Source organism: Puntigrus tetrazona, chromosome 3 (genome assembly GCF_018831695.1).
Source record: "Puntigrus tetrazona isolate hp1 chromosome 3, ASM1883169v1, whole genome shotgun sequence".
Lineage (NCBI taxonomy): Eukaryota > Metazoa > Chordata > Actinopteri > Cypriniformes > Cyprinidae > Puntigrus > Puntigrus tetrazona.
This window is the reverse complement of record NC_056701.1, coordinates 29,862,671-29,934,759: the sequence shown is the minus strand read 5'-3', so window position 1 is coordinate 29,934,759 and position 72,089 is coordinate 29,862,671. Positions and strand designations below refer to the sequence as shown.

At 39.9% G+C, this 72,089-nt stretch overlaps 2 protein-coding genes, 2 long non-coding RNA genes and 4 pseudogenes across 4 annotated transcripts; 4 read left to right on the top strand and 4 right to left on the bottom strand.

Moving 5' to 3' along the window:
• Nucleotides 1-3,171: 3,171 nt before the first annotated feature.
• On the top strand, nt 3,172-4,106 carry LOC122341413 (annotated as a pseudogene).
• Nucleotides 4,107-10,639: 6,533 nt separating this feature from the next.
• Nucleotides 10,640-11,595, bottom strand: LOC122342119. Its single transcript, XR_006250524.1, has 2 exons — nt 11,210-11,595; nt 10,640-11,065 (listed from the first exon to the last, which is right to left on the bottom strand). It is a non-coding gene; the product is annotated as an uncharacterized LOC122342119 (long non-coding RNA).
• An 865-nt stretch (nt 11,596-12,460) lies between these two features.
• Nucleotides 12,461-13,225, bottom strand: LOC122333787. Its single transcript, XR_006248675.1, has 4 exons — nt 13,129-13,225; nt 12,935-13,015; nt 12,699-12,839; nt 12,461-12,591 (listed from the first exon to the last, which is right to left on the bottom strand). It is a non-coding gene; the product is annotated as an uncharacterized LOC122333787 (long non-coding RNA).
• Nucleotides 13,226-13,268: 43 nt separating this feature from the next.
• On the bottom strand, nt 13,269-18,507 carry LOC122341412 (P2X purinoceptor 4-like). The gene is made up of 5 exons (XM_043234738.1): nt 18,500-18,507; nt 18,021-18,188; nt 17,719-17,863; nt 15,394-15,465; nt 13,269-13,382 (listed from the first exon to the last, which is right to left on the bottom strand). Exons 1-5 carry the CDS (start codon nt 18,505-18,507, stop codon nt 13,284-13,286), a joined length of 492 nt encoding a protein of 163 aa, XP_043090673.1. The 3' UTR covers nt 13,269-13,283.
• An 18,742-nt stretch (nt 18,508-37,249) lies between these two features.
• Nucleotides 37,250-41,788, top strand: LOC122341411 (annotated as a pseudogene).
• Nucleotides 41,789-41,797: 9 nt separating this feature from the next.
• LOC122341410 (DNA ligase 1-like) lies at nt 41,798-42,366 on the top strand. Its single transcript, XM_043234737.1, has one exon. It carries the CDS (start codon nt 41,803-41,805, stop codon nt 42,364-42,366), a length of 564 nt encoding a protein of 187 aa, XP_043090672.1. The 5' UTR covers nt 41,798-41,802.
• A 21,545-nt stretch (nt 42,367-63,911) lies between these two features.
• Nucleotides 63,912-70,212, top strand: LOC122341409 (annotated as a pseudogene).
• A 1,175-nt stretch (nt 70,213-71,387) lies between these two features.
• The window catches only part of LOC122341408, a 7,639-nt pseudogene continuing 6,937 nt past the window's right edge, over nt 71,388-72,089 (bottom strand).

The window sequence follows — 72,089 nt, the reverse complement described above, 5'->3', positions numbered from 1 at the left end:
TAATTGAATGGTAGTTTTTCACATATTAATCTTTGTAAATGCGGAGCACCTGAATTCTGATTAGATATATTATACCACTTTTAAAAAATTACATAAAAATACAAGCTTTCTAGACCATGCAGGCAAATTATTTTTCCAAATTAACATTCACAACTTCCTCATTATATCTCATGCTATCCCAGTGGCCCATCTTTTGACAGTCAACAAAGTCTTTGCTGACCTAGGGATTCCCTTAAGAAGAAAAAAAACAGGCACCAGTACTTCCATAAAATTTCTAGGCATCAGTCTAGATTTAAAGAACTTCCAAGCCTCTCTCTCCACAAAACGATTGACAGAACCATCTTTTGTAGCTTCAAACCTCAAACCTAATTGCCTCCCTATTGATATCCAATTATTCACAGACGTCTCCCCTTCAGTAGGTTTCAGGGGGTTCTACAGCAACCGCTGGTTCATTTCAACTTAACCCACCGAATTGTTAAACCTTCCCCAACCACTGATATCTTTAGTACTCTTCAAGCTCTTCTTCGCTGCTCACTGCATCCACAAACACAGTTCTCATTCACCTGGCCTTATTTCGATCCAGGCTCGCAAACCAATTAATCATAAAATTGCCAAACATAATTATGGAAATAAAAATCTGATTGGTGATTCCTCTCTCATTTCTCCTTTCAGAAATTCAGGATGTTGGCTCTAGCAGCGGAACCCTATCCATCCCAGTTCCTCCCTATTCACATCTAATATTCCAGTGAACCATCCTTTAAGGTCTCTTCTCAAAGTCTCCCTCGATTCAATGCTCCAAGCAGTTTCTCCCAGAACCTTTGAAATCTTACCTGACTGCTTGAAAGTGCTTTAAATCTTTCCATGCCAGGTATAACCTCCAGTGCCTGATTTTTTCCCCCTGCTGTCTAGTACTTCTTTATCTCTTTCCTCAATACGTCAATACACCTGCAAGTCGGTTTCATTAAGGGCTATTTAAGCGGTATTAATTGTTTCCATAAACTAATTTTTGGCACAGCTCTCACCCTAAATAACCATGCTAAACATGCTTACTATGATAAATTATAAGTGTGAAATCGGGAAACTATTTTAAGATTGAAAACCCACATATGGAAAGACTTTTGTTCGAGAGCTAGAAATACACGCTTGATAAACTACCGATCACCTTCAAGAACATACATATGGTAAAAGACACCTGTCACAAAATACAATAGAGCATATGTGAAATACTGTGGAACAGTTTCTGGCGTATATAGTGTTAAAAAAGATGTTCTGGAGTTCCTGCCTTTTGTTTAGAACTTATAAAGATCTGGCTTCAAAACTCTTCAGAGCAATGTATTTTGAATAAAGACAAATGTATCTACAGTACTGCTCTCTCAAATATGAAAGTCCAGTCCAGACAGTCCAGAACCATGGAATTTGACAAGATTAGTTTGATTTTAGACCTAGGTTTTATATGCTATCAGTGGTTTAATTTGAAAGTTAAGGAGTGATGAGAATATTTTCAGTATTCAAAGAAAATGTCTCTTCTTTGGCTCATGGACAGCTTTTTGTGTGTTAGACCACACAAAAAAGATTTCTGAAAATGGTCTTCTGTGTGTCTTCCTATGCTCTCTTCATTTACGTGTTTGTATTTGAGTCTTTACTATTAGTAAATTTGGGTCATATGACAATAATAAATTAACTTTTATGTTCAATGACTCAATAATTTGTTTATATAAAATGATAATTTGTTTTTATTTAGACTGTGTCTAACATTCTAATGATGTAAAATGGATACATTGAGCCATGTTCATTTGAAGCTGAACATTTCATTACTATTATGATGTTTTTAGTTTTTAGTCTTCCCATGAAGGTAAATATATATAGAAATGCAATAAATAATCATTAAGTTTTTTTATATATATATTTTCTAAATAACAATATTTCATTTGAATACACCACCACTTAAAAAAACACAGTCAGATGATTAATAATAATCTACTGTAAACTAAATCCCTATCATCTCTCAAAATACTGCATAAAGGACATGATTATTATCTACTGTAAAGTTACAATAGTAATTTAGTACACCAGTAATCTTAGAGTCTGTTTGACTCTTTCCAAAGTTAGACATGTCTTTGTTCAGTCTCACCAATGAGATGACGATGGAAAATATGATGAGCAGTCAAGGCTTAACTGTACTTTCAGTCAAGAGCACGGCATCACATAGATATATATAGACATACAGTATATATGAGCTTGACTCTTGAGCTCAGCATGCCAATGTTATTTTAGCATGACTGAGATACTATTCTCACCTATATATATATTTATTTTTTTCACATTTTTTATTATACGTTTATAGTCATAGTTTATATTTATCTTGTATCACTGATACTTTTTGATTAACAATTTTAATTGATTTTTTTAAATGACCTTTCATTTTGAAGTTTAAATAATTTTTATCTGTTTTTCTTCTTTTTTGTATTAGCTTTTTTATGTTTTAGCATACACACACACACACACACAATGTATTTGGTTTAATTATATCAGTACGTGAAGGTTATGTATTTACCTTTTTTAATATATAATGTGTGTGTGTGTGTGTGTGTGTGTGTATATATATATATATATATATATATATATATATATATATATATATATATATATATATATATATATATATATATATATATATAATTTTTTTATTTATTTTTTTTTCAGTAGTAAATTTTATGTGTTTCTGTGGTATATGTTTTTATTTATCTTTAAATTACTTCATTTGAATTATTTTAGTACTTCCAGTTTGCCTCATGAAAATTAAAATATCTTGGTTGAAAAAATCTGTACGTTATTATAGTTCAAGTATAGATGTTTTTGTTATGGTTTTAGTTCATTGTTTGCTATTTTTATTTCAAGTAATGAAGTTTTTATAGTTTCAGCTGACAGTAATACCACCGGCATGCATGTCTGCTAATGTTTCTATATATAAATACACCACAGAGCCTGTGTAGAAGAGGGTTTAACGACAGTGATTCCATTACTTATCTGCATTAACGCCTTAGCTTCAGCTCTAGTGACAATGACAGCTGTTTGTGCAAATGACACCCTGAGCACATTCACGTCCTCTATCTCATCCTAAACCAGACTGCAGGACAATTCAGAGCTCAAGACCGATGGAATGAAACATTAAGAACCTAAATATGTTTCTCCTGAGACAGAATATCTCAAAGCAGCACACGAGTAACGACACTGCCGAGAAGCGCCGGACGCAAACCCAACTCGATGACTCAAGAGACAGATGCGACGAAAAGCCAGCTGTGTTGAGAATTTATCTTCGGTCGACCGAATCCGCAAACATGCAACCAAGCATCTGGGCTACAGCACACTCAGCCTGGCCATGCGAGGTCTGGAGGAGATGCCAGATGAACTGTGGGAGCTCCAGGAGCTCCAGAAGCTCAATCTGTCCTGAACGCTCTTTCCGTTTCTCCCATCCAGCTTGGGTTACCTAGCTAACCTGGTGATTCTCAACGGTGGGGAACGAGCTGCTCAGCCTCCGCCGAGATCGGACAGCTCGGGAAGCTGCGAGTGCTCTTTGCTCATAGGAACCGGCTGAGTGACGCCCCCGAGAACTGGGCCACTGCTCCAACCTGGAGGTCCTGAGTTTGGCCAACAACCAGATCGCCACGCCCCAACAGCCTGTCGGAGCTGCGCGGCGGCTCACCAAGCTCAACCTCAGCCACAATCGCATCCAACACATCCCAGCATGTGTCTATAGCATGAGGAGCCTGAACTTCCTGCATCTGGCTAACAACCACCTGGAGAACCTGGCTGATAAGATCCAGGAGCTGGTGAACTTGAAGATCCTGATTGTGGAGAAGAACTCTCTTCACGCTCTTCCCAGGACACTTTGCTGCCTGACGGGCTGGAGCTGCTCAATGTGGACTTCAATGAGCTGCAGAGCATTCCCGATGAGATCTACAAGCTCCGCAGGCTGGAGAAGCTCGCCTGCCATCCGCTGGATAAAGGCCTGCATGTCGCCCACAACCCGCTGGTCAAAACCCATTAAAGAGGTTCTGCAGGGAGGTCTGAATGCACTTTATAACTACCTCAAACCTGCTTTTTAACTACCTTAAACCTGTGACTTTTTGTGAGTCAAAGCAGTACAAAAATGACTTTCTGTATTTTTGTCTTGATTTTTAGCTTAAATATCTCATTCAAGTAAAAAACTATTTAGTAATGTTTACTGAAAATGTTTTTTTTTTTTTTTTTTTTTTTTTTTTTTAAACAGGAGGAATTTTCCAGTTTAATTAAGTTTATGGTCTCCACTGGCAGATAAATTTTTTTGTTTTATATTATAAATTTGCTAATTTTGACCAAAGACAGTTTTTTCCTTCTTCAGTAAATTTATCTTGATTTAAAAATCTTTAAATATTCTTTTTGAAAAAACGAGAGAGAGGGGGAAAAACTGAGCAAGAAAATAGTTTCCGTTGTGTTCAGAAAATATGTAAAAATTATTATTCATTTGTGCTTTTTTAAGACTAACATAGTAAAAAGAAATTAACACTTTTTATAATAGTTAAAATAATTATTACATTTTACTAGAAAATGATAACTGGGCTATAGGTTTTACAAGAAAATATAACATTTTGAAGTTGAAAGGCTAAAATATGTAATTCGACATGTTGCTTGCTTTTTCTTTGTATTTGTAAGTTCATTAGCAATGTCTAAACGAAAATTGTTCAATAAAATTTTAGTGGCAAGATATAGTGCTTTCTTAAATTACAGACCTAACCTGACACTTGTGCCACTGAAACTACAGCAACAAGTAAGACAAACCTATCCAATTAACTTAATCGCCATTTATGATCCGTGTCATCAATTTCATCCCACATGTCCAACAATAGAATCCCAATAGAAACCATCACAGATGGTTGGCATTTTTTCCAATAGATTTAACGTCCCACCAATGGAATCCATCACATACTAGTAGACACCATTATAGTTTCCATTAAAACCAATTCAGTTCCCATTATAACCATTACATTTTCCATTGTGTTTTGGGCAGGGTTCTATTGTTTTTTCAGCAGGGTGATGCAGTCGAATCACCAAAAAAATAAAGCGACATAAGGACCATTAATGATGGGGTTTTTTGTTATTTACCATTTCAGACTAATATTTGCTCCTCGCAATAATAGCTCCTTTTTTAATTTGAAACCCATACTGTATATGTTTTTGAAATCATTTTTTCAAGAGAAAAGACAGAGTGGAGTGCTGGGATTTCAAGGCAATATGATGTAATAAACTGTCAAGAATATTTTCTAAACATTACAACTAAATTAATGACTTGAAATGCAATGAACTAATGACCTGATGTTTTGAGGTGTAAGGACTATATAATACATTTTGAGCAGCATGACAATAGCAACGGAAATTGTAGAAACCGCAGACAAATGTACATAAGTTAAGCAAGAACGTGCCAAAGCAATCGCAACTTGTTTTATAATGTGCACAATTGACAAGATGATGTGGAGGTTGAACTAGTAGTTTTGAATTCACCAAAAGCTTACATTCTTGAGAAAGTTCAGCTGATGCACCCCTGAAAGTTTTCTCCATTAAATTCGGTTGACCTCTGCAAGACATGTTGTGAAAATTTACAGGAAGTACTACAGGAACATAAAACTGATAAGGTAGGATGAATAACCCAAATATATTTTTTGTACAAAATGAGAACGTATTTAATTTGAACACACCATAAAATCAATGTATATCTGATACTGGTCTTCTATGTTCCATCCTATGTTTCACTTTTCTTCATCTTCTTACCACTGTTTGAGACTTTGATAAATGTGGATCAAGTGACAACAATAAATTGACGTGGTTTGATGAATGACCCTAATGTTTATTACAATATAAAATCAGAATGTATTTCACTTGATGGTAAATGTGGATCATGTGACAACATTAAATAATCAAGGTATGATTAACAACGCACATGATTATTGCAATCCAAAAATCAGGACACAATGAGCTGCAGCCATGTTCATCTGAACCTGAATATTCTATTTCTATTATGGTGTCATGCATTGGAACACAGCATAGTGCCGTTGTAGTCTTTATTTCTTGCATCTCTGTCTAGATTTACCTTCTTGGGAAGACTCTTCTCCTCCAGGGATCGCCACCTTAACGTGGTGGAGGGGTTTGAGTGACTTCTAGGAACTATTTTGTTCAGCTATTTGCCCCAGGTAGGGTCTCCCAAGGCAAGCAAGTCCAAGGTGACCTGTCACAGACCCCCTTATGGAAAAAATAACACACAAGGTCTGAACCCTGAACTCCAGGCCTGGGGCTAGCATCTTGCACACCCCTGGTGGCTGGGTCTTGCCCCACTTGCTATCCTGAAAGTAATTTTACACCTCTTTTGATCAAACTCAAATCTGATCTTCAAAAATGGAGGATCTTCCATTTAACCCTGGTCTGCTGGGTGAACTTGTTCCTTTTTAACAGATTAGACAAATCTATTTCTAGTTTCTTATGGGATGGAAAACCTCTAGGATTCTAAAAGAGTTTTTACAGAAAATAAGAATGATGGAGGGTTAGCGCTTCCTAATTTCTTATACTATTATTTGACGGCTCAAGTAAAAATAAAATTTTCTATTGGATGCTTTCATCAAGCACTAACGATTGGTGTGATACAGAATTTAAATATTGCACAGTATAGTCTTTATAAATCCTAGTAACATCTAGTTTACCTATTAAAGTAGAGCAATATACTTTGAATCCAGCTGTCCATTCTACTCTAAAAATCAGATCTTGCAGTTAAGTCAAAAACTCCTGTTTTAGAGTACAATATGCAGCAATCACAAATTCCTTCCCACCATACTAAACTCTGAATTTAAACAATGGCAAGCCAAGGGCATTGCTCAGTTAAGTGTTTTGTTATTTTCAGATATGTCATTTTGTGAATGCGCAAAGCCCATCATTCCCATACATTTCATCCAAATCTACTGTAGAATATATATTTTTACATTTTTGTTCATTTTGTAATCACTGAGTCAGTACCTCTGTTGTCCAGGCCTTCCTGAGGATAAAGGAGGTCAGACTGAATTCCAGCTGTGTTTGTACACCACAACGCTGCATGATCTTCAGAAAGATGTTAGCTATTTCCTGCCCAGCTCTGGGAGGGAAACCAACCCATGGCACCACCAAACCCAAAGTACTGTGAGAACATTCAAGAATTAAAGGAAACTATTAAAACTCATGGCTCAAATTCACATGGAATGATGACACATGAAGATCACATTATAGCTCTCTGGGATGCTTTACTGAATGAAAGTTTTGTTTTCAGCTTCCGAAATACTCTTGAAATCTCAGCCTACAGGAAACTGGAGATAGAATACAGCAAATGGTCCTGGAGTCTTTGCAATGTCATGATGAAAACTGTATAATCAAATAGAAAATGAAACAATCCATAAGGTTGAGGAGACTGATATTCAAAGAGAACTTAGCAAAACCAATTGAAGACGTAAAAATTCTATGGCAGAATTCTTTTGAGACAAGCACATATGCAAATATATTAATTCAGTGGAAAATATCATTTGAAATCAAAATCAAAGAGCTTCAGGAAAACATTGTGAAAGAGACAAAGAGGAAACTAAATGAGATTCTTCAGCAGCAAGACATAAAGAAAAACACTGATGCTCAGAAAAAGACCTTGATGACAAACTCATGAAATGAGCAAAAACTTGCTTTCAAACTCAAAGACAAAGCAAAAGATGAAAAACCATTGAAGAAAGAGTTTGACTCTTTCTGGAAAAAGTATGTGAAGAAAATCATCAGAGATGCTTCTGCAATCAAAGACATTGACAGAATGAGGGATGTCAGAAAAGTCCTCACTGACATCTATGAATGTGCTGCTGTTGGTCATTAATAGCCAAAACCATTAACATCTGCACATCATCAGTAGCAAGTGATAGATGTTTTTATCCCAATTTCTCAGATGTCCCCTGGAAAACAATACAGAAGAACAGGAGGGTTTTTTCAGAGTGGAGCATAACCCCTGATCTTTCTGAACTGCTCTACTGAAAGTGGTTTGTGTGCAGATTCCAAAAGATCTGGAAAAATACTATAATAAAACATTTAAGGGTGTGGAACAATACCAGAAGAATGTAAAAATACACAAAACAGGAAGCTATTGAGAGTTTGGAAAAAAAAATTATAGAATGACTGTCTTTTGGATTTGCCTATTAAACTTCTGAGAATGGATTCTAACTCAGCCTCAGTGCCGTCTTTACAGACATACTGTGAAATGTAATAATTGAAAGCAGTCTATTATTTAGAAGGGTGTCCCCAAAGTTTGTCCTGGAGGGGTTTGTGTCTGGCAGGGTTTAGCTACAAACCTAATCATACACACTTAAACCAGCAGCTCTTACTAGGCAGAATAGAAACTTTCAGGCGAATGTTGTTGCGACATGTCAACATTTTTACATTATTCCCAAACAATATATTTCAAAATGAATTATTAAAACTATATTTAACTATATATATTAACCATTTTCTTTTAAGTATATTTAGGTAACTATAGATTACCTGTTTGATAAAGCAAACACAAATTGTCACAATTTCGAAACATTATGTGCAAAGCAATCTTTGTTCCTAACCTACTACCACATCTGATAACCAGGTACTCCTTTGCAAAATTTTCAAGGAAGAGTTTTACAATTTGTATAGGCCCACCAAAGCTTACACTCTGTCAACAGCCTTGTCTGACCAGATCTGTTTATAATATGAGTTTTACCTTTCTTCTTTCTTTCAAAGCTCAACCTCCGTGCAATTTCATCTTCTCTGCCAGTCTCACCTGTTTTAACTTCTAACGCTCCTGCCTCCTCCAGCTTCATCATGGTTGGAATATCCTCATCTCCACCTCCACCTCCAGCCTCCAAGGCCCCAGCTTCTCCTCGGCCCATTGACCCATCAGCTCCATCACTGGTTCTCAGCCTTCTTGCTGCTGTGGCTCACCTGTCCACTGACTCCATCTGGCTCCTCTCGTCAGTTATTGACCATCCTGCACCTTGGGACTGAACTCCTCCAGCTGCACCTTTTTCCTACTACTCCATCAGGCTCTACTCAGTCCTCTGTCACTCTGGCTTCACTGCAGACATGTAGATCCCTGTCCTGAAAAGACAGATGTTTATCTGAGAAGGAATATAAGAATTTTGCTTTTAATTATGTAGGTATGTCATCTGCATGCAAAGAGAAATTAGGCATTATAATAGTTGTTATACACTGATTCACCTCATTGACGAACTCTCTCCCCTTGGTAAGACAAAATCCTGACTGGGTAACCATGTTTGTAAATAGGAGAGCACAGGTGTACTGAAAATTCTGCAGCAGATTTCGACTTGAAGGGGAATGCTTCCACCCACTTTGAGAAGTAATCTGTTCATTTTAACACACACAAGAGGTAAAAAACGACAAATACTGCTCTTAGGCTATCAGCATATAGTTACTTAAGGTACTTCATACAATTTAGCATTGAGATATTGGGTTGATCCTACCTAGATAGCAAGGTGGCAATGATTCAATGTTGAAATCCCATCAGAATCATCATTTTGGGTGATGCTGAAATTTTCTATATGAAATTTTTATTCTATATCTCCTTTTCTGTGGCTATGCTACCTACCCAGCTAACAAAAAAGATCCCCACAACGTCTCCTGAATGGCCTCTGTGAACGCCCCTGGATGTCTTTGTATGGGGTTTTTAGACGTCATGCACATGTATGTGGACCAGTCACGATTCATTCACACATTTATCGCTCACTTTAGAGTGTTTGGCCATATGGATGGAGAAGCCAAGCAGGCTTGATGAATCCTGTGGATTGGAAGAGTTTATTCAGCAAACCATCAGATGTGCATCCCATATGCAATCAGTTTACGGTGATCTAGCGACCACTCCTACCCTCACGTGAAACCAGCCCTCCAGAACCTCAACCAGAACCCATGCAACTTGATTATGGATGGATGGATGACTCCAGCTGAGTGGCAGAAAATGCTGGACTTGACTGTTTGGGACTCTGTTGGCGCAGCCATTTCGATGTGATAACCGGTAAACTATATAAATTTATACGGGGCAAAACATGCTCACTACTCGGTATTCAGATGAACCAAAACTCTCTTTATTTGCATATGTCCTTTTATGGAAGACAGGTCACATATCACATGAGCAGTATGAGGGCACAACCAAATACAAATGTTAACAGACTCGAACTTGTCCCTAACTGAGGCATAATGTAAACAAAAGGATACCCTACCTCAGCTATGCTTTTTTACTGAGTTTTGATCTGATCAGGGTCCATTTCCCAAAAGCGATTATGGTTGCAATTTCTTTCGCTACCAATAATTTTATGGAAATAACAATAACGAATAGTTAACAATGATTTTAGAAACGTACCACAAAACTGCCACAAAACCCCCATGTTGAATTTGGCCCCCTCCACTTTTGTATAATTACCACTGCCCATCGATAATATGTCATGAATTAAATAAATGAAATAAAATGTCATTTCATTCTTGAGGCTCCACTGGTGGCCAAGGGCCTCAAAGCAGCCACTTAGTCTGCTTATGCCTTGGGCCAGCTCTGAGAAGAAAAAAAAACAAAACAAAATAGAAGATACTGATTTATTCATTTTAAATTCTCAATGCAAAGTGAATTGCATTGCATACATCGTTCTCTAATACATACACAGAAATATTAGGTTGAAAGAGAAAAAATTACATTAGATATCAAAGGGCATGACACAATAAGTGCATTCGAAGTGAATGGTCCTTGATGAGATGCACTAAAGAGTCCAGAAATGTATTTCAGACAGAATATAGACTAAAATAATTAGTAAATTAATTGATACAGTTGTTCCAATGTATTATCTGTACAGAAAAAAGGAAATTCAGATGGTACATCAATAGAAAAATCACAATAATTATACATATTATTAGAATGATTCTTGATAAATGCAAGCCTGGACTCAGTTAAAAGTTCTATAGTGAGTTCGGAATGAGATTCTTCCATTTCACTAGGCGCTTCATTGGCTGTCTATATAAAACAAAGAATTTTTGTTTAGTTCCATAATAATAAATAACTTACTTTTAATAGTCAGCAATAGAAAATCAACTCTGTATAAATATAGAATTAATTAAATGAAATGATCATGCATTGAGTGAGAAATTAAATACTCACATGCCCGTGTACATGCAGGTATTTAAATTTCTTCTTTTTTGTACCTGTCAGCAGAAGCCCAGCGATGAAATCAAAACCATCCACCTTCAGTGGCCCACAGATAAATGAAAAGAGAATTAGTTGTTTAAGGTGTGTATACATTTTAACTATTGCATCCAAAATAAAATTATTTGTGAACATTATACTGTGTATATCTATTCTAAAAAGATTTATTATATATTTAGAAAATATTTACATGGTATAACAAAGGGTTTGGGCTTGTCTTGTTCATTGTCGTCATGTCTTTTATTTTGTAATCTGATTCTGTCTGTTGTGTCACACTTTTCGTTACTTTTCCTGTCTTGTCAATGGCTGTATCCCAAATTGCCCTCTATACCCTCATTCACTTTTCCCTACATTAGTCAATTCATTCAGTTCACTTGAAGGAGTGAATAAAAAAAAAAACGAAGTCGTGAGTTCGAAAACGAGTTCACAGGAAGAACTGCCGCTTTATAAGTTTGCTTCCTGCTTCATAATCATTTGTAACAGGTAGCTCCAGTAATAAGATTAAAGGATTTATCTTGAATTTTATCATGGAGATTTAGGTTATTGTCTGGTCAGGCGGTTCTTCGTTCTGTCATTGTTTAGTATACATTGCCCCATTTTGTCATTGTTTCTGGTCATGTATCAAGCATATCCTCTGTTTGGCGAGTTTGTTTCATGCCTGTTCAAGTCAAGTCTGTATCTGTTTTGGATTACGCTTTGTATCTGGATCACCTGTAAATAAACTTGGTCTTCTAAAGTTGCCATCAGTGGACCATCTTTACACATGTATTTATATTTCTATATTTATATCATTCATATATATTTTTTTACAAAAGATGCACTTACCAGTCTTAGGAGTGCCATGAGTGCACCATGTGGAGAATTGTTTTTAGATAATCAAATTTCTTTGCCTGTATCAAATAAATACATATTAAGTAATGTGCAAATGTTTACTGGAAAATAACTGCATGAAGCTTAATGTCATTACAAGGTGAAGCTGGAAAACTCACCTCGCCATAAACCAAAACATCAAAACGAATGCCATATCCCTTGATGAGGGTCCTGGTGTCTTTGTCATTACTGTTCTTGTAATATTTAGCAAATCTGTCAAGATTTCACAAAGCCACTAATGTATTTGAAATATTTGCTCTTTTCATTATTTATTTGCAATATTTGATCCCTGCTTTAGGAATCACCTCCTGGTTACAGTACAAATGCATTTTACCTAAGTTGTGCACTGGGGTTCACTAATATTTGTCTCCTTCTTGTCTAGTCTTCGGAAGGAGTACTGGGAACACACAAATCAAATTCAAATCAAGGTTACAATCCCACTGGATTTGTACTGCCATAACTCCTCCCTGAGCACAGAAAACACCGTACCATAAGGTGATAAAAGCTTATTCATTATAAAGATCAATGTCAAGTGTGTAAGTGTGTCAGTGTGTACACAAATTAACTTTCTGACATAGACTGCCGTTGTCTGAAAATCCTCTTGTGCTTCTTCAAAAATATCTTTGATTCTGAAAATTGGGCAGTAATTGTCCATATTTCTTTTAAACACACAATTTCCCAAGTAGGACCTGTTCATGTTTGGAGGACATTCATTCTGCAAAGAAAATATATAAGTCACTTCTGTTGCACATGATTTGTAGTTAAAATACACACGATTATGCTGCAAATAAAGATCTCTTAGAAACATACTTGCTGAAGTTAAATTTGGTGAATTGAATATTATTCTTTATGAATATTGTGAAGTTTTCAGCATCTGCCAGGAGTGCTGGACTGAGATATCAAGGCAAAAACACAAACATTATGAATAAAGTTAGTGCTGAAACTAACAAGATTAAACATGTTTTTGTTAAGGTGGTGGGTTGGTGAGTGGTACAAAGTTTTACTTTGGAGGTTCAACTTTTTCTCCGCAGGACACCAGCCCAACACTTCACATGTCTTTATGTAGTCAGAGTAATGGACGCATCTGCCTGTCTGAACACCTAAAATAGGCATATCTATATAGTAAGTATGCTAAAATAAGTAACAAAAATGATTATTTTTATTTAGTGTACAGATTGAGCCTTACTGTTCCTTGATGATCTTTAAAGCCTTTGGTGCAGTTCATGTCAGATGTGCAAATGGTTTTTGGGGTTGGATACTAAATGAAATTAAAAACAATGTGTGGGTGTTACAAGGAAATTTAGCTTGAACCTGTTTGGTTGCAGATCATATATATATATATATATATATGTGATGAGCGCCTTGAGGACCATCAGCGCGCCTAGAAACCAACGAGGAGCACCTGGCACACTTCTGATCGGTTGCACCTGCAACCTATCAAGCAGGGCTTTTAAAAAAAAAAAAAAAAAAAGGCCTGAGGACACCACTGTCTGAGAGATATCTCTGGTTGAGCTGCGACTAATGGCTTTTCTCTTGTGTTCTTCTTGGGCAGCAGCGTGTGACCGATCAGTCCCACTTCCACACGGCACGGACCCACTGCAGCACTTTAGAGAAGGAAGAGAAGCACCTCAGCACCAACCTACCACACCTCGAGCACCGTTTCATGTATTTATTTCATTCATTGTTAATAAATCCACCCTTCAAGGGAGTTATTTCACAGACTCTCCTTGTCGTGTGATTCTTCACCCCGTCACTATATATGATGTAGTTAACATGATCTCAACCCTAAAGAAACTTTAATTGAACACTGCCTGTGACTTGGTGTTACAAGCACTTACTCTGTCTGTTCGTCTCTCAAAAAATGAATCGCTGTTGTACTCTCAATTGTAAGTCGCTTTGGATAAAAGCGTCTGCAAAATGACTAAATGTAAATGTTAACGCTGCCATGAAACAATGGTTCAAAGAGAACCTTTTTATGAATTGCTAATTACATTAAAATGAGGTACGCATTAAAATTGTCAACACAACTGGGAATCAAACATTTAACTCTCTTTGGCTGCTCATAACTGATGTCCCACTTTCACGTGAATGCTCTCCGTTAACTCAGGATCAAGCCTGAGTTCACAATTGCATTCCTTAAAACTGATTCACTTCGAGTGAGTCAGTGCATTTCACTACCAAAGATTCAAAATGTTTATGATCACCATGTGAGTGTTTATGAACTGCGCTAGAGGGCATTCCACCCCGGACACTTTGTGCTACACCTGTCTGCGTTTCTTTGTCCTGGTTCCAAAACTCTTATTTCAAAACTCTTATATGCCCTTGTTTGTTCCCATAGCAACTAACTTCCTCCTCCCCTTGTTATCTCGTTATCTTGAGTACTTAAAGCCCTGTTTGTGGTTCAGCCTCTGCTGAATATTGACCCAATCATACAAAGCCTAGCCTAGCCTAGCCTAGCCTAGCCTAGCCTAGCCTCCTCTCTGTACCGACCTCTGCCTCGTTCTTGAACTATTGCTCAGTTTTGCCCATTTATGGACTCACTGATCAATCAACCCATGGTAGTCTCAGGACTATTCTTACATTTTGCCTCTGCCATCCACGTTTGCTGTTTTCTTGACCCCTGCCTGTTCGTTGACCATTTCTCTCAATAAAACTTCAATAAAGCTTCAGACTTATTCATCACAATATGAAGAATTTAAACATTTGTGTAGCAAGAAGAAATTATGCATTAATGAAAGAGAAAACCTCCTACAATTTACATCCAAGTAAGTTTTTTTACAATGTGTTTAGTATTAATAACACAAACACTTTAGGTAAAAAATCCTCATAGCTAAACTCATGTAATCATGTTTACAGCTATTTTCTGGACTTCCCTGTTTGCCTGTGTTTTGTACTTTTTGTTGAAATTGAAATTACCTGCACTGTGGTTTCCATTGTCATGAGGATTACCCCAATAAAGCTGCATCTGGGTCTCTGAACCATGTCTCTGAGCAATGCGTAACACTAATGTTTTGTGCCTGTGTCTAAAACCGTGGTCTTGACCTCAATTTCTGGAGTGACACAGCTCTGCAGAGTTTAGATTCAACCATCTTCAACTCACACCTGCACTGAAGTTTCTAGTAACTCTGAAGAGCTTGATTAGCTGTGATCGATTAGGTTGAAACTAGACTGTGCAGAGGTGTGGCTCTCCAGAAGTTGAGTTTAAGAGCTAAATGGTCCAAATGGAAACTCTGAGAAGAATAAAGACAAGAAAAGAAGAAATGTCTCACCTCTGGACATGTTGACTGTGTTTGGTTTGGTGTGATGACCATGTTGGTCATCAAAAAGAATGACCCATCCTCCTGAAACATGCAAGAATTAACTGTGATCAGTGACACCTGAAATACTTTATATATTGTGACGAATCAGCTGCCTCTCCTTTATTCGCCTTCACCTTCACCGGGCTCCCGACAGGAGTGGGTGTGTGTGAGAGGAGGGGCGCAGGATTGGACAGGTCTGGTGGCGTGTGACGAGGCACAGCTGGCGTGAATATCTGCATGTTTAAAAACTATTTCATAATTCTGATTGTTAGTGGTACAGAAATTGCTAAATTCAAATTAAAGGGATCTAATGAGGCATATCAAGAGTTGTAATGATCACTTGTATGTACTTGGTGAACTTCTAGCTAATGTTCTTTGCTAAATATTAGCGATTATTGTCGAATTAAATGCAGAGACGTCTCTGTAATCAAAAACAATTTGTTCAATCTTGTCATTATAACATCCATATCATTGTATTCTTCTATTTGATACTGTTCAGCACATTGATACAATCTATATTGTTAAAAGAGCTATATACATAAAAGCGATTGATTAATTGATTAAACACTCTTGCTTCACACAAAGGTGAGCGTTGCAATGCAAAAATGTACTGGATGCATGATCATTACATGGCCGATCATCATTTTCAAAAAAACAAATATACCGCTTTAGAGTCAGAATCAGTGAATAACATTTTGCAACACATGCTCACGGTACAACTTTTTATTTACCATTTGGTGATTTTTTTCTCAATTTCTCTCACAAATCTCACAATTTACTGGTATACTCTGAACTGAACTGCTTCCGCATCAATGACTTGAGTGCTCACTTTCATAGAACGTGACGTTATTTTGGTCTAGAATCAAAGTACTATATGTCTGCCATTTAGTGGTAGAGAATGCAAATAAGATATTTCACCATATTAGGAACTGAAGTTTGAACATTAAATAAAACAAATAAGTGGCTGCAAATGTTGGGAAATTTTGTCTCTAAAATTCTTCACACATCAGTGATAGAAAATTACAAGCAGCAACTTCTATATATTAACTTCTAAGTATCAATAACAGTACTTGGTATGTCACGACTTGTCAGTAGTCTGATATTAACCCAATTACATACGGGTTGAAAAAAATACCATACAAAACAGATTTCATCTTATAACTGAAAACCTTTTATGTGTATTAAGGCCTATTTATTTACACAACATCGGATGCAAAATTCACTTTTACATGTTATGCGAACATAAACGTTTTGGGCGTTTGTGTACACATCCACCCTATAATAACAATCCACCCAGTGTTTTTTTTTTTTAAACCCTTTCTCAAATTAGCCTGTTTTGAGGTTCCTATCAGAATTCTCTAGTTCTGCACAAGCCCCTCCCACAATAAATTATTGGCAAGGCCGTCTTACCTTAGACCTGCCCTGAGTGAGATGTGAGCTGTCCATCATTGTGTCGATCTCAGTGAAGGGAAAGACAAGAATGTCTCTGATTAAGCGAATGAGGTATTCTGTTGTTGGATGTGATGTCATTTACAACTGTTGGGTTCAAGTCAACTTAAATGGAGTCAGAGTCGAGTCCGAGTCTTTAACCCCTCAAGTCCAAAATGGGCCTTTACATTTGTTACTTAATGAAATGTTGTATAAGGCTATTTCTAGGAAGTCATCTTCACTGTAAACATTACATATAGATGATTCTTATTAAATTTGATAAGTGATTCAGTCGAGATCAGTAAATCATCCTTTTTGTTTAATTAAACATTTATAAGTGTAAGTGTAGTCTATAGCAATAACACAACTCAAAGGGAAAGAGTAAAAGAGAACTCGGCTTTCACACACTGGCTGAGAGTTATTTTTTCAGCGCTTTTGTGTGTGAGCACAGAAACCTGTCATCTTTCAACACTGGACAAGACTTAAAAATGGCATGAGCAGAGCTCATTAGCATTTAAAGGAACATGGTTGCTGGAACAGCTGATTACACAAACATTGAGAAATTTTAACCAAAGTATGTTATAGACTTTTCATTAAGACCAGAAAGTGAATGGTGATTTGGAGGAGTTTAAGCACTGTGTTCCTCCTGCTCAATCTACATATTTGAACGAAACGAACACAAGAGGAGCAAACCTTGGGTAACAGACCTCATAGACATATATTGTTGCTGTCTGTCAATAAATCAATCAATATATCAATCATTCAGCCAGTAACTTCTCTGTAATCCATGAGGGTGATGTGTTGGCAGAGTGTGGTCATAAAATCAACTATAGCCTCTACTTCCACCCCATCGTATCAAAGGACTACCTGAGCTGGAATGATGTAGTCAGCCACATCCCAGACCTGTTCACCAAGCTCGGTAGTGTTTGTTATAAGCGATGCCTTTACTTTGGTTGTCACAGAGCTGAGGATGGTATCAGTCTCCTGGTGGCCTCCACTCCAAGCCACGTATCTGTACATATAAACAAAAATGAACATTACTAGTATATGCAGAACTTCTTTTAAAATAAACAGTTCAACTGTCATTTGTTTGCAAATCATTTAAAGTTAGATAATGACTACATTGGATGATTCTCAAAGGTTGTTCCTAGTAACTGTTCAGAACTTACAAGAGAGCATAAGGTATCGCTATTAACTGATATAAGCGATACATCACTCCAATCCTCCAGGATTTCACCACTAGTTTTCGTGGTGTGGTGTATTCAGAAAAAAGCTCTTTGTTTTCTCTAGAATCTTCATTGCGATTGCTTTCATTGCTATTGAAGTTTTCACTTCTTCTATATGTAAGAGAAAGTGAAAGAGTTCAGATTTTTAAAGGCGTGTACTAACCCACATTATTCAGGCAGATTTTTCAACAAGATTATAGAAAGTTTCAAAGAAAAAAAAAAGAGTTTGAGAGGTGATGTCCTTAGTCAAGTAGTTTCTACCTCAATATCGGTCTCTTAAAACAGTTTACTGTGTTTTATGCGTAAGGTAAGTAAGCTAAAAAGATTCTGCACATCAGTTCACAACAGAGAATGTTGTAAGCACAAGAGAAATACAGCTGATAGGCAACAAAACATACAGTGCCTATAGAAAGTCTCCATACCCCTTCATTTTTATTGTGAAAAATTAGATTGCATAAGTCTTCATACCCTTTGCTTTAACACTTGAAATTCAGATCAGAGCATTCCAGTTTTACTGGATCTACTTTGAGATGTTCAATACTAAATTCACAGGAGCATTTGGCCTCCATAATATTTAACATATGAAATTTAAAACAATTAGGACTCTTCCTAGATCTAGCCTTTGGCCAAACTGAGAAATGGAAGAAGAAGGGTCTTTGTTAGAAAGGTGATTAAGACACTGATGCTTTGCTCCATGATCTTAAATGGAGATGGCAGAAAAACATCACTGTGACACTTCACCAATCTGGGTTGGATGACAAAGTGACAAAACTCAAGCTTCTCCTCAGTAAAGTTACATGAAACCTAGTAGTACTGCGTATCAACCTCGATAAAACCATCCCAGCGGTGAAGTAAGGTGGAGGCACTTTTCATAATTATAAGGCTGTAAGTAGGCTTAAAAACATGCAGTGAAAAGTTTTATCATTTGTTGATTTTTTTTATATTTTATGGTAGATATAAAGGTAAATATAATTTGTTCATATATTAAATATATAGCTTTTCATAGCTTTAAAATACACAAACTGGCAATATGAAAAGTGGTTTAAAACATCCCCTTAAAATGCTATTGGTCTTGAATATATAATTTTTTTTTCTAAATCAATAGCACATAAAGTTTGTACAGACTCTTGGTGACTCATGTCACGATAGGGACCTATCAGTTTTGGGTCTGTTAAAGTAGATATTTGTATTCAGAAATGTAATTTCTCTCCACTGGGATACTTACCACTGCCAGCTGAGCTAGTAACAGGACATTTGGAGCATGTAATATGAAGCTGAAGTTGGAGACATAAACTTGCTTTCTGAAATAAACACGCCCCATGTTTTTCACTGTCATAAATGAAGAACAACCAGTTTCATGTGTTTACCTGAAGTTGTGTTTGTTGAACTGGTTCCAAAGAAAAACTGTTGCAAGATGTGGAATGTTTTGACCTGAGGCTGTTTTAGTGCCAAGGTGTCAATCTATCCCTGCTCTCGAATTTCTCCCCTCCTCATTTCACTGGAGGAAGAAATGCTGACTTGGTTGCACCTGAGTGATTTTAATGTTGGCAGAGCTATAGAAACCATTGAGAGCGTGTCTTAGTCTGCTGCGTTCGCAGCCCCGCCCCGCTCTGTCTGCTACCAACACATTGAGAATGTGCTCAGCATTTTGATCTGTTGGTGGCTTTACATACAATGGTCATACAAGTACCCTCTTCTGTGAGTGGTTTTTGATCTTTTTAGGCAGATTAAATCTTTGGATGTCAGGGCATTTTGTGTATCCAAATGGCCACTGTTATGCAAGCCAGTAAAAACAAATGTGGCGGATCCAGGGAATGTCAACATGCTGCCGTGTTCCTGCTCTCCGCATCTGAAGCATTTAATGATCTTATGCTGTCCGTTCTATCTGCCTCGTGAGTTTACATCGGTCATCATTACTTCTGTTTACATTCCACCACAAGCGGTCAAAAGTACAGATCTGGCTAAGCTACATGATGTGCTAAGTGCCTGTCTAAACAAGTACACTGGCGCTGCCATCATCATGGCTGGAGACTTTAACAAGAATAACCTCAGACAGGTAATGCTGAACTTTTACCTTTTTACATCACTGTCCCGACAAGAGGGGAAAATACACTGGACCACTGTTATTCACAGTTCAAGAACAGGTATAAAGCCCCCTTGGCTTTTGGTAAATCAGACCATGCCTCAATTTTCCTCATCTTGGAATATAAACAAATGCTTGTACAACAAGCCCCGGAAAGGAGGGTAGTGAAATGGTGGTCCATCCAGTCAGAAGCCTCGTTACAAGGCGTGCTGGATGATGTGGACTGGCATATGTTCCGCTCTAGCTCCACTGTCGTCAGCGAGTTTGTGGAAGTAGCCATTAGATTTGTGGTAAGAGCCACAAAACACCAGTACAGAGAACAAGTGGAGTCTCGCTTCAAAATGAATGACTCCTGGCGCATGTGGAATGGATTAAGAACTATCAGCACTTCCGGATGCAAGACCTCAAATCTGGTGAGAGCCACTCTTCACTTGCAGATGAACTGAATACCTTTTATGCGTGCTTTGAGAGAGAGTACATGCGCTAGTCTACTGGCTAACCAAATGGAAGTGTTCAGTGAGCCGCACGAGGAATGCGCAATCACCATATCGGAGCACAAGGTCCATGGAGTGCTGAAGCGTGTGAACACCAGAAAAGTTGCCAGCCTGGATGGCATCCACGGTTGTTTTAAGGTGCTGCGCTGATCAGCTGGCTGGCTTATTTACTTTCATCTTCAACGAGTCACTCGCTAAATCTGTTGTCATAGTTCCTGTACCAAGAACAATAAGCCCTCTTGCCTGAATGACTATCGAACTGTAGCACTTATATCGCTGGTTATGAAGGTCTTTGAGAGGGCACTGTATCTCACATTCTACACTCTCACCCATGTCAATAAACCTGGAAACTACGTTAGGCTGTTGTTTATAGACTATAGCTCAGCCTTCAACACCATTGACCCTCAGAGACTGGCATCCAAATTTAGGAACCTTGGCCTGAGTTCCTCCTCTGCGACTGGGTTCTGAACTTTCTCTCGGACAGACCCTAGGTTGTGAACTTCATCACCCTGAGTGCATCTGCTCCACAGGATGTGTCCTAAGCCCCTGCTGTACTCTCTTTATACACATGACTGTGTCTCCTCTCACAGCTCCACCTCCATCATCAAGTTTGCGGACAATACAGTTGCACTGGGTCTCATATCCAACAACAATGAGGCAGCTTATCTTGATGAGGTGGAGAAGAGTGACATCGAGGTGAATGTCAGCAAAACCAAGGAAATGGTGGTTGACTTTAGGAGAGGACAGCGAAGTTATACTCCACTAGTGATCAGAGACACACTAGTGGAGAGAGTAAATAGGGTCAAATACCTAGGAGTACACATCTCTGAGGACTTAACCTGGACTTGGCACACACAGATACAGGCAACGCGTCTAGGTGAGGAAGTTCTGGATCCCACCTGCGATTCTGAAAACTTTCTATACTGATGCCATAGCATACAGACTCAGTGCATCTCATCAATACCCTCTCTGCAAAACATTTACAAAATGCGATGCGAGTCAAAGTTGCAAAAATCATCAAGGACAATACACACCATGCAGCACTCTGGCAGACAATACTGCAAAACAGAGAGACTCAATTGCCTCACTTTAAGAACTGCGATAGTATAATGCCATCGCTACTTATTGTATCTGCACTTTAATTGACAACTTCCATATTTGTACATTTGCACATAATCCACTGTTTACCTCTATATAACTACATTTTAACCTGTTTACATTGTACATACATATATTTATTGTCATATATTATTGTTATTTGATGTATATTTCTGTTGTAAGTATTTATTTTGTAAGGGTCCCCTTTTCCTGCAGAACGGAATCCAGAGGCCCTGGTCGAAGGTCAATGCGTGTTCGGTCTTTCCTTTTGCGTCTCTTTAAAAATCACTAATAGTTATTAATCTTTTGTATTTACAATTATAGTACTGACCTTATGAATAATTTTATCTGACTCAATCTTTCGTGATTTTGGTTATATTTATTTAAATGTAACTGCTGATCCCTCTAGTTGTGATTAAATTTGGATCATTAATTAACTATAATATTTCCTAGTTTCGACTTATCATTCGTTAGGAGTCTGGGTCGCTTAGAGACCTTGTTTGGCCAGAACAGACTCACGACACATCTGGGCTAGTCCAGGTCTTAGTCAGAGGCTACCTCGTAGATCGCTTACCTTAATGCAGCCATCTCCTCGATAGACTCAAAAGAGTAATTTTTATGCATTCCCTAAGTAATAGCATGCTAAGCCAGTTTGGTGGACAGAAGTCTCAAAAACGTGCCCCGGCTCCATCCATCGATCGTTGATCTTACTCATCCTAGCACGCCAACAATGCAGAAAGCTTCAGAAGTCACTAACCTACTAGAAAAGTTATTTCAGACAATATTATATGTTAACCAAGATTAATGTTTATTTTGCCAGGCAAGAATATGTTCCAAAATTGGTATAATTAATAGACATTTGCACAACTGATCAGCAGTACAAAAATAACACAAAACAAAATAAAACAAAGGTCAGTATACCTGGTCTTTAAAAGTACATAGTGTAGTGTATGAGGACACACACCACACTACGGGCCGATCTGGCTACAGAATCGCGCTTTGTTGTGTTTTGTCACTTTCCTTATATTCTCAGACCAGACAAAGAGATCCCAAATGTAGTTATATAAACCTTTTGGTGTTTTAGGTTCCCGTGCTCCAGTGTCACACCTGGCTGGAACACGTTCAGAGACCCAAAAGGAGGACACACCTCCTTCCCAACAGAACACAGTTCTACCAAGTTCTAATCTTCTCCATAATATAAGTGATTACTGTGAAATTGAGACCAATTTACCAATCGCACTGAGACCTTTCAAATGAGACCAAACATGAGAGTGAAGAACAATAGGTTCATAAGACACATGACATATAATGCCTTATTCCTAATGAACTTTAAACCAAGTCTTTTGGGCAGAAGGAGGGGAAGCAGGAAGAGCAGAGGTGAAGAGGGTGTCATAAACACAACAGGGTGGGGTGGGGGTTTACTCTCTTTTTTAGAAGTCCTTTTGTTCCCTTCTTAGATTAGTCTTATTGCATTTACAGGTTTTGATTCACCTCCCTTACAATTTCTACATTTAAATACATTTTCTTTCTCTTTTGCACAGTCTTGGACCAGATTAACATTTCACTACAAGTTGTACTTGCACAAAATGTATGTGACCAAAAAAAAACTTGATTCAGGAATCCAGAGCGCAAAATTGAACCATCATATCATACCATGATGTACCATTGCATATGTATTATTATAGCTCAGGTTTAATGTTTAAACATTCTTATGCATGAAGCGTTTTAGTGTATCTATGCATTATATTTTAGGCAAGTCTCAAAAAAACTGAGAAGGCTAAATTGATCAAACAGCTTATGATGAGCTCAATGTCTGCCACTGGCCGCTTGATCGTTAGGCTACTTTAAAAACATATATATTTATTGAATTAAAAATGCTCCAAACATTTTTCTAAATTTAACTTGATAAAAAAACTGAACAAAATTTTGGCATTACACACAATAATTTCTGAAACAGTAGTAGGCTATAAGCCATTTTGGTAGAAGCGATATACATACACAAATGTATATTCCCAACACATCCTCCACACCTCCAATGACATCATGAAATCCTACAGATAAATGCGATATCACCAAAGATCACCAAACATCATTCCCAAGACATCTGGAGGATGAGATCTGAAGAAAATATTGGGGACATTGTCGCAGCAATAGAAAACTGTGGCGTGACAATAGAGTGAACATTAGTGAGCAATCCATTCATAACGTCAGGCAAAAACATGGCTGGAGGTATGGGAAAACTCAACATTGTCCCAAGATCCAAGTGTTGTATTTCGAAAGCTAGTTATAGATATGAATACATATCTCAATATTACATCATGCAACTTTAGCCTGGGTTTCACAGGCAGGGATACAAATGGTCAAACACTAGCACATTATAAAACGCTGAACATGGCTTAATGCATTAAGATTGCGACATTAAAATATCTAAAAAATCATTCAATATCAAGAATTGGCATATAGCATATAACAATATTTAAATGTTTAATCTGTGCTATTAGAATAAATGATAGTTTGTGTGGAGCACGCAAGTTAAATTATTTGCATTATTTGCATTTGCATTCGCCATCATTTTCTCTGATAAATGTAAGAAGAATACATCATTCGAATAATTTTATCTGTGTGCACTGATATCAACAAATATCAACAAAATGTGATTTTATAAAAGGGCAACACAAAAGATTTTGTAAAATATATTTCCTTCAACATCAAATTTTCCCTCACCCATGTCTCTTAAGGGGCTCCTAAACATAAACTGAATATTGAATATATAAATGAAATGAGTAAACAATATGAATGAAATTAGCGTTTAATTTTAAGCAATGACATTATTTTTATTACAATACAAAATAACAAGTGTCTCTAAAAAAAACAACTGTTTTTCCATCATTGTATTGTACTTGTACTTACCATTTGGTAATTTAGCACATAATAATCAACCGTTACTGAAAATAGAACTATTAATGTTTGAATATAAGTAAGCTAATCATTAAACATTTTTATCCTTCAAAAAATATTGGCCATTGCATCTTTATGAAAGCCACAATGCTGTCCACACGAGGGAGCCACAGGAAAACTAATTCTTCAAGATCTATTCAAAAAGATTTAATTTGGTTTATGTAAGTGGCTGAATACCTTCTAAATCTATTACATTTTCATAAACTCAAAGCCCAATACAGTAAGTATACAAAACTTTTATATCCATTCATAATAATAAAATTAAAAAACACACTGAAGCCCATTAGACTTCCCTTTTATATGTTAGTTCTACCCCATTCAAACTCTTTCTTATCTATCTAAGCTTTTTAAAACTACTTTAAAACTATTTCAGGTTGGAAATGTCAAACTTAAACTTTTTTTTTTTTACTTTTCAAACTTTCCCCAAGCCAACTTAAAAAGTTTGTTGAGACAAACTTTATCTACTTTCCCTTGTGTTTTCAGCCACAGTTCCTCTCAGCATTAACTAAAAATCTAAATTTCAACAACACGTAAACAAACAAAAGCACTAAGCATGCCATCACAGGCAATATATACGCAAAAATAAATAAATATAATTTTTTTCAGCCTATAGAAAATGTTAATTTTAAATTATTTTATAGTTTACGTGTAATTACTACAATTACTACAATGTAAAGTGTAAACTGAATACACAAACCATTTATTAATTATTTTAAATCAGGACCACATAAACAAAGACATCGCATTTTTTTTTCAGTGCTGGAATATAATGTCCTCAAGTGGGAGTTGTGAGTTTAAAAGACCTGAGAGAGGCAGTCACATGATCATAGTGTTTCAACTGAAGGACTTTCAGTATCACAACAAGAAGCAGTTTCAGTCTGTCTAAAAGACGCTCTGAGAGAGAACACCTGAGTGAAAGAACACAGGAAATTCCACCCAGTAAATAATGACTTCAGGAAAGGTCAGTGAATTTAAACATTTAAACAGACAGAAGGCATTTTTTATTCTAAAATTGTCATGAATATACTGTCAATTCAGTTTTGACAACATTTAAAAATGTTTTAAATATATGCAGAAAGAAAATAAGCAACATATTGGAGCAGTTACTATATTTTAAAAAACAAACTAATTGAGGGTGAGGGTGGTAATAATTAGTTTTTTTTTTCTAACAGTTGATAAGCAAGCTAACAGAAATTTATATTTGTGTACAGCATATTGAAATAACTGCATACAGGCTTATTACTTCACTCAAACGTCTGTTTAAGACGCTATGGGAAAACTATTTTTTCCTCTTGACTGAAGCACATTTTTAATCACGACAGCCAGAATGGGGCGGGTCTGCTCGCCATTGACATGCTTTCGCAGAGGAATGAGCCCCTTCCCTGCAGCAGTTACCTTCCCCTGCAACCATCCGGTGAACACACAGAGCAGATTTCCTTGTATTAACGGCATTGCATCAAATGCCAAGCCATCACTGCTCTTTGTGCAGGACTTCCCTGCATGCTGATGATTGCCACAGCAAATGCATCTCCTGTCTGAGCAAACCTTGCATGAGACACCACTCCTGTGTACTACACGCTTGAACCGCGAGTACCTTAGTCTCTCCTCTCTTCACTCTCAGATCGCTTTCTTTTCAGAAGGGGAATCTGCTCCCATCTTCTTCCCACAGGCCTGTGAGAAAGAAACAGCGGGACAGAGGAGGATCTCAGTTTACCAAGGTGAGCGAGCTCATGTAAGCTCAGCCTCGACATGTTTCACTCTCTGCCCCAAAATAAGAGAGTTCTCTCGTCCTATTTCTCCATGAAGTGACCTGGTCTCCTTCAGGGGCAGTGACAGTGACCAACTAGATAAAATTATTTTTCTAAGCTGCTTCGGTTGCCGAGGAGCAAGGCATCCCGGGCTCGTTGGACTGAGTTATGGGGAATAAAGTATGGTTACTCCCTTCAGCTCGCGAGAAGACCCTCACACTTCAGTGGAGTGGTCACCACTTTGGTGAAAAGCAACACTGCCCTTTGCACTGAAATCCAAAATATATTTCTAACAAAATGGCCATACAGAAGGTACATTTTGTGTCCCTCCAGAACAAAGCGAAACAGGCTTTTACAGCTGCTATTTTCTAGTTCCTGAAAAACCGACTGTCTCAAACTAATCCTCAATCCAAGACATCTGAATCACGCCCTCTATGAAACAGTCATTCAGAATGTTAAAACTGAAGCAGATCCTCAGATAAACACAACATCTGATGGCATTGGTTGATGACGGCTCCATGGCCTATTGCTGAGACAAGAACTTCTATTACAAAGGGCAAGTTATGGCATCCCCAGCCACAGTTGTGGGCCTTACATGTATGGCCACTCGGCGAGAAACCTATTCTTCTTCCGTGTTCTAGATACTGTTTCTCAGGCTAGAGTACCATTAATGAGATGTCTCTATGCTTTGAAGTAAGCAGTATTTTCCACTTGGTTTTTAAACTTGGTGAAAATCTTGTGATGTATTAAGGATACTGTCCTACCTGCAAGTGTAATGATCTCATCCCTACACTGCTATTCCACTCCCAACCTGTAGGGGATGCCCTCCTTAAACCCTTTGGTTATGCTTCCCCAAAGACTCTAGATGGCACCATTGTACCTAATCTTGCTTAATACGCTCTTCATTAGCCCTGATTCCCTGCACCTGTGTTTAACCCTTTATAAGTGTTCTTGCTCTCTGCATCTATGTTCAGTCTTGAGCCTACGTACTGTGGTCGCCAGCTCATAAGTCAAGTTTGTACCTTATTGTACCTTTTTGACCCTGTGTCTATTTTCTGTTCCTTGTTTTACGGAAGCTCGGCTATCCAAGTTTGTTTGTACTTTGTCACTTTAGTTTCATTAGTAAAGATATTTTTTTGTTTGAAGACTCAAGTCTCCTGGCTCTTTTGCTCTTCTGCTCTTGGGTTTTAATGCCTGGAAGTTATCTCAGTAGCTAATACCACCTGCTCAGAACACCAGAGACAAGGGTTCTAGTCCCGCCTAGGGCGACCCCTGACAGCAAGACTGAACCATGGAAGGAAACCCAGCAGAAGCAACTTAACCTCCTTCTAATGTGGATCGTATTTTAACAGCCCTCTCAGATCAAGCAGCAACCATACAGCGGCATGACCAGGCACTGTCTGAGATCCTTTATCTTTTAAATCTACAGTCTCAAGCCTCCTTATCCCAGGAACCTCAACCTCCTGAGCATTCTAACAGACCCATGTTGGCTGTCCCGTCCGAGCCCAAGTTACCAGCACCAGAGAGGTATGATGGCAGTCCAGAGAGATGCAGAGGATTCATTACCCAGTGTACTCTGGTTTTCCAGCTCCAACCCAGCAGCTTTCCAACTGAAAGTAGCAAGGTGGCCTACATGATTACTCTACTTACAGGCAAGGCTTTGGACTGGGCCTCAGCTTTGTGGGATCAGAGATCTCTACTAACAATCAACAGCGATGACTTCATTTCTGAGATGAGGAAAGTTTTCCAACATCCAGCCAGTAGAGGGGATGTGGATCACCGACTGCTCCACCTCACTCCAAGGTTCTTGGAGTGCAGCGGATTTTGCTGATTCAGCGGATTCCCCATAACTCACCGAACCTTGAGTCCCTCATTGATGTGGCTATCCGGGTAGACCACACGCCTTAGAGAACGTCAGCAGGAGCGACAGCAAGAGACTAGGGGTGTTGAATTCCCCAACCCTGTTAAACTGCCTTCGTCTCTTAGTGCCCCTGAGGAGCCCATGCAACTGGGTGGAACTAGAATTTCCCAAGCTGAGCGCAACCGACGGATGAAGGAGAAATGCTGTCTCTACTGTGGCAAGTCAGGTCACTTTCGTTTTACTTGTCCTGAGTTGTCGGGAAAAGTCAACTCTCGTCCAGGAGGAGGGGGCCAGGGCGAGAATAAGATCCTTCCCTGCTCAGCAACCTCAGGTTTGACAATCCCAGCTACAATAACCCAGAGCAACCAACTTCACCATGCACTCGTCTTTATTGACTCTGGGGCTGCAGGGAGTTTTATGGACTATGAGTTGGCTAAGAGACTTGATGTTCAGCCGGTTACCCTCCAAAGACCCTAAAGTATCACGGCAGTTGATGGCAGTCCTCTGGGTACAGGAAGAGTCAGCCAGTGTACTCCACCTCTCCAGCTACAGGTTAGACATCACCAGGAGCAGATAGAGTTTCATCTGATTCATTCTCCTAAGCTTCCTCTTATCCCTGGTTTTCCTGGCTGACTTTACACAACCCACATATTGATTGGGCCCAAGGGGTTGTTAAGGCCTGGGAACTAACTGTCAAGTTTCTGATACTTCTTTCTGCCGCTCTTCCAAACTTTTAGAGACTTTTCAAGGACCCTCAGTTGACATCCCATGTGGAGAACAACATCCTTTTCTGATACTCAATCCACAGAGGTCATGGCCATCCCCGAGATGAGGTCAGTCACAGCCAAATCTCTAGTTCAGTGTCCCGAGTTATCCCGAGTTCCCCAGGAGTATGTAGACCTCCAGGAAGTCTTTAGTAAGACTCAAGCAGCCACATTACCCCCTTACAGATCCTATGATTGCACTATTGAATTAGTTCCTGGTACATGCCCACCACGTGGAAGGCTCTATTCCCTCTGGCCCTGAGAGGTTGGCAATGGAAAAGTATCTTGAGGAAGCCCTGAACAATGGATTTGTACGTCCATCCACATCACCTGCAGGAGCAGGTTTTTCTTTGTTGAAAAGAAGGATGGGGACTTCGACCCTGCATAGACTATCAAGGTCTAAACCGCATTACCATCAAGAACCGATACCCTCTTCCTCTGATGACCACGGCTTTCGAGGTCCTACAAGGGGCCACTATCTTCACTAAGCTTGATCTGCGAAATGCATACCATCTAGTTAGAATACGTGAAGGGGATGAGTGGAAGACGGCTTTCAACACACCAACAGGGCACTACGAATACCAAGTAATGCCATTTGGCCTAGCCAATGCCCCAGCCATCTTCCAAGCCTTTACTAATGATGTTCTCAGAGAAATGTTAAATACATTTGTGTTCGTTTATCTGGACGACATTTTGATATTCTCTACTCAATTACCCAGAGCATGTTCAACATGTCCGACAGGTCCTGACCCAACTACTGAAACACAGACTTTATGTGAAGTTGGAAAAGAGTGAGTTTCATGTTCCAGAAGTTTCCTTCCTTGGTTTCAGGGTATCAAGGGGCAGCCTTCAGATGGACCCTGGCAAGATACAAGCTGTATTGGACTGGCCTCAACCTACGTCAGTTAAACAGGTACAGCGCTTTCTTGGCTTTTCCAATTTTTATAAAAGATTCATTAGGAACTTCAGTTCCGTTGTTGCGAGCCCCCTTTCTGCATTGACCAGGAAGTCAGCAAAGCCATTTATGTGGACCTGTAGAGCAGGTCAAGCCTTTAACAAACTAAAGCGACTCTTCACATCTGCCCCAATCCTAACCCTCCTGATCCAGAGCTGCCTTTTGTGTTGGAGGTGGATGCCTCAGACGTGGGAGTGGGAGCTGTCTTGTCACAGAGATGTAAGAGTGATAATAAGCTTCACCCATGTGCCTTTTTTCGCGTCAGCTCACCCCGACACAGAGAAATTATGATATTGGAAACCGGGAGTTACTAGCTGTTAAGATGGCTTTGGAAGAGTGGAGGCACTGGCTGGAGGGGGCCAAACACCCATTCTTAATCTGCACTGACCACAAGAACCTCTTTTTCAACCGGTTTGACTTTACTCTCTCCTATCGCCCAGGTTCAAGAATCTCAAACCAGATGCACTCTCAAGGCAGTTTGAGCCACCAGAAGTGGATTCCTGTCCAGAACCCATTCTCCCCACCTTGAGAGTGGTAGCTCCTATTCAATGGGACGTTGAAACTGCGGTCAAAAAGGCCCAGATGCAGCAGCCAGTCCCAGGTAATGGCCCTCCAGGTTGCCTCTTTGTTCCTAACTCTCTACGCTCTAAGGTTTTACAGTGGGCTCATGCTTCTCTTCCTTCTGGACATCCTGGAACTACTAAAACATGCAAGCTCATCCAAAGAAGGTTCTGGTGGCCTAGATTACAGAGGGACGTCCGGGAATTTGTTGCCGCTTGCATGGTCTGTGCCCAGAACAAGGAGCCAAGGACCCACCCTCATGGCCTGCTGCACCCACTCCTCATTCCAAGACGCCCTTGGTCTCACATCTCGATGGACTTCATCACAGGCTTGCCACGGTCTCAAGGAAACACTGTAATCCTAGTAATGGTTGACAGATTTTCAAAGGCCTGTCACCTCCTACCTTTGCCCAAGCTCCCACAGCCAGCCAAACTGCGGAACTGTTGATGAGGCAGGTGTTCAGGATCCACGGGTTTCCACATGATATGGTTTCTGATCGGGCCCACAGTTTACTTCCCGGTTCTGGAAGGCATTTGGCAGACTCATTGGACCCTCCATTAGCCTGTCTTCTGGCTTCCATCCCCAGTCTAACTGGCCCCACGATACATTGGCCCATTCAAGATCCTCAAGAGGATTAATCCAACTCCTCCTGCCTAGGTCTATGAAGGTGCATCCCACTTTTCATGTCTCCCGTTTAAAACCTGTTGTTTGCTCTACTCTGTCTTCAACTAGGAACCCCCTCCCAGTTCCTCGCATGTTGGATGGCCAGCCAGTTTACACAGTCCGAAGGCTGCTGGATTCTCGACAGGTTCGTGGAGGCGTCCAATATCTTGTGGATTGGGAGGGATTTGGTCCAGAGGAGCGGTCCTGGGTTCCGGCACGAGATATTTTAGATCCCACCCTTATCTCAGAGTTTCGCCGAGCCCAAGGGAACAGTCGGAAGAACGTCAAGGGCCGTTCCTAGAGGAGGGGCTCCTGTAATGATCTCATCCCTACACTGCTATTCCACTCCCAACCTGCAGGGGATGCCCTCCTTAAACCCTTTGGTTATGCTTCCCCAAAGACTCTAGATGGCACCATTGTACCTAATCTTGCTTAATACGCTCTTCATTAGCCCTGATTCCCTGCACCTGTGTTTAACCCTTTATAAGTGTGCTTGCTCTCTGCATCTATGTTCAGTCTTGAGCCTACGTGCTGTGGTCGCCAGCTCAGTAAGTCAAGTTTGTACATTAATTGTACCTTTTGACCCCTGTGTCTATTTTCTGTTCCTTGTTTCACGGAAGCTCGGCTATCCAAGTTTGTTTGTACTTTGTGACTTTAGTTACCACCTGCTCAGAACACCAGAGACCAGGGTTCTAGTCCCGCCTAGAAGGCGACCCCTGACAGCAAGACCAGCTGGATAATTCCTCGTATGTGCAAACATAACTGGCAATAAAGTGATTCTGATTCTGATTCTGATTTTGATAAAGGCCGATCCCCATCCAAGGTCAAGGTCTATGTGGCAGCCATGGCGACATCACATGATAGTATTGCGGGACAGTCAGTGGGAAAAGACAAAGTTGTTTTCCGCTTTATGAGAGGAAATTAAATGGTTGAAATCTCCCCACTTGGGACCTACCTACTGTCCTAGGAGTCTTAAAGACCCTGCCTTTAAGCCTTTGTGGACTGGCAGCTTGAAGTCCCTGTCATTGAAAGCTGTTCTGCTACTGGCACTAGCTTCTGTAAAACGCATATGTGATCTACAAGCACTTTCTGTGAGCTCTGCTTGCCTTGAATTAGGGCCAAATGACTCTAAAATCATCCTAAAGCCCAGGAATGTCTACATGCCTAAGGTGCTCTTCATGCCATTCTGAGCACAAGTGGTGTTTCTGTCAGCACTACCTCCAGCAGTAGGAGACCAGGGACCAAATTCCTTCTGCCCAATCAGGGCAGGGAAGGCCTATGTGGAGTATTCTGCCTGATTATAGAATAATTCCTATTTGGGCCTATTATACCCCATTGGAGTGAAAGTCCTTTCAATGAGGTGAATAGACTCCTTGTGGGCATGGTATAGCGGCATGATCTTTGCTTTAATTTGTGAGGCAGCCAAATTGGCCTCACTGTCCACATTCACTAGGTTTTATAAACTGGAAGTACTGGAATTGCATGCCAGGATCCTACCTGCTCGAAAAACTCTACACGGCTCATTCCTTCAGTCGACAGTAACCTGAATCCTATGGCAAAGTGGCTGCTTATATAGCCAGAGGCCTGGCTATTCTGGCAGGCTTTACAGCCAAAAGTTAATTTTATTTCGCTGCACAAAGCCATGGCCATGTAGTTTAGCATTGTGTGATTAAAAAGTTAAGAGTTAGGAAGAAAATGTTTCCCATAGCGGCGTAAACTGATGCAGCAGTCATTCCTGTATGTCAGGGAACCGAGATTATAGAAATTAACCAAATACGTTTATCAACCTTTATGTTAGGTGTCACAGTAGAAAAGTCATATCAGTTAATACATGAGGATATATGAAATTATGAAAAAAATTAGTTATTTAACTAAAAATTCTCAAATGAAATATATTCTCAAACGAAATATATGTTAGTGTGTTTGTGTCTGACTTTAATTGTGTTTTTAAAAGGTGATCTAAGGATTATTCTCCTGGGTAAAACTGGAGCAGGAAAAAGTGCAACAGGAAACACCATTCTGGGCAGAAATGCATTTAAAGAGACCAGTGAAACATGTGAGAAACAGAAAGCATATGTGGACGGAAGAATATTGTTATATTTGACACTCCAGGACTATTCAATACATCTATCACAAAGAGCAAGTGAAGGCAGAAATAGAGAGGAGTGTAGAGATGTCTGCTCCTGGTCCTCATGTGTTCCTGCTGGTGATCAAACTGGGAGTGAGATTCACAGAAGAAGAGAGGAATTCAGTACAATGGATTCAGGAGAACATTGGAAAAGAGGCTTTGCTTCGTACCATCATTCTGTTTACTCACACTGATCAGCTGAAGGGTACATCTTTAGAAGAGTACATCAGTAAAAGCCACTATTTGCCAAAAATAGTTAATAGTTGTGGTGGCAGATATCACTCATTCAACAATGAAGATAAAAACAATAAACAGCAAATTACAGAACTGTTTCAAAGATCAGTGGAATAATGAGGAAGATGGAATGAAGCATTACAAACCTGATCTGTTTGAAACAACTAAAGCAGAAGTAACAGGGAAGAGCAAAAGGAACCTGACAAAGTTCACATATATTTTATGTGCTATTGTACTAATTGGAAGTATATTAAAAGGAGCATTGAATGTGAAACAGCAGTTGCAAATGCAAGAGGAGAAGAAACAGCAACTGGAAAAGGACCTCAAACTGAAGGTGGAGCAGCTGCAAACCCAAGAGAAGAAGACACAGCAACTGGAAAAGGACCTCAAACTGAAGGTGGAGCAGCTGCAAACCCAACAGGAGAAGACACAGCAGCTGGAAAAGGACCTCAAACTGAAAGCGGAGCAGCTGCAAACCCAAGTGGAGAAGACACAGCAACTTGAAAAGGACCTCAAACTGAAGGCGGAGCAGCTGCAAACCCAAGAGGAGAAGACACAGCAACTGGAAAAGGACCTCAAACTGAAGGCGGAGCAGCTGCAAACCCAAGAGGAGAAGACACAGCAACTGGAAAAGGACCTCAAACTGAAAGCGGAGCGGCTGCAAACCCAAGTGGAGAAGACACAGCAACTGGAAAAGGACCTCAAACTGAAGGCGGAGCAGCTGCAAACCCAAGAGGAGAAGACACAGCAACTGGAAAAGGACCTCAAACTGAAAGCGGAGCAGCTGCAAACCCAAGTGGAGAAGACACAGCAACTGGAAAAGGACCTCAAACTGAAGGCGAGCAGCTGCAAACCAAAGAGGAGAAGACACAGCAACTGGAAAAGGACCTCAAACTGAAAGCGGAGCAGCTGCAAACCCAAGTGGAGAAGACACAGCAACTGGAAAAGGACCTCAAACTGAAGGCGAGCAGCTGCAAACCAAAGAGGAGAAGACACAGCAACTGGAAAGGACCTCAAACTGAAGGCGAGCAGCTGCAAACCCAAGAGGAGAAAACACAGCAACTGGAAATGGACCTTCAAGACACAGCAACTGGAACAGAACTTCAAACTGATGGAGAAACAGCTGCAAATGCAAGAGGAGAAGACACAGCAACTGGAAAAGGACCTCAAACTGAAGGGTGGAGCAGCTGCAAACCAAAGAGGAGAAGACACAGCAACTGGAAAAGCACCTCAAACTGAAAGCGGAGCAGCTGCAAAATCAAGTGGAGAAGACACAGCAACTGGAAAAGGACCTCAAACTGAAGGTGGAGCGGCTGCAAACCCAACAGGAGAAGACACAGCAACTGGAAAAGGACCTCAAACTGAAGGTGGAGCAGCTGCAAACCCAAGAGGAGAAGACACAGCAACTGGAAAAGGACCTCAAACTGAAAGCGGAGCAGCTGCAAACCCAAGTGGAGAAGACACAGCAACTGGAAAAGGACTTCAAACTGAAGGTGGAGCAGCTGCAAACCAAAGAGGAGAAGACACAGCAACTGGAAATGGACCTTCAAGACACAGCAACTGGAACAGAACTTCAAACTGATGGAGAAACAGCTGCAAATGCAAGAGGAGAAGACACAGCAACTGGAAAAGGACCTCAAACAGAAGGAGGAGCAGCTGCAAACGCAAAGAATAAGACACAACAACTGGAAAAGGGTCTGTAAAAGAAAAAAAGCAGCTGCAAAATCAACAGGAGGACATTCAGCAAGATTAAAAGAGCTTAAAATTTGGCTAATAATCACTTGCTTTTAAAAGCCTCAAAACTCAATTGTAGTATTTGATATTCTCCATTTTGGCGCTACATTTATACAAAGAGACACAGATCAAACAAATGATTGAATATAGTTTTTTTATTTTCTTTGTATACAAAAAGTGTTGTCGCTTGTCACTTTATAACATTCTTTCATACTTTTCTGTACCTTGACAGTGTTCATTACTTGCCAGTCAATATATCAGCCACAAGCCCTCCCAGTTCTTTTCTAAAATATCTTAAATTGTGTTCCGAGCATAAATAAAGTTTTCACGGGTTTGAAATGACATATAATTAATATAATTAATAAGAAAAAAATCATTTTCAGGTAAAGTATCCCTTTAAATCAATAGAGAATTTGTAATAAAAATTATTGTCTTGTTTTCAGAAAAAATTTATTTTTTTGCTTTTGAATTTTTCTTCAAACAAGCAAATAAATCTGCATATGGGGTAAGCAAATTAATCAGGTTTTTCTGTGTGTTGGTTTTAGATATTTTAACTGAAAACAAGCCAAAGCATCAAATTAAGCAACAAATATTTTATGTCAAATATTTATTCACGTGGTATATGTGTGTACATGTACCTGATAGATTTTGATATTTTAACATAATTATGTACGCAATTATGTGGCTCACAAGATGCATGAATGTTAGAACTTGCTCAAGAGATCACCTTGCGATTGGCTGAATGTTCTAAGTCATAGAACATGGTCGGAAATATTGGCGATAGGTCAAAAAAAGTCCTGGAGAGAGGGTACTAACAGTTGCTTTATTATGTAGTTCATTATGGTTCCAGTTGTGTTTGTTCGTTATTCACGCATCAATAGTAAAAAAAAAAGTAAAAATGGTGTGATGAACACCTCTGTTCATCAGTTTGCATTGGCTACCAATAAAATTCAAGGCATTGATGTTTGCCTACAAAACCACTCCTGTTCCTCTTTACCATCTAGAAATGTGCCTTCTGGAAGTAAACTTTATTTTCATTGTTTCATTGTTTATTTTCAAGTCCTTAGCTGTCTTCAATAAATGGCTAAAAACATCTCTTACATCTACACTTGATCCTCTAACACTACCTATTTTATCTATTTGTTTTCTTCTTATTTATTATATGAAAATTACTTCACCCTGTAGCAAATAGTTATAAAAGTTAAAAAGTTAACCTAAAGTTCACTTTTATGTTCAATATTTTTCTCTGTCTACTGTGTTAATCTCTCTCTGAACCTCCACAAAAGTGAAGTAGTTGTCTCATTGATTGAATTATGCAGGATTTCTATGAAATGTGTATCAAGTTCTTTAACATTCCACCTGGAACATTACTGTGATTGGCTGTTTGACATGTCGGTCGTGTTCAACGTGTTCCTGGATTAACATCTTTGTTGACCCTGGAACAACATTGTGATTAACCAATCAGATTTGAAGAACCAGTTTTTAGTTTTTGTAAAGTTTAAGCTAACAATCAGTGTATGGTGCTTCTACATCATTATCATTTATCTAACATTTCCTCTGATTTTAGGCATTTGCCTAGGATTTTAGGCGAACTGATGAACAGAGGTGCCGTTTTTTTAGTATAGCGGTATTTCAAAAAATAAAAATATATATTGCAGACTGCTCAACATAAGTTGTGTAGTGTTATTTTAAAATTGGATCCACCAATGCATCTGCAAATTTAATATTATAGAAAAAAATTTTTTAAGAGACGAATCATTACATATTCATTCAATTTTCATAAGACCTATTGTGTGTGTGTGTTTCAATTGGATGGCTTAGAGCAGCCACGTGAGGCAGTCACATGATCATAGTGACTGATTTTCACTGTAACAACAAGACGCTCCGGCAGTTTCAGTCTGTCTGAAAGAAGTTCATAGAGAGAACACCTGAGCAAAACAGGAAATCCCACACAGTAATAATGACTTCAGGTCAAGGTCAGTATGAACTTATTTTAAATACTTTTGATATACAGATAAGATACATTTCTCTACTATAAAACCAGACAGCAAAATACAACAATAACAAGGATTGTTATTGAAATAATGGCGGTATATTCAGTATCAAATAAAACATAAGAAATAAAAAAAATGAAAAATGCATACTTTTAAGAACATTCCAATTCTTTTTGGTTAATTTCACAAAAGAATATTAAACACCAATGCATGCTGAAAATGTGTGTTTAATGCTATATCTCAAAAATTGTAATACATTTGATGCTAAAACTAATGAATTTAAAATGATTATTTTAGCAACCAAGTGTTAAATGTTTGTCAGTCAATGGGACAATCACAATACTTTTTTCTACTTGACGGTACTTATATACCGTACTTATATTTTTCTACTTGACGGTACTCTTTAGTGCAAAAGCAAATGTATACTAAATACCACTGAGATTCAAATAGATTTTTAGTGCTTTGATATAAAATAAAGTACTGCAAATATATAGAGACCTTAGTATAGTATTAGTATACTAAGTATAATTATTGAATGTGTTCAATAATGAAAACATTTGTTCAAAAATACACTTTTATATAGTTATTCTAAGGTTAAATAAAATGTACAAATTCAATATACTGGTGATGTAATTGTTGTAAGTTTGAGGTTCTCCATGCACATACTCATATGAGATGTGTTTATGACACTGGATTCTCAGTATAACGGGACGTCAGTGTGAATGGATTTGTCACTTTTTTCTCCTTGATTGGTAGTTGCAGTTTTGAAACAGACATAATATATGCCGTTCAGTCATTTTTATTAATTTTTGTTCTTCAAAATTTTGAAAATTCAATCTCAGCATATGAACAGGTATAAAATGCCCTTTCTTTCTTTCTAACCAAACTGTGCCATTATAGGTTGTTCCTATTTACGCTCAACATGGTAACAGTCCTCTGCTGCTACAGTTGTGTGGATTCTTAACATGTTAATTGCAACTATGTTACATAAATATCTCAATATAAAACCAGACTAACGAATGGCAAAGGGGCACAACCTTTACAGGGCTAAGCTTATCGTAGGCATACATTTGAAAAGCCTTTTTTCAAAAGCCTTTTTTTTGAAAAGCCTTTTTTCAATCACGCAGTGAAACTGCACAGCCATAGGTTTGTGTGGTGTAATGAGATGAAGCAATGGCTTGGCAGTGGTGCTGCACAAAACTATGGTCAAGTCAAGTGGTTTTTATTGTCATTTCAACTACATATATATGTGCAGTACATAGTAAAATGAGACAACATTTCTCCAGGACCTGTTGCAGACTTGTGCAAACAGCAAGGGAGTAAAGTGCAAAACCCAATGTGCAAACTAGTGCAAACAGTGCAAGGATAAAAAGGAAAGAACACAAGACAACAATAAATACAAAGTGCAAAGAAGTGAAAAAAAGTCAATTTAGGTGTGATTGTTGAGGGGCCTGATGGCTTGTGGGAAGAAACTGTTCAAACTGCAGTCTGGTTGTGAGGGCCTGAATGCTCAGGTACCTCTTACCAGATGGTAGGAGGGTGAATAATGTGTGTGGGGTCATGTGTTATTGTGGGCTTTGCAGATGTAGCATGTGGAGTTAATAATAGAGGGCAGAGAGCCCTCAATGATCTTTTCAGCTGTCCTCACTATCCTCTAATGGGTCTTCCGGTGCGATCCGATACGGTACAATTCCTAAACCAGGCAGTGTTGCAGATGAACAGGACACTCTCAATAGTCCCTCTAAAAAACATAGTCAAGATGGGTGGAGGAGATGAGCTTTCCTCAGCCTCCTCAGGAAGTAGAGGCGCTGTTGGGCTTTCTTGGTGATGGAGCTGGTGTTGACCAGGTGAAGTTATCTGCCAGATGAGCACCAGTGTTCAGTGTGGTGGTGCTAGAGATGCTGTTCCTGATCCGGACTGACTGAGGTCTGCCTGTCAGATAGTCCAGGATCCACTTACAGAGAGAAATGTTCAGGCCCAGCAGGCTCATCTTCTCTATAAGTTGCTGAGGGATGATGAAGTCAACGAACAGCATTCGGATGTAGTTTCCTTTTGAATCCAGGTGTGAGTGGGTGAGATGGAGGGTTGTGGTGATAGCATCATCCGTAGAGCGGTTTGAACGATACGCAAACTGTAATGGGTCAAGTGAAGGTGGTAGCTGTGACTTGATGTGCCTCATGACCAGCCTCTCGAAGCATTTCATCACAACTGGTGTGAGTGCGACGGGACGATAGTGATTAAGGCAGGAAACCACAGACTTCTTAGGCACCGGGATGATCGTTGTTGTTTTGAGGCACGTTGAAAGCTGCTCAGCGAGATGTTGAAGATATCACTGAAGACTGCACACTCCTTCAGTACTCTGCTTGGAATGTTGTCCGGTCCAGCAGACTTCTGTGGGTTAACTCTATAAAGTGTTTTCCTCACGTCAGCTGTGGTGAAGCAGAGTACTGGGTCATTAGTATGAGGGGTGGACTTCCTCACTGTTGTGTTATTCTGTGCCTCAAAATGTGTGTAGAAGTCATTCAGCACATCTGGTAGGGAAGCATGCTGATAGAATTTAGAGAGCACTATTTTGAGATCTGCAGCTCGCTAATAGCTCTGTACAGCTTGCTCACCCATTCACAATAACAAACTCCATTAACGATGAATAATAGTTGGATATAAGCAGAGAGTTCTTACACCATTCAATGTTGCTATAAACACACGTCACCACCTTGAGTCTTACTGTACAGTGCAGCATTTCTGTCTGCACGAAATACGGTTAGCCCGGTTACTACTCACTGATCTTCAAGACCTGAAGAATACTCAACGTAGACATGCCTCGCAGTGAATCAAGTCACCTCTGACTTCAGCATTGCAGCAGCAAAGATTCCAGCTGATTCCTTGCCACCAACTGGCAAGCTTAAAGAGCTTATTTCTAAGTGGGAGTCCTTAAAAGAGAAATTTTGTAAATTTTAGTAATGTTGTTGCAAAGGTTGCACTGCGAGTGTGGTTCATGCAGGAAACTCTACACGATGCAGAGGAGTATTGAGTATGTCACCTGTCTCTGCATTCCCCATGCAGAAATTCATGCCCACTGAAACGGAATGCTCTCCTGAGAGCATGAGTTTCACCCCTCACCACTCCTGTTCCACCTTCTCTACTAGAACAACACACCAAATACGATTAAACCTTTTCTCTGTAAGTGCGAACTTGTGGAACTATGAAAGGGTGAGTACGTTCCTGCTCTCACATTTGCCCCCTGTTAGTTCATCAGAAGAAGAAAAAGGAATACAAGAGTGGCAGGCCATCCCCAGAGTATCAGGCTAGGTTTTGGGGATAATAAAGCTAGGTTATACACTTCAGTTTGTCTGAACTGTTGGTTACACTTACACAGTAACTATATGTAATAAGAGGGTAACAATGGATTCCTTTAGATACCAGCCCACAGCTGTTACACTTACACAGCAACTTGTTCTAAATTATAATATCGTTGCCAAAAACAGTAGGTCATGCATTGAAGTTATGCACATGGAAAATCTGTGTCTCATACACACACGTAAATTCAGAATATTTTTTGATTAAAATGTTGTTCCAGGGTCAATAAAATATTTTAACCTACCTGGAACACGTCTAACTTATTCCCAAACATTGTATATTGTTCCCTATATCTATGAGTAGTTACTGTGAGGTATTCTACAGTTACAACTAGGTAAACTGTAAATTCTGAGTAATTATGCAGTACATTTTGTGCTGTAGTCTTATAACGTTACCAAACATTTGATGCCATTATAGCTGGGATCGCTCCATCTTTCAGTATCAAACAATTATTTCTTTTAAAATTACTTTCTCACTTTTTTCAAAAGGTGATCTAAGGATTATTCTCCTGGGTAAAACTGGAGCAGGAAAAAGTGCAACAGGAAACACCATTCTGGGCAGAAATGTATTTAAAGAGACCAATGAAACATGTGAGAAACAGAAAGCATATGTGGACGGGGAAGAATATTGTTATATTTGACACTCCAGGACTATTCAATGCATCTCTCACAAAAGAGCAAGTGAAGGCAGAAATAGAGAGGAGTGTAGAGATGTCTGCTCCTGGTCCTCATGTGTTCCTGCTGGTGATCAAACTGGGAGTGAGATTCACAGAAGAAGAGAGGAACTCAGTGCAATGGATTCAGGAGAAATTTGGAGAAGAGGCTTTACTTCGTACCATCATTCTGTTTACTCACACTGATCAGCTGAAGGGTACATCTTTGGAGGAGTATATCAGTAAAAGCCACTATTTGCCAAAAATAGTGGATAGATGTGGTGGCAGATACCACTCATTCAACAATGAAGATAGATACAATCAACTTCAGATCACAGAACTACTAGAAAAGATTAATGCAGTGAGGAGAGCAAATGGAATGAGGCATTACACTCCTGAGATGTTTAGAGCAATTCAGACAGAGAATACAGGAAAGACGAAATGATGCGTCTGAACATTATACACGTTGTAAGCATTATTATAGCAATAGGAGTTATTTTTTTAGGATTCCAGAAGTGGAATGGGCTTCAAAAAGAAGTGAGACTAAAGAATTACATTGAACAGATTAAATGGGAAGAGCAGCAGCTGAAACTAGACATCCAAGGGAATGAGAATAAGATGAAAGATCTAAACAAACACCATCGAGAAAATGAAAGAAAGGAGCAGAACCTGAAAGAGAAGCTCCAAAAGAAAGAACAAGACAAGATCCAACTAGAAAATGACATCTCACACAAGGTAGGTAATGAGACAATCCTGAAAAATAAGATACAAGAGAAAAAGCAAGAGAAGAATAAACTGAGAGATGAGCTCCAACAAAAAGAAGAGAATGAGAAGGTCCTAAAAAACAAGATACAAGAGAAGAAGCATCAGCTGAGAAATGAGATGCAAGAGGAACAGAAGGAACAGGATATAAATCAGCTAACACAGGATCTGATACAGAAGAAACATGAGAAGCATAAACTAAAAAAAGATTTAATATGTAAGAAAAGGAGGAGTATCAGTTAAATGAGGATCTGCTACAGAATGAAGAGGAAGAGTTGGCGCTGGAAGATAAGCTGCTACAGAACAAACTGGATCAGTATCAGCTAAAAAGGAGCTTGAACAACTGGAAAAGAAAAAGCAGGAGCTGGAAAATGATCTCAAACAGAACAAACAAGAGAATCAGAAGCTGAAAGAGAGACTCCAGCAGAAGGTAAATGAAAAGCATGAGACGGAGACAGAGCTTTACAGTACACACAGAAGGTGTAGTAGCAGGAGGAGCATCATGAGGAGCACCTGAAGCAAGAGTAACAATAATAACAGGAGGAACAGCAGCAAGAACATCTACAGATGAAGAAGTTACACACAGCAAGCTATGTTGTTTTTGGGGGCCTGTTTTCATTTTTAGTTTTAATCTAGTCTTTATGTGAAGCTGTCATTTTATTTTTTAGCACCACCTTCATACTCTTTTTAGTCTAGTTTTAGTCAATGAAAACTGATGACATTTAGTCTAGATTTAGTCAAAGAAAATTGTATTTTAGTCTCTTTTTAGTAATGCAATTCTGTTTAACCCAGTCGATATAGTATTAGTACTTACTAGTATAGACAAAACCAAAATTTTGTGTGGATTGAGCAAGAGCTTGATAGGGTGGCGCGGAATGAAAGCATTTTCCAGGAGACAGCAATAGAGGCGGCGCCGACTATAGTGGCATGTGATCAGTGAAAGACATTTTAGAATAGTTTTTATTTTGTAAACCACCTTTAGTTATGTTTTTATCTGTTAACGATATTGCACTATACATTTAATTCCAGTCATCGTCACATGACCAGCATTTACATTAAGTCTCCTCTTGTTTTCGAGTATAATGCCCACTGTCCATTCACCTCAAATGCAATATATGTCCATACTACATCACTTAATACTGCAAAGCATGTTGTGGATATAGCCTTTTGAACAATTTGTTAGACCATTGAGATATATAGCTTCTCTGTATACTGAATATATTGTGGTTAAGATATGTCATACTTCTGTAGTTATTGGAGTTTTAAACTGTCTTGCATTTGCATGGTAGATATTAAAATGTATAAGCGTTTGCAAATGGTAGTTATATAAATAAAAGATAAATGTGGTGAAACTGCAGAACCATAGCAGTATGTTTGCACTTTACAATATACATAAAAATGTATGAAAGTATATGCTATATACATATATTCCATTCAAATACAAATCTTCCCTTAAATATAATCTCTTGTAAACTGGTTGAATTTCATTGCTGTCATTTACTGTGTCATTATTTGAGTTTATCGCCTCTATTAACTGTTGGTTCAACAGTTAGGTTTAAACTGCAAGAGTAAACATTGTGCTCAGGAAGCAAGCTCAGCACAAACAGAGCTGACCACATCGTGTCGTGGTCGCATCGTGTAAAGGTAAATTAGTTTTATGTCTAACACACAGCTCATGAGCTACAACTGAAAAAAACAGGCGAATGAGGGGATACACGAGATGCATGAGATGTGTGTGTCTAGAGGAAGAGGAGGAGCTAACTTTTGGGGTATAAATGAGAAGCTGAATTAAGTTAGGGAGAGAGAAGTAATTGGTAATTGGTCGATCTCCAGTGTTGCATCTCTGTCTGCAACACTTCAATAAAATTCCTGATTATTGTTAAGTATTGTCGGTCATCATTATTCCCAAGAAAAATTCCACGACAGAAGATGTTCCAAGACAGGCTTCCACATTAGAAAGTGGTTAGCAAATAATGCAATGTCTTTTGCTGTCAAGCTAAAAAAATTTTTTTTTTATTTTACTTTCTCCTAAGTACACCAAATATGGTCAATACTGCTGTGATCCATTTAATGAAAAATAAGGTAAACTTTTGAAATAAGGTGTTGTGTATCGGTCAGCATAAAACCTCCCATCTGTATCGCACTACACAGGCATTTCCCCTGGAGGCTTGAGGTTACCCATGTTACCCAATGGCCAATCTGAAAGTACACAAAAATTTGACATTTAGTTGGTTAAAGGACATTAAAGTGTTATCCAAGAACAAATCACCAGCCACTCTTATAGCATTTCCATGTCATCTGTGGAATAAAGATTTTTAAAACCAAAAAGAAAATGTTTATTTTGTAAAATTGGTGTCAGACCTGACAAAAAGCCTCTTTTCACTGCACTTTTCATAATGTCCTACCATACTTTAACTACATTAAATATAATAAGAAATGAAAATCCGAAATGAAAATCAAACGAAATCAATGAAAATGAAAGTCACCACACTTGGCCACACTTCACTTTACACTTTCACTAAAAACTGTTGATTACCATTGTTTGACAAGAATTTCAATAATTAAAAACATTGTTGTATAACTGTAATCTTATTGTTCATCCACAATAGCATCCAAACATAAATCTGATACAAACTGTATCTCATCTTCGACTTGTTTTTCATCATACTCACCATTGGGTATTGTTGTATAACTGGTAACTTAATTTTACTCCATAAAGCATCCAACCAGAGATCTAAAAACAAAACTGTTCAAATTCAACATCTTATTTAGTTTTTTTTTTTTTTTTTTAAGAATGCTTTAATCCCTGACGATTTTGTTTTAAAACACTCTTTGTCCATATAAGTCCACAAAACATCTCTATCACACTGCAACATCTGAAAACTTTAGATTTGCCTTACTGCTTATAAATTGTCAAACCTGAATAAAAATGAATGAAAGCTGACATGATACAGACGGAAGACACAAGTTTTCATGTAATTCTTCTGGCAGGATCATTTTATTTTCTGAAATATCTCTTTATTCTTTGAAGTGTCCTTGTCATACTTATGTTTGATCTAAAACGCAACTGCCTTTCACGCTTTTACTGCAGGACAGTAAATATTCGGCCATGTTTATAGGACTGTAATATGGAGTAAATGATGAGATCTCTCCTGCATGGAGAGTCATCTAGGATGGAAATCAGGCCTGAAAAACACCACCAGGAGGAGTGTGAACTAGCCATTTTGAGGACTCCCCTCAGGTGTGGTGCGTAGCTGATGTTTCTTAAGAAAACTGAGCACAGCGCCAAGGGCACGAGGGGAGACTGAGGGGATGCACTGTATGTTACATGGTGGGTACTACACTCTGCAAGGCTTGCCTTACTGCCTCTGGAAGTGTAAGGAGCTGAATCAAAATCCAGAGGAACTAAAGGACTTCAAAAAGAGAGCAAACAACACCATCCCCTCCTGTTGCTTTTATGACACCCTCCTCACCTCTGCTCTTCCTGCTTCCTCTAGGAATAAGGCATTATATATATATATATATATATATATATATATATATATATATATATATATATATATATATATATATATATCTAGTGTACCTATTGTGTACCTATTGTTCTTCACTTTCATGTTTGGTCTCATTTGAAAGGTCTCAGTGTGATTGGTAAATTGGTCTCAATTTCACAGTAATCACTTATATTATGGAAAAGATTAAGAACTTGGTAGAACTTTGTTCTGTGGAAAAGTCCTGCTTTTGGGTCTCTGAAAGTGTTCCAGCCAGGTGTGACACTGGAGCACGGAACCAAAACAACAAAAGGTTTATACAATTAAATTTGGAATCTCTTTGTCTGGTCTAAGTATATAAAGAAAGTGACAAAAACAACAAGGTGCAATTCTGTAGCCCGATCGACCTGTAGTGTGGCGTGTGTCCACATACACCATACTACGTACTTTCTAAAGACCAGGTATAATGTACCTTTATGTTTGCTTTTATTTTGTTTTGTTTTGTTATGTACTGCTGATCAGTTGTGCAAATGTTTATGAATTTAACCAATTCTAAAACTATTCTTGACTGGCAAAATAAACATTAATCTTCTTTAACTTATAATATTGTCTGAAATAACTTTTCTAGTAGGTTAGCGACTTCTTGAGGTTTTTCTGCATTGTTGGCGTGTTAGGGTGTCAGATCAATGATCAATAGAGCCGGGGCACGTTTCTTGAGATCTTGACTTCTGGCCACCAAACTGGCTTCTTAGCATGCTATTATTATATAAAAAATACTCTTTTGAGTTTATCGAGGAGATGGCTGCATTAAGGTAAGCGATCACGGGTAGCCTCTGATTAAGACCTGGACTAGTCCAGATGTGTCGTGAGTCTGTTCTGGACAAACAAGGTCTCTAAGCGACCCAGACTCCTAACGAAACGATAAGTCGAAACTAGGAAGTATTATAGTTAATTAATGATCCAAATTTAATCACAACTAGATCAGCAGTTACATTTAAATAAATATAACTAAAATCACAAAAGATTGGAGTCAGATAAAATTATGTGAATTGTCAGAATTAAAATTGGAAAAGCAAAAGATTAATAAATATAAGTGATTTTTAAAGAGATGCAAGGAAAAGACCATTGACCTTCGACCTGTCAGGCCTCTGGATTCCGTTCTTCAGAAAAAGGGGGACCCTTACAGTAGTGAGGTAACGTTTCCACAGAGATCACACAGCAGGCGCAAAGTGACTTGCCTTTGATTGCCATATCAAACTTTAATTTTATGGGAGAGAGGAAATAAATAAGATTTACAGGACATGAAATTAAAACAGACACTCAAAGAACACATTTTGAATGACAGAAGGCTCTGTCCACGCCTTCCCTGCCTGGGCACAAGCCACCGAACACAAAAAGCTACATGCTGAACAGAGCAAACACAAAGAGAGAAACAGATTGAGGTGTAGCGCAGTGGGAAAGAGAGACAGTACAGACAAATATCAAAAGAAACTAAATACACCCATTTGCCAGACCTACAGCTGGCAAATTTAGGTGTAACCCTTCAGACATTGGCGTAACTCGTGTAATGATTGATTTGTAATGTTACATCAAAGACACACATTCACTCACATGCAGAAGCTTGCAGCAGTGGTTGCTGCCAAGTATTAATTCCTGGAGATCTATAGCCATTTATGAATGAATAAAATTTTTTGTTTGTCTACAAACAAACCTTTCTGTGGCTGCAGTACTTTATAAAAGCCCCAAAAACACAAACCAGTGGATCCATAATTTTTCTTCACAATTGCATTTCCAAAATAGCCCAATTGTGCAGAAAAAACGACCCTATTTCAACACTGCCAGGGCAAGAAATTGCACTTCTTTGAAAAGCGTAAGACACCGAATAAAATTTTTTTACATAAAAAAAAATTACAAAATAAACTTAATAGTCTTCATTATTTACATTTAATGTGCATTCATAGAAAGTATTGTTAAGGTCAGTAAGTGATTTCATTTGTGATGTCTAAAAACAAGTAATTTTAAAATGTAAAATGTCTGTTGTTGTTCCAATCTTTGAGTTTCCTTCTGCTGTTGAGCAGTAATATTTGTAAACAATACTTGTAACTTGTTATTTGGCCCCCATGACTTGCATAGTATGAAAATAAAATACGTTATTTTACTCAATAAAGACTAAAAGCTGGATATGATTATTACCTAGTAACAATGCCTGGGTCAGCCCCAGAACAAACTGTATGAACAAAAGCAGGAGCCATGGAGCTCCTCAGTATCTGCACTGAACCTGAGATCATTCGCCAGCTGAGTGGAACTTATACATTATACGTCACATGATGTCACGTTTTTCTCTCTCTGTGTCATTTAGAAACCATGATGTAAGTGCTTGTATCCTTGGTGAGAAAACAAAAACTATTATTTGCATTTCCCTACGATATGACCAGAGCTGAAGTTTGGATGTAGTGTAGGAAAGAAGCTTTTACTATTTCATATACCTGTGGTAGTATAAGTAACAAGTAAAGCAGACGAGACAGCATTAGCAAACATCTAGTGTCTTTACTTTACTTTACTCACTCTCACTGCATCACGCCATGTTTATGCGACACAACAGAACTAATTCAAAATAGCTGTCACAATGCAATGTTACTCATGAACACAACAGTGTCCCCTACTTTTCTCAGTATTATTCATAAGGATTAACTCTTACGCTCTAATCACTGAGCTGTATTATGCAAGAGATTATCTTATAAATTGAAACTTTAAAACTAAAGGAATAAAGGCAGTCATTTAATTGTTTAATTTTCTTTGAAGATATTTTAGTATTCATTTCTCTGTATAATAAATGTAATGTTTTATTAGTTGTTTTCTTCCATCTTTTCACCCTGTATTCACAGTTTTCCACTTTTACATGCAGTCTTTTTCAGAACTAAGGTATGAAAGACCATTGATATATGTGAAAAATTGTCAAAGCAGAAAACATAAAATATACTTACCAGATTATTTAATGTTCTGTAGCTTTATGCTGAATCAAACTCATCAGTTCTCAAATTGGATGTGTCTGAAAGAAACTGTTCTTTGTTGAGTGTACCAATGATCTGAAAACTGATGCAACTGACTTCAGAACAATAATAATCCATAATAATAACCATAAAAATAAGCTGGCACACTTAACACACATTCAGTTTAACAGCTGTTTTGCCTGTGCTCATCAGTTCTGTTTACTGTGAATGTGTCATCACTACCTATAGTTACAGTACGGGTATTTTATAAATCATGTCTTATTTCTATTAAACAGTCATAATTATAATGCATTATTCCTCACAAACCCGTTGGCCTATAACCTATTACAGAATCTTCAACTGAACAAAGTACAAAGATTAGATACATATATTGTAAAATTTTACTATTCTGGGATATTGGTTTACTTCAACTTGGATGGTGTGCCAGCCCAGGTTAAAAGTAAAGAGCTTACTGGAGAAGCAAACCGTTTCAAACTATTCAGCCCAATTTGGTGAACTGGTTTGACTGGGTCATGAAGAAAAACTGGTTAAATTGAATGATTTTTTTTGTTTGTGGAATAAAGTATCAGTGAAGGGAGAATTTACCACACCTTTACAACACTTCTAGTTATGATTAAAATGTGTTAAGGGGTGGATTAATATAGCAATTCTGAGAATTGCCTATTGTTCTCTAAACTGAAAGTATTTTCAAAGATATAAATGTTAATTAATCTGTCAAGTTGGGTATTTAAAAATAACTCTTATTGTCATTTTTTCAAATGAGTTTAAACAAGTTTTAATCCCAGACATGTTGTTGGGAGAGAGATTCGTATTAATGAACATAAAGCATCCAGCAGACTATTTATCTTACCTTGTTGTTAATGTCAGGTACTTCAGAGATTAGGACCTAAGACTCTCAAGTGTCCTGCATTCACAGTGAGGCACATTCATTTTAACCAGTTCACATGCTCATGCACCACATCTTGTTTTTCTCAAGCTTAGAAGGGATTTAGCTCATACTAGCTCCCATCACATGTGTACCACTCCTGCTGTTACGAACAGCACCTCTGTGGCTCTCTCCGACCACCACCGGAGGGAGCCCTCACCAGAGTACTGACCACTCTAAAGACTCAGTTTCCCACAACTCCGTGCCTGCCTTGGACTGATTAGCACCGCCAGGTGTTCCTCATTCCCTCACCAGAGTACTGACCACTCTAAAGACTCAGTTTCCCACAACTCCGTGCCTTGGACTGATTAGCACCGCCAGGTGTTCCTCATTCCCGTCACCCTTTATAACTTTCCAACCACCACTCATTGCGTAAGTCTTGTTTGTCACCACAACAATTCCGAGCGTTTATCCTTGTGTTTGTTTACCTGTTACCGACCTCGACCTTGTTTGTTCTACGATTGATATCTGCCTGCCTACCGACCTTCTGCCTGCTATTGTTTACGTCTCTTGGATTCCCTTTGTATATCGTTGTTCGCTCCTGTTTGACCCTGCCTGTCCGACCACGAATAAAGTCTGTCATAAATGGATCCTCCTGTCTTCGACCAGTCATTACAGAAGACTTCGCCACCACGGATCCAGCGGATATGTATCAGCTGATGTCAGAAGTCTCGTCCCAAGCCTCCGTACTCACCACACACCAGCATCAACTTCACAAGCTCACCACTTTAACTGAGGAACTGGTGAGATCGATCCACGCGTTAACTCTCGCTGCTGGGAATCCAGGTCAACATGCCGCTCAAACCGCTCCAACCAGTTCAACCAACCGTGACTCCGCCTCAACCGAACCTCAATCCGCGTCTCAGTCTGCCCGACAAATTCAGACGGATCATCTGCAAAATGTAAGGGGTTTTTGTTACAATGCTCTCTGTTTATTAGCCAACAACCCGGTTTATACCCCACAGAAGATAGCAAGGTTGCTTTGATCTGTTCCTGCTCACTGGGAGAGCACTCGAATGGGCCACAGCCACCTGGGAGGGGCGTCGAATGTCTTTCCCTCTTACAATGATTTTTGCATGAATTCAGGGGTTTTTGAACATGTAGCGGAGGAAAGAACCCGGAGAACAGCTGCTCACCCTTTCTCAAGGTACCAGCACCGCAGCTGACTATACTCTCACCTTTCGCACGCTTGCCGCCCAATCTGGTTGGGGTGAATCACCTCTAAAACTGATGTATCGAAAAGGCTTGAACACGGATCTACAGAAGGAACTGGCTTGTCGCGACGAGGGCAGATCGCTTGAGGAGTTCATGGAGATCGCTATCAAGCTGGATAATATTCTTAGAGCGCGGCACGGCAACTATGCGAGTTTCCCCGTTCAAAGCCCTGTTCGATCAGCGGCACCAGAGCCCATGGAGATCAGTTCAGCCCACTTAGACTCCGAGGAAGCGGAATCGAAGAGTGCGTGAACGCTTGTGTCTCTACTGTGGTCAGGCCGGGCACTTCCGCATTTCTTGCCCCACACGTCCTCAGCGCCATCAAGCCGCATCGGTAAGATCTCAAACTCATTCTGATTCTTTTGAGATCCATGTCCGGCTAAAGGTGAAACGGACATGGATTACGGCGCGTTCCCTTATTGATTCGGAGCAGCCGGGCAATTTTATTGATAAAACTTTTGCTGAATCTAATGGAATCTCTCTTGTTCCATGTGAACCTCCACGTTGCAGTGGCGGCGTTAGATGGGCGTCCACTAGGACCTGGAAATGTCTCATCGGTCACGGAAACCCTAATACTACAAGCAAGCCCCCTTCATTCTGAATCCATTCGCCTGTTTGTAATCCAGTCTCCCAAACATCGCATCGTCCTTGGACTACCCTGGCTCGAGATTCACAATCCCACCATATCTTGGGCCGATCATCCAAATAACACATTGGTCATCTAACTGTCACAAGCATTGCCTGAACAATCCCATACATCAGTCTCCTTCCAAGGCACCTACCTCTGAAGAGAAGGTCACCGTTCCACCTGAACTTCCTGGCGAATATCAAGATCTAGCCATAGCATTCCAGTGAAAGAGGTGCAACTCAACTACCACCTCACCGTCCGTATGATTGTGCCATAGACCTTATACCTGGACGCACTCCTCAACGAGGCCGAGTTTTCCCCTTTCACAACCAGAATCAGAGGCCATGAAATCGTACATCGAGGATGAACTCGCCAAGGGATTTATCCGCCCCTCTACCTCACCAGCGTCTGCGGGGTTTTTCTTTGTCAAGAAGAAGGATGGTAGCCTTCGGCCCTGTATTGATTATCGCAGCCTGAATGAGGTCACAGTTAAATATCGCTACCCGCTGCCACTAGTACCAGCCTCCTTGGAACAACTCCGCAGAGCCAAGTTTTTCTGAAGCTAGATCTCGAAAACGCCTATAATCTAATTCGCATTAGGGAGGGAGATGAGTGGAAGACAGCCTTTTCTACAACATCCGGGCACTACGAATACCTCGTTATGCCGTTCGGACTTGCGAACAGTCCGTCGGTCTTCCAGGCTTTCGTCAATGAGGTGTTTAGAGACATGTTAAATCAATTCCTCATCGTCTACATGGATGACATCCTTGTTTACTCCGATAACCTCGATGCCCATATCACTCACGGCAGGTCAGTTCTCCAACGCTTAATCGATAATCAACTTTACGCCAAGCTTCAAAAATGCGAATTCCACAAGACCCAAGTGGCTTATCTAGGGGTACATCATCAGTGCGGAGGGGTAACGATGGACGAGCACAAGGTCAAAGCAGTCATGGGTGGCGCGCCCTCCACCGTCAAGGAGTTACAACGATTTCTGGGTTTCTCTAACTTCTATCGAAGGTTCATTCGCAATTTTAGTCTCGTAGCTGCTCCCCTCACTTCACTAGTCAAAGGGAATTCACATCGCCTATTGTGGTCACCCAACAGTATCCAAGCGTTTGACCTACTCAAGGATAAGTTCACGTCCGCGCCGATACTCCATCACCCAGACCCCAACCGGGAGTTTATAGTTGAGGTTGGCGCCGAATGTAGGCATTGGAGCCATTCTGTCGCGCACGTCACGGGCACCCAGCAAAGCTTTACCCATGTGCATACTTTTCCCGGAAGCTTAACTCAGCGGAGCGCAACTACGATGTGGGGGATAGAGAGCTTCTCGCGATGAAATCCGCTCTTGAGGAGTGGCGGCATTGGCTGGAGGGGGCAAAATTCCCGTTCACTATCCTGACCGACCACAGAAACCTTGAATACATCCAGTCCGCCAAACGTCTTAACTCACGACAAGCTAGATGGTCTCTGTTTTTCTCCAGATTTGATTTTAAGGTTACGTATCGCCCAGGCTCAAAGAACATTAAAGCAGATGCCCTATCGAGGCAGTTCGAGAACACCCCCTGCGAATTCTCCCGAGACCCCATTCTACCGTCAGCTCGTATTGTGGCTCCAGTCCAGTGGGACATCATGACTGAGATCTCGGAGGCACAACTTTCTGAACCATCTCCCCCAGCATGCCCACCCAACCGAACTTATGTGCCTCAAGCGTTAAGACCAAGAGTTCTCCATTGGGTTCATGATACCCCCAGCGCCGGTCATCCAGGCATCACAGCCACCCTTCAGCTAGTCAACAACCGTTTCTGGTGGCCAACCATACGCTCGGACACCATCCACCCGTTACAACAGTGCGAAACATGCAACATCTCTAAAACCTCTCATCAACGCCCAGCAGGACTCCTACAACCTCTACCCATACCGGAAAGACCATGGTCTCATATTGCAATTGACTTTGTAACTGATCTACCGGTCTCCAATTCCTTTACTACGGTGCTCACGGTTGTCGACCGGTTTTGAAGTCTTGCAGGTTCATACCTTTGCCGAAATTACCCACAGCCTGGGAAACTGCTGAGGTGCTTTTACAGCAAGTGTTCCGCTTCTATGGCTTACCCGAGACATTGTATCTGACCGGGCCCACAGTTCACCTCTCGAGTCTGGCAAGCCTTCTGTTCTCAACTTAACATTAATGTGAGTCTAACGTCAGGCTATCACCCCACTCCAATGGTCAAGCTGAGCGCATGAACCAAGAACTATCTCAATTTCTGCGGAATTACTGTCACGACAACCAACACGATTGGAGCCGATATCTCGTCTGGGCTGAGTATGCTCAGAACTCACTGAGAAAGCAATCTACCGGGCTGACTCCTTTTCAATGCGTACTGGGCTTTCAACCTCCACTATTTCCCTGGTCTGGAGAACCCTCAGCACTACCCGCAATCGACTCATGGCTGCAAAGGAGTGAGGAAGTTTGGAATTCTGCTCACGTCCATCTCCGAGGAGCAGTCAGGAGGTTCCAACAACAAGCCGACCGCCATCGCCGAGAGGGGCCTGAGTACTCACCGGGTGACTGGGTCTGGCTATCGACCCGGGACCTCCGCCTTCGACTACCATGCAAGAAGTTAAGTCCAAGGTACGTGGGTCCTTTCAAAATCATTGCGCAAGTCACGCCAGTTTCTTACCGTCTTGATCTCCCTGCTAACTACCGTATCGCTTCTACTTTCCACGTCTCACTGCTGAAACCCGCCGGTGGCCCGGGAGGAGAGAGGGACCAGGATGAGGTTGCTGCCGAGGACGCCCCTCCCCTAATCATCGATGGCGAGGAGGCCTACCAGGTTCGGGAGATCCTGGATTCACGACGGCGCTTGCAGGGAGCTGCTGCAGTACTTAATAGACTGGGAGGGCTATGGACCCGAAGAAAGGTCTTGGATACCGTCTCGAGACATTCTCGATCCTGCACTCATTGCCACCTTTCACCAGGACCACCCCGACAAACCTGCTCCCAGACCCCGTGGAAGACCCCGGCGTCGAATCACCCCTCGCTTCCGGAGCCGCTCGCAGGGGGGGGGCTCTGTTACGAACAGCACCTCTGTGGCTCTCTCCGACCACCACCGGAGGGAGCCCTCACCAGAGTACTGATCACTCTAAAGACTCAGTTTCCCACAACCCCGTGCCTTGGACTGATTAGCACCGCCAGGTGTTCCTCATTCCCGTCACCCTTTATAATGAACTTTCCAACCACCACTCATTGCGAAGTCTTGTTTGTCACCACAACAATTCCGAGCGTTTATCCTTGTGTTTGTTTACCTGTTACCGACCTCGACCTTGTTTGTTCTACGATTGATATCTGCCTGCCTACCGACCTTCTGCCTGCTATTGTTTACGTCTCTTGGATTCCCCTTGTATATCGTTGTTCGCTCCTGTTTGACCCTGCCTGTCCGACCACGAATAAAGTCTGTCGCAAATGGATCCTCCTGTCTTCGACCAGTCATTACACCTGCAATGTTTATTCAACTGTTCCTGCCAACATTCTAATATTGTATATAATTTTTTTAACGTAAGGCAGTCGCTATGAATATGCAAAGTAATCGCTTTTAAACAAGTGCAAGGCATCACATCTTAAAAGATGGTCTCCAGGTCTTGTTTATCATCTCTCTGTACTCTTGTACTATTGTAAAAGTCTGCTTCTTATTTTTAACCATGTAAACTCTTTTTAACTCTTTTCACAACAAATATGTGGAAAAAAAAACTTTCTGGGTTTCTTTGTTCTCACTATTATACAAAATATATTTGAATATATGTATATTATTCACAATGAAAAATATGCATTCACATGGTCAGTGTTGGGGGTAACGCATTACAAGTAATGCAAGTTACGTAATTTTTTTCAAGCAACAAGTAAACTAACGTTCATCTATCTATCCATCTTCTTCCGCTTACCGGGCCCAGGTCACCCAGCAGGAATGTCCAGAATTCCCTCTCCCCAGACACTTCCTTTAGCTACTGCAGGGGAACACAGAGGCATTCCCAGGAAAGCCGAGAGACATAGTTACCCCAAAATACTTAAACTCCTCCATCTGAGGCAAGAACTCTCCACCAATATGAAGTTGACAAACCACCAAAGAACCATGGTCTATGACTTGGAGGAGCTGATTCTCATCCCAGCCACTTCACACTCGGCTGCAAACCACTCCACTGTCTGCTGTGTGTCCTTTTTTGATTGAACCAATAGAACAACATCATCCACAAAAAGCAGAGATGAGATCAGCTGCACCTAGAAATCCTGTCCATAAAAATAATGAGCAGGACCGGTGACAAAAGACAACCCTGCCAAACTCCAACATGCACCAGGAATAAATCAGACTTACTTCCAGCAATGCAAACCAAGCTCCTGCTCTGGTCATATAGGGACGTGACAGCTCTTAGCAAAGGGCCCGGACCCCATACTCCCAGAGCATCCCCAGGACACTGTGAGGGACACAGTCAAATGCTTTCTCCAAATCCTGGTCAAGTGTTCCCACAACCAGGCCAAAAGCCACATTTTTCTACCTGGATCCGAGGTTTGACTATCGGACAAATTCTCCTCTCCAGTACCCTGTGTGAGGAGCATCCCAATTGATCATCAGCGTCACCCTGAAACCAACCAGGAGCACTCAGCTGCACCCCTTACTGGCTGATCGGCCACAGCTGCAAGTCATCAAGGATTGGCTTTATAAGCAGCACAAGAACGCCAGTGTCTGAGAAATGTCTTCAAGATGTACAACCTGGGCCCCATCCTCTCCTGCACTTCATCGTCAAAGATGGTCTGCTCAATTGTGTCGCTCAGCAAAGGGGAGAGGAGAAATTGTTACTGGTGGTGCTCTGAACGAAAAACCAAAACCGTCCTAGAATTGTCCCTGTGTTTCTAGATAGGAAGGGGCCTCATACGGCCCCAGGAGAATAATGTGGAAGCAATCCGAACGGCTCCCAGGCCCCTCACCAAAACCCAGGTGTGTGCGTTTTGGGGTTGGCGAGATATTATCGTTGTTTCAAACCCAACTTATCCTCTTTAGCTGCCTCCCTGACAGATCTAACCAGCAAGGGGCAACCGGAGAAAGTTTTTCGAAGGTGAAGACAGCCCTAATCTCTGAGGCAGTCCTCTGAGCCTGACTTCAATTGCCTCTTCCTGTTGCAAACGGATGCCTCTGGCACAGGACTAAGAGCACTTCTCTAACAGGTCCAAGAGGGCGAGGAGCAACTGGTTCTGTACATCAGCCGCTGAAAGCTGACCCTGGCCAAGAGAAGCTATGCAGCGGTCGAAAAGGAGACCCTGGCCTTCAAGTGGGCAGTCCTGGAGCTCCGCTGCTACCTCTTGGGCCAGAAATGTACCCTGGTTACAGACCATGCACCCCTTCAATGGATGGCCTGGGCCAAGAACACCAACACTAGGGTGACCCGATGGTTCCTTGCACTCCAGGACTTCCAGTTTGTTGTGTGTCACCGAGCTGGTGCGGCGACGCCAACACAGACGGCCTCTCTCCAGATCTGGGCAGGTTTTTCAGGTCACTCTCCACCCACCTCCTATTTCTTCCCTACTCTCACATCTCATTGCAGGACCAGGAAGATGCTTAGGGGAGGGAGTGAGACAAGCTTTCTGATTGATCATCTGAAACAAACCAGGAGCACCTGGCCGCACCCCTCACCGGCTGATCGGCCACAGCTGCAAATCATCAAGGATTGGCTTTATAAGCAGCACGAGAAGGCCAGTGTCTGAGAAAGAAATGTCTCCACTCTGACTGAGAATAACGCTTCTCTTGTTTTGCTTCTCAGATAGCAGTGTGTGACCGATCAGCCTGACTCCCCACACGACACACTAACTGCAGCACCCAGGGAAATACCTGGGACATTATTTTTGGACACGTATTCACATATTTTTCGCTTGATTGTTAATAAATCCACACTCCGGGCTCATTTTCTTGAGCTCTCCTTGTTGTGTGATTTCTTCATCCCATCACACCTGGCTTAGACTTTCCTGGGAGGCTGAGAAGTGTGATCCCCTGTAGTTGGAACACACCCTCTGGCTCCCGTCTTAAAAAGAGGGACCAACACCCCGGTCTGCCAGTCCAGTAGTACAGTTCCCAGCCTCCAGGCGATGTTGCAGAGGTGTGTCAGCCAAGACAGCCCCACAACATCCAAAAACATGAGGTACTCAAGGAAGATCTCTTACACCTCCGGTGCCTTGCCACGAAGGGGCTTAACTACCTCTGAGACTTCAGCCAGGGTGATGGTCGAGTCCATGTCTGAGCCCCTGGCCCCTGCTTACTCTGTGGAAGACGTTGTTGATCAATGTATTCCTTACACCACCTGACAATTTTTCCAGTTGAAGTTAGCAGAGCAGAAGATTAGATGTAGTGTTTTACTAACACACAAAGAAAATATGTTTGTAGCAAACATTTTGTTCTGAAAAGCTTTATCATTTGGGAACTGGTGAAATCTGGGTTTGCTGATCATCCCATTTTTAGGAAAGAAGCTTTACTAATTCATGTACCCTCTACTTATTCATGAGAATTAACTCTTACGCTCTAAACACTGAGCTATATTATGCAAGAGATTATCTTGTCTATAAGACACATAAAATGAAACTTCAAAGAAAATTAAACAATTAAATGACTGCACACCTAACACACCTTTGTGGAACAAAGAACCTGAGGAAGGGAGAATTTACCACACCTTTCCCAACACTTCTAGTTATGATTAAAACTGTGTGTTGAGGGTGGATTAATAGCAATTCTGAGAATCGCCTATTGTTATCTAAACTGAAAGTATTTGTTGAGTCAAGTTGTCAAATACCACCACATGTGTACCACTCCTGCAATGTTTGTTCAACTGTTCCTGCCAACATTCTAATATTGTATATATTTTTTTGAACATAAGGCAGCCACTATGAATATGCAAAGTAATCACTTTTGAGCGGTGCAAGGGAATCACATCTTACAAGATATTTGTCAATAAGATCCTGATCTGTTGAGCATTAAATCCTCCAGCATGGTCTTGTCTGTCATGCCTCTGTACTGTTGACCCATGATCAGAATTGTAAAGTCTGCTTCTTATTTTTAACCATGGATTGGATTGTTTTAACTCTTTTCACAATTTTCTGGCTTTCCGTATTCTCACTATTATACAAATTATATTTGAATATATGTATATTTTCACAATGAAAAATATGCCTTCACATGGTTGGGAGTAACGCATTATAAGTAATGCAAGTTGCATAATCAGATTAATTTTTTCAAGCAACAAGTAAACTGACTTCCATCCATCCATCCATCTTCTTCTGCCTACCTGGGACTGGGTCATAGGGGCCGCAGGAACTCCCAGACTTTCCTCTCCCCAGACACTTCCTGCTCATCTGCTAAGCTGAGGTCCATAAGCAAGCCCACGCCAGCTCGCCACCTCTTACCATGAGCAACTATTGTTACGTCTCAATCTTTCACAGGCTCCTTTCCCCCAGCAGGTGACAATTCATGTTCCTGAAGCCAAATTCTGTGTCCGAAGATTGGGTCACCGAGGCCCTGCCTTCAACCGCGCCCAACCATGCACCACCCCCTTATGGTCCCTCCGCTGGGGGGCATCATGGGGTAAGACCTGGCCACCAAGTGATCACATACGAGGCCCCAACCCCAGGCCTGGCTCCAGGATGGGGCCCTGGTTGATCCATACAGGGCAACATCACTGTTCTCTGCCTTTTTGTTTCAATAAAGGGTCTTTGGACCACTTTTTGTCTGGCTTGTGACCTAGGACCTGTTTTCGCTTTGGGAGACCCTACCAGGGGCATTGTAACAGGTTTCCTGTCCCCATGTTGAAAAATATCAGAGGGACAGAGGCATTGCATGTAATTACAGTTTAGTTCTAGACTAAATGTGAATTAATTCATCTTACCTGCAAAAAAAGATTAGCATTCATCAAAATTAAATAAAATTAACACAATTATGCAAAAACAGGTGGCAGGGGCACAAGAGGACCGTTTCAGTTTCACTCATTTCTGAGAGTTTTTCTGCATTAACTTATGAGAAACAGCTTGCTTAACACAAGCTCTTCCTCAATGGCACTACACCTCAGACTCTTTCCCATAACACCCTGTATCTGAGACAACTCACCTGCACAGGTGTTCCCCCTCAGCTCCCCTATTTAAGTAGTGTTTACAGACTCACTCGTGGGGAAGTCTTGTTTTCCTGACTACATTTCTGACCATTTATCATCTCCTGTTGTTTTCTTGTGCACTGATCTTGGACTGTTCCTCCTATTCTGATTGTCTGCCTGCTCCAACATCTGCTTGTTAACTGCTTATGATTCTGGATTCTCTGTGTTTACACCTGATCCCTGTATAATCCTGCCTGTCTGACCATCATTACAAAAGACTTTGCCAAACAAGGATCCAGCAGCTAGTCAAGTATACACACTACTGGAATGCTATTCCCCCTCAAGCAGGGTATATGATTATTAAAAGATCATGTCCGTTTGTAGCCATAGCCTACGATCTTCTGGATTTGATTCTAAAATATTTTTTTGTGATGGCATAAACCAGCCTCTGCAATCTCAGCTGAGATGCACGGGTCCACGATCATCGGTTGCTCATTTTGTGGACTGTGCCTTATTCACTGTTGGCTCCATATTTACTGTGGGTTTAGAAGGGGAGAACTGTGATGCTGCTTTCTTCACTGAAACAGCAGCCACAATAACACCCCCATCACATCACTGCTGATCTTCCAGAGTCACGCCATGACTGATCATCCAGAGCCATATCATGTCTCAGCTGTTCATCAGAAGATTCACTGATGAACTGATCATTCAGAGCCAAGTTACATCTCTGCTGATTGTAATATGTTTGGTCATTTGGTCAACACTTCTACTCTTGAACTTATTTCCCCTACCTAAGATGTCTCCCATGATGGGGATCGGGTTACGTTGAAGTTTGACTGCCTCCACCAATACTGTTTGGAATGGCGGCATCCACTGTGGCATCTAGAGGTATTGACACACACTGCTGTGCTCCTCGAGGTGGTGGCACCCAATAACACCCTCTCAGCCTGTCATGCTGTGATCAAGGAGACCTACCGAGCTCTCTCTGTGTCCAGATGGTGTCACTGTGGAACCTCCAGAGGCAATGGCAACCACTGTATAACCTCCAGAAGTGTCAGTGGTATCCACTCATCCGCTCTTGTCTTGCCCAATAATGGCTATGGAAGCTGCCTCAGACTGTCCTGCCATGGCATTGGAAATTATGTTAACTGCATATTTGTCCTGTTAATGGCAAAGAGGCTCCCTCTAAACTCAAGTCTTGTTCATGTCAGTCCCTGGGGCCGTGAATGCTCTGTCTGTCTCTACCCCTCTTATGTCCCCATCCCTATTATGATGTCCTGTTCATTCTGTTTTGCTCTGGTGGCTTCCTGTTCCATCTACTCTGCCTTTGAGGGTTCTTCTTGGTGGGTTCCTACTCCATTCTGGTGGGCTAATGGTCCATCTGCTCCTGTTCCACCAGGAATATGCTTTGGTTCCGGGATCTTCAGCATGGACCGTGCCCTCCATCCTTCCCCTGGTTTCGCCTCTATTCCACAACTCGCATGGATTGGGATTAAAGCACCTGGAACCCACTCCTTGGGGTGCTATAACATGATCTTCTGCCTGTAACCACTAAAAGGTCACCTCATCTTCTCAATCACTTTTACACCTTGGACTGCATTTCCCATAACACCCCATACCTGAGACTACACACCTGCACAGGTGTTCCTCATCAGCTCCCCTATTTAAGCAGTTTTCACAGACTCATTTATTGGGGATGTCTTGTTTTGCACCAGCTACAGTTCTGAGGGCTTATCAACCCTTGTTGTTTTCTTGTGTATTGATCTTTTACTGTTTCTTGTATTTTGATTGTTTGCTGCGTACCTAGTAGCTGCTTATGATTATGGATTCTCTGTATTTACCACTGATGCCATTGTGTAACCATGCCCATTTCTTAAAGTGTCAGCCAAGTTAAAAAGTGAATAATTTACTGGAACATAGTGAACCGGTCAAACCAGTTGGAATGAACTGGTTCACTTCTCAAGTAAGCACTAAGAAAAGCAATCTATTTATTTACTATTGTTTAGTGGAACAGAGTCTCAGTGAATTCATCACACCCATCCCAACACTCTCAGTTACAGTTAAAACTTTGTGGTGCACAGAGAATGGATTCATTCTGAGAACTGATTATTGTTCTCTAAACTGAAAGTATTTTCAAAGGCATGTTGTCAATTAATCTATCAAGTCTGAAATTAAAATATAACAAATTTTTCAAACGAGTTTAACCAAGTTTTAATTCTATGTTGTTGCAAAAGGGGAGAGATTAGTTTTGATGAATGTATTGACATGAAATGTCTTTCCAATTGACAATATTGACAATATTGAATTTGTGTTTCCGTGTTCTCAATATTAAACAATATATTTGAATGTGTATTATTCATATTTAATATTGTATGTTATTATATGAATGTATATTATTCACAATGACAAATATGCATTCGCATGGTCAGTTTTGGGGTAACGCTTACAAAAATACAAGTTACGTAATAAGAATAGTTTTTCAGGTAACTACTAAAACTATAATTTTTTTAATTTTACAGGTTACACACCTGCTCATATTTAAAAAGTAATACAGAAAGTAACACAAAATTAATGTAAATGTAAGATACAATATTGTAATGCATTACTTTTAAAAAGTAAGTTTCCCAATACTGCACATGGTTTTACTTAACTTGTAAATAATTATAATGATATATGTTTATCCATTTAATATGTTAATATATGTAAACACTTTATAATAATATCCAGCTGTAAGGTTTTATAAGTGATTAGTTAATGATGAACCAGTCATGTTTTATAGATCGTAATCATAATCGAATCACTTGTAAATTATAACAATCTTCAAAACATTAACAAAATTAGCATTGCTTATTAATCATTTGAAAAGAATAATCATGTTTCGTAAATGATTAGGTCATCATTAACTAATCACTTGTAAAGGACTTGTACATTTTGTAAATTATTATAAAGTGTTACTGTTATATTGATTGAGTAAACTCCACAACAGACCTGCTGAGCATTTGGCATTACATCAGAACTGAAATGACAAGACAGCTTTCAGGAACTATTCTTCTCATTTCATTCAGGAATCTCGCAGGTGGAGACTGAAAATAAAGACAAACTGAAAATGGCAGAAAGACTTTCTGGTAAGCTCTGGTTTGGTGTATCAAATTAGTAAACTTATAATATGTATACTGCTTATAAATATTAGATGAACTTTATTATTCATCTGAAGATGAAGCTTAAAAATGTACATTACTGAAAAATGGAAAAATGTTCAAACAGCTGAAAAAAATCAAATAATCTATGCAGCAGGTTCTTTACTCTTTGATCTGAAAATAACTATCCCTTCATGCTGAGAAAGCATTTTAACAATATAAGTTTTGTTTGCCATCATAATATAATCATATTTTAACTTTTAAAATCATTGTCATGAATTGAACATAGTGTAACAATAGTATAAGCTATCATCAGAGATGTAATAATGTGATTGGGGTTCTGCCGGCATTTTTTTTTTCTTTACTTATATACAACCTTAGAGGCTACACTAAGGCTACACTGCAGTTTTTCCTACTGCTTGCATGGCAGTGACTATCCTTGTTGGTACACGTGCCATGTAACCATCGTAATAAGAATAACAAAGAGTAAAATGAACAGATTTGCTAACATCCTTGTAGCTCTTGTAGTACCAGCTGCAAACAAGGAAACTATGTTTGACAGGTCCCAAAATATATGAAGTAATCTAAAATATACAGAATAAAAATATCTAAAGTAATCATTAATCAAAACCTACAATGATACTAGCTAAACAAATATAATTATACTACAATTATAATATATGTGTGTGTGTATATATATATATATATATATATAGTGGCGGGAGGAGCTAACGACAGACACAGTGGGTGTGGCGTCAGGCCTCAGAGAGGCTTTTTATTAACAAAAATATACCAAATAAAGTGTTCAGGGGAAAAAGTGTCCAAAATAAACAGGGGAACTGGTGTCCTCGTCGTGCTGCAGGGAAGTGCAGGTAGGGCAGTGTTCCAGGGGAAGGGTCCAGGTAAGTGGCGGAGTCTGGCGGCGCACGCTACACACTCTGGTCCGGGGCTCGAGGGGCGGCGGCTTCTTCCCGCGGCTTCTACGGAGTCCGACAGCTCGCTTCTCTGGCGGCTTGTCGAGTCCCTTTACGCACCCTTCCTGGGCGCGCAAGGATACCAGTGTGCTAGCACGGGGAAAAGACCGGTCTCTCGAGGAGAGGTGCGCATGGCATTCAACGGCGGTGGTGACGAGGTTCGATCCACTTCAGGTGTGTCTAGTCACATGCCGCCAGACCTGTCCAATACCACAGCCCTCCTCTCAGGCACACCCACTCCCATCAGGAGCCTGGTGAAGAGCAGCGAATAAAGGATGGGGTGATGATGACAATCAAGGGGAGGGCAGCCAACTCATCACATTCCCCCTGCCGCGTCAACCCCATCAAGCAGTGCCGCCACACAGGACTGCTACCTTCCTCAACCAGGCTCCAGTGGTCGGAATGTCAACTAGTCGACAAGCTCAACCAGCCACCGGGTAAATGATAACAAAAGCAAATGTCACTTACCCTTTCTGGTGGCTGGGAGCGACTCTGTCATTCCTCCGTCCTGCCGTGGGTTATCCCAGGCTTTGCGAGCGAGAGGATAACGTCATCAGATGTTGCCCAATTGTGCCATCTAAGCTGGAAATGACTCGCAGCTGTGTCACGTGGTGAATCTGGTACTCCGCAGTGCTCTCTTTTTTTCCCTCAATGGTGCAGTGCGTCCGTGGGGTACTCTGTGAGGCGGATCGGTCACACTCTGCTATCTGGGAAAAATACATGAGAGATAACATTAGTTCCTTCTCGCATGGAATCGATGCTCCACTTCTGGTATGCCATGTGTGACTTTATAGCCAGGCCGGGATGAGCTGCAGGTGTGACTGATCAGCCGCACACACGTCTCAGACGACCACTGGAGGGAACGCTCTCCGGAGCACTGACTTTCTGAACTGCATTTCCCATAATGCCTTTACCATAATCTGATTACCTGCCCAGGTGCACCTTGTTAGATCTGCCTGTGTACCCCAATTTTGATACTGTCTGCCTGCCTCGACCCTTTATTGATTATGATTCTGCCTTTGCCTGTGGCATCCCTGTTATTGTTACCGATTCCTGCCTGTTGCATCTGACTGATTCCTCATTACTGAAGACATTGTAATTGTTGTAAAACACCAGTACCCATGCCCCATACACAGGACCAAGAACCCACGCAACTCAATTTTTCAAGACTATCTGAGAGGGAAAGAGAGATGCCGACTGAACCATCTGTGCTTCTAGTGTGGTACTACAGCACATCAAAGCCTAGGATGCCAGAAGCCAGATTCAACATTACCACTCAACCCTGTAACCCTCCTATGAAAATCAAATCCATAAATGATACATTCATTGGCAAGGAATCACAAACCAGACCCATCACCCTCCAAGTAGGCATATTCTATCAAGAATCCATATCTCAGAGGCTCTCAAATCCGGTTTCATCCACCCTTCTATGAAGGATTATGACCCTGCATTGATTATCATGGTGTTTTGATGCAACCTGTGTGTGTTGTTAAAAGCTCTATATAAATAAAAATGATTGATTAATTGATTGATCATGGACTCAACAATGTCACTAAGAAATTCGGTATCCACTTCCTTTAGTCCCATCTGCCCTGGAACAGTTACGGAAGCCACCATTTCCACCAAGTTAGACTTGAGCAAGCGCGTACAACCTGATCAGGATCAAAGAGGGTGATGAGTGGAGAACAGCTTTTCACCACTAGAGGGCACTACGAGTATCAGGTAATGCTGTATGGGCTTGCTAACTCATCAGCTGTCTTCTAATCCTTCATTAATGAAATCTTCAAGGATATCCTCAATCAGTTTGTTATTGTCTACATCGACAATATCATTATCTATTCAAGTCTGAAGCCGAACACACCAATCATGTAAGGACAGTTTTGTCACGACTCCTAGAGAATCAACTGTACGTCAAGGCAGAGAAATGCGAGTTTCAAATTTGGAGAGCTTTCTGTAAACAGTTGGATATTAACGTCAGTCTCACCCCAGGATAACACCCCACAATCTAACGGTGAAATAGAATGTTTGAACCAAGAGATCAGCAGATACCTGAGAACGTACTGCAGCCTGGAGCAACACAGGTGGTTGGAATTTCTACCATGATCTGAGTATGCTCAAAACTCTCTCACACTCCTCCACAGGTCTCATCCCCTTTCAATGCATTCTGGGGTTCCAACCCCTATGTTCCCATGGTCTGGAGAACCTTCATCAGTCCCAGAAGTGGATGACTGGATGCAACGTAGTGAGAAGGTGTGGGACAGCACACCGCCATCAGGAACCAAAGATTCAGGCCAACCCTCCCTACCAACCAGGACAACGGGTCTGGCTCTCAACAAGGGACATCAAATTGCAGCTACCAAGCAGGAAGCTCAGCCCCAGGTATGTAGGTCCTTGAAGATTCTAGAAAGAATTAATGATGTAATCTATAGGCTTGAGCTTCCTGCTAAATATCGCATCTCTCTGTCCTTTCATGTATCCCTCCTTTTGAATGGTGCAAAATGGATGCTGACCATGGCCACATGCTTCAGAAGTATTGACATGTTATTTAACATTTGAATAACATGTACCAGCATGAATTTATAGGCAGCTGTCCCTTTAAGACTGAGTGCACAAATCCAATATCATACACTTGCTATTTCATTTTTAAATTTTCATTCACCAATAACTTACGTGACTACTTTTATGAGCTTGCTTGTTGAGACGTCTGTTTTCACATAATTCTGTGTGTGTCTATTCAAACACAAGGAAAAACAAAAGAGGAGTCAATACAATGTTAATGTGCTTTAAAAATTTTTCATTGCACTATGTCCAGCAGCTTTGGCCATAGAACTCAACGCATCAAAATAAGTTCTATTCGTCTGGTCTTGTGCTGGAATGGCTGAAAATCATTTGAATGTGTAAATTTGCAAGATAAAATGTTCACTCTATAATGGTTCGTTTTTGCAATTAGTCATTCTTGCAGTTAATCACATACTAACTGAACCTTGGGGTCTGGACTGCCTGCCTACTGACCCCTTGCCTGTATACCTCTACCCTCTCTTTGATATACCTGTCGCTGTTGTTGATCTCTTGCCTGTTTGACTATTGTCATTAAAGAGCTAGCAAATGGATCCAACCATCTCTGACTCGGTTACACTGTTTCACCCCTCAATGTACCACTACTATGACTACACTTAAGTTTACTCTATATTATACTCACTTTTTAATAATTACTAGTGTGTGAGTCACGTCTCACTATAAATTACCAGACTGTAAATTAATTTTCATACTTTATTAAGGATCAGCTAATCATTTACAATCACGAAAGTGTTAGTAAATTATTAATAAACTATTTGAATGCATATTTATTTATCTTATTATTCATAAATATACTAACAGTTACTTAGTGTGCTAAAATGAACAAATTTCTACTGTAACTAATGATTAATTGTAATGTAGATGAGGAGGCTGCGTTTTAATCCATACGCAGTAGTTTACTGGGCACAAGATAAAGACAGAATTCTGACCGCAGGCAGAGAGTCAATAACAATAAGGCAGTCTGATCCGTGAATAAAGTACGTGGGAGAGTCCAAAGGCAGGGAGGCAGGCAATGGGTCAATAAACAGTACAATAGTCTCATCAGGCAACCAAAGCAAAAGGGCAAATCCAGGAATCGAGAAACAGGTAAACAGAATCAATGACGGGAACACTCGGTAAGGCAGGTAAACTGGCAATATTTCGCATTAAGCAAATGGAGGCACTGCTAGTACTCCCTCTGCTGGCTAGGCGTTACATTAATTCAGATAGTTCTAAAACATTTACTAGCTGTCAGTTAGCTGTTTTTGAAGTTGGCCAAGACATAGGAACCTCAAGGAGTTGTAGAAGATCTTTCCTGGGGTTTTCTGGATACTACCAGAGGTTCATTCAGGATTAAAAGGGGTCTGAGACAAGGGAAAAAAGTAAAAATATCTCAACCCAAGAAAAGAATTTGGGTTCAGATGGTATCAGGGCTGTCAACACGCTTTCGATATGATCATTGAAAACTCACCTCTGCACCTGTCTTGGGATTTCCTTACTTCCTTACATTCTGCATAAGGATGGACACATTGGACACAGGGCAGCTTTGTATCAGAAACAAGAAGAACAGATGCGGGTGATCACATTTGATAGCAGAGGGTTGACTAGGAGTGAAACCAGGTATCCAGCAGATGTCCTATCTGATGAATTCGAACAGTAGAATGAGCATGGTCTTCAAGTTATTCCTTACTTGTCCAATGAGGAGTTGAGGAAGCAGCAGAGAGTGGATCCCGATCTTAGAGTTATCGTTGATTGTTTAGAGAAGAATGAGAAGCCTTCCAAGATTCCTATGGACCTTGTGGACAAGGGAATGGAACCGCTTAGAATTAAGAGATGGACTGCTTAACAGGAAGAGGCAAGATCAAGGCAGCACACTCTATCAATTAGCCCTACCTGTGGCTTTGCAAGGAACTGTGCTGAAGAGTCTCCATGATGATATGGGACACATGGGCATTTAAGGAGTCTTGACCAGATTCTTTTGGCCAAAGATGTCTTTATCTGTGGAAGAGAAGATTAAAACGTGTGAGAGATGCATATGTAGGAAAGCGTTTCCAGAAAAGCAGCTGAAATGGAGTCACTAGCAATCTTCAAAAACAAACTCAAAACTAATTTTTTGTCTACACTTGACCCAACATCGATAGCACTTTCTTCTTCTCTCCTGTTCTTTCCTATCCTTTTCTTGTTATATTAAAAAAAAAAAAAAAAAAAAAAGCCTTGTGTCTCGTTAGGTAAGACAAGACCCACTCAGAGCACTTATGCACTACTGCCCTTTTGTTGACATTAATTGCTTCTATTGCCTACCTCATTTGTACGTTGCTTTGGATAAAAGTGTCTGCTAAATGACTAAATGTAAATGTAAATGTCCTCTCTGTTGATTGTTTAGCTGACCACCCTTTGATCTCTCTGCCTGGATATTTTGACCATTCCTGGTAATGTTCATGATCCCATTCCCCTGTAATTACCTTGACACCACTGTTGATACTGCAAAGGATCTGAATGTCTCTGACTCTGTATGAGAAAAATATGATATCATTTTGTGATAAATTTAAAAATGAACCTTTAATGAAAAAATTCACTAAACAAGTAACAAAAGCATAATAATATAATTAAAATTTTAATAAAATAAAACATTAATAATAATAATAATAATAATAATAATAATAATAATAAAAAGTTTGGTGTGGTAAAAATATTTTATTGGTTTCAGTTTTATGACTGGGTGAAAATTATGTAAACAGTGAGTCAAAAAGATAAAATAAAAATAATTGACGTGGGAAATTCAAACTAATTCCTACTAAAACAAATTAAAGTTGTACAGCGAACCAAAACTTTTCCACAATCTGCACTGCTGTTCTCTAATGTTTACTTTAGTAAAGTAAAGTTATTACTGAGGTAGTTTTGACCAAAAAAATGGTCTTGGTGTTGGTGTTGGTCTTGTAAATTTTTATTCAGCAATGTTTGCACGTTTTAGAATGCATTCTTATATCAGACCTAGTTTCATTTTACTGCAGTTATGTTTTCTGGAGGTGTGCAAGAATTAGAAATTTGGTAATACTTAATTTTGATTTTCTTATTGAAAATTCTGTTGACTCTTTTTGTTGTGATGGACACACTACTAACTCTAAGAAACTTTGTGAGTACACATTAAATGAATAGAACCCTAACCCTACCAGTCTACTAATACACTACTAACACTCCTAATGAGAGTAGGTGCAATATTACTTATAATCAACAGAATGCGTTAAAGGGGTCATCAAAATGTGAAACCATAATGGGTGTATAACATTGCAGATGTTTTATTTACATTTGATTTCATTTTATATATGTCTGTAAACGACGCTGTAAATGGTTAATTAACTACTTACTAATGCTTAATGTTATGTGTAGTTATTAAGAAGCATTACCCAATTAGCGATGACTTAGAATAAAGAAAAAACATTACAATAACAGTGTCTTCTCGTTGTAACAGATATACAGGATTGTGCTGTTGGGCAACACTGGATCAGGAAAAAGTGCATCAGGAAACACCATCCTGAATGAAGACCTTTTGATGCGAAAAACTCTACAGGATCAGTTACAGAAAACTGTATCAAACAACAAGCAATTGTGGATGGACGCAGCATATCAGTTATTGACTGTCCAGGTCTGTTTGACACTAGAGATCAGAGTAAAGAAATGCTGCGACATGTAACAGGGCAGTGCATGGCCTGTCTTATCCTGGGCCTCATGCATTTCTGCTGGTCATGAAACTGGGTGTGAAATTTACAGAGCAGGAGAAGAATGTTATAAAATGGATTCAGGAGAACTTTGGAGAAGATGCCATCAACTACACCATCATTCTGTTCACTCATGCTGACAAGCTGAACAGCAAGCCTATAGAGACATATATTGGTAAAAGCAATGAGCTAATGCAATTGATCAAGGCCTGTTGGGGAAGATATCACTCATTCAATAATGAGAACAGAAATAATCGAGATCAGGTCACAGAACTTCTGCAAATGATACGTAAAATGGTTCTTTTTTAATGGAGGAAAGGAGTATGCTTTTCAGATATATAAATAAAAGCTAAGCTAAAAAGCTCAGCTTTAAAAGACGCTTGGGGAAAAATTGTACTGAGTAGCATTTTGTGACAGTAAAAATATGTTCCTATAAATTAGATCAGATTAACAAGCAGAATTACATTTTTGAGATTTGCTGCCTTTTTTTACTATCACATGGCACACGATATACAATAACATTCACTGTAATGTTAATAAAAATTTTATTACATAATACAGATTTTTAGTATATTTCAGCCTTTCGTTTTTCTTCTTTCATTTATTTTAAAACAGCTGATATTTTCCACTTAAAGCAGTCCATTAAAGCACTGGCACTAGAACATGATTGTATTTTGTCCTTATATACCTGTGAAATGTATTAAAATGATGTACATTATTCTGCAGTGACCCATGCTTTGTGCCAAATATGAAGTATGATATATCAGATTAAACACAAAATAAATGCATAACTGAATTCTTGGAGTAAAATAAATGTGTAGGTGTATATTTTAAGTGGTGCTAGTGCTGAGATGTATAGTTTGTGATGTGATGTTAATTTATATAACTTTAATTAAAACAACAGAATGTAATATTTTATGTCTTATGTCTGACACTTATATATTTGTTAAAGTTTCATGAAAAGTACCAGATATGGTTGTTGTGTCACAAAATATTTTATTATTACTGAATTTGTATGTAATAGAGTACACTTTAATAATAAAGAACATGATTATTATCTTATTTTATTTCCAGTTTTAGAATCAATCAGAGCAAACAATACATTATCAAAGATGATTATGAAATAATAGACTTTTTATTCAAGTACACTAAGAAAGGCAAATAAATGACTGTTACTCAAAAAAACAATATACAATCAAGCTTTTAAAATGTTAATTCGTTCAGACCTAATAAAGAAGTTCTTTGTGCAGTACTAGAAAATTTTCTTTTCATTCAAAGCCTCTGGTAGGAACATTTTTGAACATTTCTCCTAAATGAACAAAAGTGACACGCTTCTAATCATTCATAACATCAACCTTCATTTCAAACTCATTTCCAAGCAGTAGGAACTAATAGCCTACAGATGCCCATAGCTACTATTACAACTATTGTTGCGACTATGAATGTTAATATTTTCTTGAAAAACTGTACAAGCCATTGGTTACTTTTTTTCAAAGATTAATTTTCTCTGGACATGTGTATACACAGAACGAGTGTAGTACTTTCCATGCGTTCCTCTCCACCATTTTATCCATCTTTTCCAGTAGTTCTGTGACCTGAGACCGATTTGCTCTGTGGTCATTTTCTAATGAATGATATTTGCCACGCAGCTAATAACAAAAGTTTCGCAGATCTTCATTCTCTTCTACATGATCCTTCAGTGTTTTATTCTTCAGATATTTGGCATGAGTGAAGAGAGTGAAGACGTGGCGTGATGCTTCTTCTCCAAAGTTCTTCTGAACCCATTTTACTGCGTTCTTCTCTTCATCTGTGTACCTCTGATCCAGTCTGATGACCAGCAGGAACACGTGAGGACCAGGATCAGACAACGCCATGCACTCCGCTATTTTAGCCTTCAGTTTGTCTTCAGTCATCATTTCAGATTTCACATCCTTCTTTTCACCCATCCATGTGTCAAACAGTCCCGGAGTGTCAATTACGGCGACAGTCCTTGAACCTATTATTGAGGTTCTCATCTCACATTCTTTGAGTAACTGATTCTAGATTAAAGTCTTCAAGAAATGCATTTCTACCCAGAATTGTGTTTCCTGTAGCACTCTTTCCTGATCCAGTTTTGCCCAGCAGCACAACCTCAGATTTCCTAAAGAGAGAGACTTGTTTTATTAAATAGTATATTTAAAATGTTTCTGTCA

Bases quoted from the DNA above. Each gene is read 5' to 3' on its own strand.
- LOC122341412 (XM_043234738.1), bottom strand. The intron at 15,466-17,718 runs GTAGTCCTTTGA...TGCATGTTTCAG, and splicing joins ACTACATCATTCCAGCTCAG to GAGGATGGGTCATTCTTTTT. The intron at 13,383-15,393 runs GTGAGACATTTC...AATTTCATTTAG, and splicing joins CACAGTCAACATGTCCAGAG to TATCCAACCCCAAAAACCAT.
- LOC122341410 (XM_043234737.1), top strand. From the start codon at position 41,803: ATGATGCGTCTGAACATTATACACGTTGTAAGCATTATTATAGCAATA.